At 44.1% G+C, this 70,116-nt stretch overlaps 5 protein-coding genes across 5 annotated transcripts; 3 read left to right on the top strand and 2 right to left on the bottom strand.

Annotated features, from left to right (window-relative positions):
* The first annotated feature begins 20,700 nt into the window (after positions 1-20,700).
* slc26a5 (solute carrier family 26 member 5) lies at positions 20,701-35,495 on the top strand. The gene is made up of 18 exons (XM_085138964.1): positions 20,701-20,852; positions 21,814-22,080; positions 23,090-23,229; positions 23,412-23,522; positions 26,991-27,172; positions 27,326-27,490; positions 27,569-27,804; positions 27,906-28,053; positions 28,529-28,642; positions 28,755-28,832; positions 28,917-29,012; positions 29,476-29,582; positions 29,686-29,755; positions 29,825-29,917; positions 32,868-32,969; positions 33,082-33,282; positions 33,400-33,454; positions 34,766-35,495. The coding sequence occupies exons 2-18, from the start codon at positions 21,908-21,910 to the stop codon at positions 34,906-34,908; spliced, it is 2,214 nt and encodes a 737-aa protein (XP_084995090.1). The 5' UTR covers positions 20,701-20,852; positions 21,814-21,907; the 3' UTR covers positions 34,909-35,495.
* Positions 31,798-39,690, bottom strand: psmc2 (proteasome 26S subunit, ATPase 2). The gene is made up of 12 exons (XM_085138989.1): positions 39,508-39,690; positions 39,217-39,254; positions 39,034-39,115; positions 37,958-38,057; positions 37,647-37,778; positions 37,484-37,556; positions 37,308-37,403; positions 37,047-37,211; positions 36,870-36,957; positions 36,567-36,769; positions 36,390-36,486; positions 31,798-35,699 (listed from the first exon to the last, which is right to left on the bottom strand). Exons 1-12 carry the CDS (start codon positions 39,575-39,577, stop codon positions 35,542-35,544), a joined length of 1,302 nt encoding a protein of 433 aa, XP_084995115.1. The 5' UTR covers positions 39,578-39,690; the 3' UTR covers positions 31,798-35,541.
* A 258-nt stretch (positions 39,691-39,948) lies between these two features.
* dnajc2 (DnaJ (Hsp40) homolog, subfamily C, member 2) lies at positions 39,949-52,190 on the top strand. The gene is made up of 16 exons (XM_085138965.1): positions 39,949-40,116; positions 41,344-41,534; positions 42,852-42,927; positions 43,001-43,099; positions 43,183-43,405; positions 43,492-43,557; positions 43,633-43,724; positions 43,837-43,958; positions 44,546-44,695; positions 44,770-44,858; positions 45,492-45,561; positions 45,656-45,834; positions 45,908-46,008; positions 46,100-46,210; positions 48,848-49,008; positions 49,132-52,190. The coding sequence occupies exons 1-16, from the start codon at positions 40,062-40,064 to the stop codon at positions 49,198-49,200; spliced, it is 1,854 nt and encodes a 617-aa protein (XP_084995091.1). The 5' UTR covers positions 39,949-40,061; the 3' UTR covers positions 49,201-52,190.
* On the bottom strand, positions 49,227-54,194 carry pmpcb (peptidase, mitochondrial processing subunit beta). Its single transcript, XM_085139002.1, has 13 exons — positions 54,067-54,194; positions 53,631-53,768; positions 53,325-53,411; positions 52,987-53,116; positions 52,690-52,888; positions 52,519-52,598; positions 52,269-52,381; positions 51,094-51,237; positions 50,797-50,957; positions 50,626-50,711; positions 50,466-50,554; positions 49,788-49,863; positions 49,227-49,399 (listed from the first exon to the last, which is right to left on the bottom strand). Exons 1-13 carry the CDS (start codon positions 54,148-54,150, stop codon positions 49,335-49,337), a joined length of 1,452 nt encoding a protein of 483 aa, XP_084995128.1. The 5' UTR covers positions 54,151-54,194; the 3' UTR covers positions 49,227-49,334.
* Positions 54,195-54,524: 330 nt separating this feature from the next.
* Positions 54,525-56,456, top strand: phax (phosphorylated adaptor for RNA export). The gene has a single exon (XM_085138993.1). It carries the CDS (start codon positions 54,869-54,871, stop codon positions 56,096-56,098), a length of 1,230 nt encoding a protein of 409 aa, XP_084995119.1. The 5' UTR covers positions 54,525-54,868; the 3' UTR covers positions 56,099-56,456.
* The last annotated feature ends 13,660 nt before the right edge of the window (positions 56,457-70,116 follow it).

The raw sequence follows: 70,116 nt of genomic DNA, 5'->3' as shown, positions 1-70,116 counted from the left end.
AAGCAGAGTTGCAGTCTTACACGCCTCTCTGCAGCTTCTCTCCTCCTGCTACCCCCCCAAAAACCCATCTCCATAGAGACTGTGTCTGCTTCCAAAAAGACAAAAAACAAACTAAAAACCAGCAACAAACAACTTAAACATTTACAAAGAAAGAACAATACAGTATCCACATCTGAACCAAAGAGTAAAACAGTGAAATGTGGATTATTAAATATTAGGTCTCTCTCCTCCAAGTCTCTGTTAGTACATGACTTAATAATTGATCAACAAATTGATTTACTCTGCCTTACAGAAACCTGGTTGCAGCAGGATGATTATGTTAGTTTAAATGAATCAACACCCCCGAGTCATTCTAACTACCAGAAATCTCGAAGCACAGGTCGAGGGGGCGGTGTGGCAGCAATTTTTCACACCAGTCTATTAATTAATGAAAGACCAAGACAGACTTTTAATTCATTTGAAAGCCTGATGCTTAACATTGTCCACCCCAGCTGTGAAACTCAGAAACCAGTCTTACTTGTTATCATCTATCGTCCACCTGGGCCTTACACAGAGTTTCTGTCTGATTTCTCAGACTTTATATCTAATTTAGTTCTGAGCTCAGATAAAATAATTATTGTGGGTGATTTTAACATCCATGTTGATGCTAAAAATGACAGCGTCAACATGGCATTTAATCTGTTGTTAGACTCAATTGGTTTCTCTCAAAATGTAAAAGAACCCACCCACCACTTTAATCACACTCTAGATCTTGTTTTAACATATGGCATAGAAACTGAACATTTAACAGTGTTTCCTGAAAACCCTCTCCTGTCTGATCATTTCTTGATAACATTTAAACATTTTAACATTTGTATTAACAGACCTCTCTGTATTGAATCATATCTGTTATTAATCTCTGTCTCTCTTCCACAGCATGTCTTTATCCTGTCTTCCTTCTCTCACCCCAACCAATCGCGGCAGATGGCCCCGCCCCTCCCTGAGCCTGGTTCTGCCGGAGGTTTCTTCCTGTTAAAAGGGAGTTTTTCCTTCCCACTGTCACCAAAGTGCTTGCTCATAGGGGGTCATATGATTCTTGGGTTTTTCTCTGTATCTATGAAGCGCCTTGAGGCGACTTTTGTTGTGATTTGGCGCTATATAAATAAAATTGAATTGAATTGAATTGAATTGAATTGAATTGAATTGAATTGAATTGAATTGAATTGAATTGAATTGAATTGAATTGAAGAATCCGTGAGTTTCTCTGTGAGTTTCCCATTACGTCGTAGCTACTCAGTGTTTGCTCAGATGTTTAGGGGTTTTTTCGCTGTAAAAAGAAGTTTTCTTCCCACGCACAACGGACACTAATGTTTTTGTCACTTTTTATGGAATCAAACTCAAAGTTAGGTCAGTACTTCCACGCTTTAAACGCTGCACGCTCATACTCTCTCCCGCACTCGATATATTATCCATTGCTGATCTGCACACAGCTGTTGTCACGAGCGTCGCACTCGCTTACGTCACTGTCATGAGACATTCTCGCAAAAAAATCACGGTTTTAGTAACGCAGTAACGCAGCATTCCTACGGGAAAGTAACGGTAATCTAATTACCGTTTTTGCAATAGTAATCCCTTACTTTACTCGTTACTTGAAAAAAGTAATCGGATTACAGAAACGCATTACACGTAACGCGTTACTGCCCATCTCTGTTTCTCTTTCAGGAGAAGAACATTTCAAAATGTGAATTCCTGATGTTTGCAGCATGAAATGTGCTGTAAAGTGCACTAAATCTAAGAGCAAAGAAAAGCCTGTCTTTGGCATGATGTGGCTGTGAGAGCAGCTTCTAGCAGTGTTTCTTTATTAAGTGAGAGGGGAAGATGTTATCAGGAGGAGTGATCAGCCCAAACTCTCTCTCCTCAGACTCTTCATCAGTGCTCACGCTGAGTGTTACTTACTGCTCCTCAGTAATGTTGGATTTGAGCAGAAATCAGCTGAACTCGGCTGCTTTCTCTCAGCAGTGCACACACAGAGAGCCACTTCTCTCTGCTGAATCTGTGACCAATGAAAGCTAATGAATCTGTTAGTGTATTAGATTCATGCCTGGATGCTTCAATGTGCTGAAAACAAAGAACAAAGCTGTAATCACGCAGCTCTCCTCTGATAAATCCTGAGCTTCACCTCAGTCTCAGTCCTCAGGACCTCACACAGTCCCAGCAGTTTCTATCAGCAGGAACATATTGATCCTCCTTCAGCCTCCTCTCATTGATGTGAACTGTTGCTGATTTCACAGAGAAGCACAGTCAGAGCTGGTCTTACTCTGACTGTTGTGGTTAGTACGTGACTCGCTGTTTTCTGAGCTCATCATGAAGTGAACTGGCTGTGTGTTTGGATGGAAGTTAGCAGCTGTTAGTCCGTCAGCCTGCATCATGTTTGTTACACTGTAGAAAATGATGGGCCAACTCATCTCCTGTGCAACAGATTCATTTGTTCACAAACTGCAAAAACAGAGAAACAGCAGGTTAACAGGAGCTACTCGGTGCGTGGGCTGTACTGACTACACTTCTTCTAGTGAGGCGTCAGCTACTGATGAGTAAAACACCGAGCGCTCTCTGCTGGTGAAACTTATATTACAGCAAAATAGACATTAAAAGTAGTTTTTCCAAAAGAAAGTGACTTTAAGCATAAAAATAAAATGTGTGTGTGTGTTTGTGTGTGTGTGTGTGTTGGGGGGGGGGGGGGTACTGTTTTCATGCATTCATCCTTATCTTAGTGCTATTTGGACAACACATCTTAACTCCTCATAGAGGTTATACCCGCGCCTTGGAAATGGAGACGGAGCTCTGACACATCAAGTGACACACTTACGTATCTGTTGGCTGCAGTTCTGTAAAAGTGTTTCCAGCTCTAGAGCTTGTGTGTATTTCTTCTATACTTCAAAAAGTTAGAGGGTTCAAAACACTGAAGCCCTGTGTCCTTTCAGGGCTTCATCACATTTATTGTGGTGACATATAAATCAGTAGACGGGATTCATTTTGTAGGCAATGAGCCACTTCTTTAAAGAGAGAATGTGATAGAGAGGAGAGGAATCCAGAGATGGACAAGGAGACAGGAGAAGAAGAATCTGGAGAGCTGGATCAGGTAGAATTAACCTGGATTTTTTTTGCTGTGTTTGGGTTTGTTCACTAATATGTCAAATATTAGTGAACAAACACAACAACCTCATTGTTGTGTTTGTGTTGTGTTTCTGTGTATTTGTTCTTTGTTTATACTTTAACGTACTTAGAGTACAGAACAAGACTTTTTGCTGCATTCATACAGATGACTGACCACGACCAACACAGTAAAAGTAGCACAGAAACACACAAAGGGAGGAAGAGGAGGAAGGCTTCTCTTTGTCCTTCCTGCCATCATTATTGAAGTTTAGCTGACAGACAGTATCTGAGAAAAAATCTTCAGTGGCATCATCACAAATATTTATAATGCTTTTATTGATGCAAGTGTAATACTGGCCAATATTACTCTACATCCATGTGGCTAAAAGGTTTTCTTACAAAGTTGAAGGAGTTCAGGACTGTAGAGGCTGAGGAGCTTTTGGCTCTATGAGCTGCTCACACTCTTCTGCCATCTAGTGGTCTTCTGTGCACACTGATATTTACACAAATTTACTGAGAGGGGAAAAAACACTTCAATTCTTTGAAACATAATTGAATACGTTTGTAGTGCAGTAAAAACCAGATGAAGGCAGTATGACAGCCTTTGATTACACAAAAATGACACAGGAATAACAACTCTTTCAATTCAATTCAATTCAATTCAATTTTATTTATATAGCGCCAAATCACAACAAATGTCGCCTCAAGGCGCTTCATAGATACAGAGAAAAGCCCAACAATCATATGACCCCCTATGAGCAAGCACTTTGGCGACAGTGGGAAGGAAAAACTCCCTTTTAACAGGAAGAAACCTCCAGCAGAACCAGGCTCAGGGAGGGGCGGCCATCTGCTGCGACCGGTTGGGGTGAGAGAAGGAAGACAGGATAAAGACATGCTGTGGAAGAGAGACAGAGATTAATAACAGATACGATTCAATACAGAGAGGTCTGTTAATACATAGTGAGTGAGAAAGGTGACTGGAAAGGAAAAACTCAATGCATCATGGGAATCCCCCGGCAGCCTACATCTATTGCAGCATAACTAAGGGAGGATTCAGGGTCACCTGGTCCAGCCCTAACTATATGCTTTAGCAAAAAGGAAGGTTTTAAGCCTAATCTTAAAAGTAGAGATAGTGTCTGTCTCCTGAATCCAAACTGGAAGCTGGTTCCACAGAAGAGGGGCCTGAAAACTGAAGGCTCTCCCTCCCATTCTACTTTTAAATACTCTAGGAACAACAAGTAGGCCTGCAGAGCGAGAGCGAAGTGCTCTAATAGGGTGATATGGTACTACAAGGTCATTAAGATAAGATGGGGCCTGATTATTTAAGACCTTGTATGTGAGGAGCAGGATTTTGAATTCAATTCTGGATTTAACAGGAAGCCAATGAAGGGAAGCCAAAACAGGAGAAATATGCTCTCTCTTTCTAGTCCCTGTCAGTACTCTTGCTGCAGCATTTTGGATTAACTGAAGGCTTTTCAGTGAGTTTTTGGACATCCTGATAATAATGAATTGCAGTAGTCTAGCCTGGAAGTAATAAATGCATGAACTAGTTTTTCAGCGTCACTCTGAGACAGGATATTTCTAATTTTAGAGATGTTGCACAAATGGAAGAACGCAGTCTTACATATTTGTTTAATATGTGCGTTGAAGGACATATCCTGGTCAAAATGACTCCAAGGTTCCTCACAGTGTTACTGGAGGCCAAGGTAATGCCATCCAGAGTAAGAATCTGGTTAGATACCATATTTCTAAGCTTTTCAGCGCCGAGTACAATGACCTCAGTTTTATCTGAGTTAAGAAGCAGAAAGTTAGTGGCCATCCAAGTCTTTATGTCTTTAAGACATTCCTGCAGTTTAACTAATTGGTGTGTGTTATCTGGCTTCATGGACAGATAGAGCTGGGTGTCATCTGCATAGCAGTGAAAATGTATGCTATGTCTTCTAATGATGCTGCCTAGGGGAAGCATGTATAATGTAAACAGAATTGGTCCTAGCACCGAACCCTGTGGAACTCCATAATTAACCTCAGTGTGTGAAGAGGACTCTCCATTTACATGCACAAATTGGAGTCTATTAGATAGATATGATACAAACCACTGCAGTGCAATACCTGTAATACCTACAGCATGTTCTAATCGCTCTAATAGGATATTATGGTCAACAGTATCGAATGCTGCACTAAGGTCAAGAAGGACAAGCACAGAGATGAGTCCACTGTCAGAGGCCATAAGAAGATCATTTGTAACCTTCAATAAAGCTGTTTCTGTGCTGTGATGAACTCTGAAACCTGACTGAAACTCTTCAAATAAACCATTCCTCTGCAGATGATCTGTTAGCTGTTTGACAACTACTCTTTCAAGGATTTTTGATATGAAAGGAAGGTTGGAGATTGGCCTATAATTAGCTAAGACTGCTGGGTCTAGAGATGGCTTTTTGAGTAAAGGTTTAACTGCAGCCACCTTGAAGGCCTGTGGTACATAGCCGATTATTAGAGATAGGTTGATCATATATAAGATCGAAGAATTAATCAATGGCAGGACTTCTTTGAGCAGTTTTGTAGGAATGGGGTCTAAAAGACACGTTGATGGTTTGGAGGAAGTAATTATTGAAGTTAACTCAGAAAGATCGATTGGAAAAAAGAGTCTAACTTAACATCAATGGAACTAAGAGTAGCTGTAGATAATATTAGATCTGTGGGATGATTATTGGTAATTTTTTCTCTAATGATAAAAATTTTATTTGTGAAGAAGTTCATGAAGTCATCACTAGTTAACGTTAAAGGGATGGTTGGCTCAACAGAGCTCTGACTTTTTGTCAGCCTGGCTACAGTGCTGAAGAGAAACCTGGGGTTGTTCTTATTTTCTTCAATCAGTGATGAGTAGTAAGCTGTTCTGGCTTTGCGGAGGGCTTTCTTATAAAGCAAAAAACTATTTCTCCAGGCTAAATGATGATCCTCTAAATTTGTGACACGCCATTTCCTCTCCAGATTACGAGTCATCTGCTTTAGGGTACGTGTTTGAGAATTATACCACGGGGTCAGGTACTTCTGATTAGAGACCTTAGTTTTCACTGGAGCTACAGTATCCAGAGTCGTACGTAGTGAGGAGGTGAAATTATTAACAAGATAATCGACCTCTGTTGGGGTAGCGTTCAGATAGCTGCTCTGCTCTGTGTTGGTACAGGGCATTGACGATGATAACAGTGGCTGGATTATATTCTTAAACTTAGTTACAGCGCTTTCAGAAAGACATCTACTTTGATAAAGTCCACTCTCCACCGCTGCGTAATCAATTATTGTAAATGTAAATGTTATCAAGAAATGATCAGACAGGAGAGGGTTTTCAGGAAACACTGTTAAATGTTCAGTTTCTATGCCATATGTTAAAACAAGATCTAGAGTGTGATTAAAGTGGTGGGTGGGTTTCTTTTACATTTTGAGAGAAACCAATTGAGTCTAACAACAGATTAAATGCCATGTTGAGGCTGTCATTTTTAGCATCTACATGGATGCTTAAAATCACCCACAATAATTATTTTATCTGAGCTCAGAACTAAATTAGATATAAAGTCTGAGAAATCAGACAGAAACTCTGTGTAAGGCCCAGGTGGACGATAGATGATAACAAGTAAGACTGGTTTCTGAGTTTCACAGCTGGGGTGGACAATGTTAAGCATCAGGCTTTCAAATGAATTAAAAGTCTGTCTTGGTCTTTCATTAATTAATAGACTGGTGTGAAAAATTGCTGCCACACCGCCCCCTCGACCTGTGCTTCGAGATTTCTGGTAGTTAGAATGAATCGGGGGTGTTGATTCATTTAAACTAACATAATCATCCTGCTGCAACCAGGTTTCTGTAAGGCAGAGTAAATCAATTTGTTGATCAATTATTAAGTCATGTACTAACAGAGACTTGGAGGAGAGAGACCTAATATTTAATAATCCACATTTCACTGTTTTACTCTTTGGTTCAGATGTGGATACTGTATTGTTCTTTCTTTGTGATTGTTTAAGTTGTTTGTTGCTGGTTTTTAGTTTGTTTTTTGTCTTTTTGGAAGCAGACACAGTCTCTATGGAGATGGGTTTTTGGGGGGGTAGCAGGATTGATTATCCAGAGCTCAAGCTGCTCATATCATCTGCACATGAGCAGCTTGAGCTGATTCTATCAAATGATAATACAGTATATTTGTAACTAACTCAGCAGCTCATTCTCTTTCCACTGTCAAATACTTTAAGTCACAAGAACTTCTCATTTTACATGGCTACATACACAGGCCCTATTCATTTACATGGTTTAACATAAGACCATATAAATTAGCACGTTTACCTGGATATACTTCATTACTGTACTGCATGGTAACTGGTAGTACAAGCATTTGGCCACATGATGGCGATGTTGATCTTAAATTGATGTTAAGTTAATATTGAGATGATATTTCTTTGATTTCTTTGATAATCAGCAACAAAAAGACTTTTTTTTCTTTTCTTTTTTTTACCAAGACAGGATGAAAAGTCATTTCTTTGTATAGAACTTTGTGAGCATAGTGACAAAGTGTTTTACAGAACAGGTAAGAACAGAGATTCAGATTGACCTTTGATTATTCCTCTGTTGGATCCTTTCTGAAGTCTGGCTCAGTCACATCCTGAATCTTTTCTTTCTTTTGGGATTTCTGCTGTCTGTCTCCACCACAGAGATACTGTGAGTCCCAGAATGCAAACCTGGCATCTGCACGCGACCACAGAGAATACCAGATGATTCATGCTACTCAGAAATATGGAACTACGTGGATTGGAGGGACTGATGCTCCACAGGTTCGTATCAAAGCTTTGACACTTCTGAAGATGAATCTACCCATCAAGCACTGGACTTGGACAGTAATGTGTCCTAGTTCTCCATATTTATCATTTGAGGCTGTCGTTTCTTTTTAATGAGTTTTTGTCTCTTTGGTTCTGTTATGTCGGAGGGTTACTGGTTTTGGGTGGGTGGAACTGGTTTCACATTATTAAATCTAGTTCTTGTCATTCTTTTACTGAATAGAGAGAACACGACTCAGTTAGTCAAAATATTTATAATTTTTATTTAATCATCTTCCGGAAGAGAGATTGGTCTCTCCGATGTAGAGGTCTGGGCATTCCTCGCTGCACTGTACAGCATACACCACATTGTTAAGTTTGTGTTTTGGAGTTTTGTCTTTTGGGTGAACCAGTTTTTGTCTGAGCGTGTTGCTGGGTCTGAAGTACACCGGGATGTCATGCTTGGAGAAAACTCTCCTGAGTTTTTCTGATACACCGGCTACATACGGGATGACAATGTTGTTGCGTCTGTCCTTCTTATCCTCCCTTTCTTATCAGACACCAGCGAGGGAGGATAAGAAAGACACTGGAGAGACCAAACAGCCACTTCACAAGCGCATGGCACAACACAGAAGAGCCACCTCCACAGGACAAGAGTCAGCAGTTGATCTGCATCTAAAGGTCAAAGGTCACTCTTTCAAGGATGCCAATGTTCACATTTTGGACAGAGAGGACAGATGGTTTGAAAGAGGAGTGAAAGAAGTATCTATGTCCACTGTGAGCGACCATCTTTGAACAGAGGCGGTGGTTTACGACACCAACTCTCTGCCATCTATAATCCAGTTTTGAGTTCCCTCCCCAGACGCCTTAACGCCCACTCACATCCTGGGCCATCTGACCTCAGGAATTCGCATGATAAGGTGGGGCCAGGTTTCACAATGAGGTCACCTGAAACTCTGCCTGATTGTGACCCACCCAGTTTCACACCTTGGCTCATGTGATTAGAGGACCATCAGGGGGTCCTTTTGTCCCTCTGTGGGGGGAAACTCCCACTGGGTTTAAATCTGGGACTCCCCACCATTTGACCTTAGAACTGAAGAAGCTTCTGGGATGAGAGGTGAAACGTCTTCAAGAAACTTAAAGAAGTCCAGACACTTTACTTTGCAAGCTCCTTTAACTACGATGACCTGGATGACTGAGAACCTTCACAGACATATTCAGGAGCAGTTCTTTTCTTGGATGTTGGTTCCCTTTGTTTCCATCCTCTGTTAAGATGTTTCAGTAATGTTGAGGTCTCGGGAGGCCAATCCATGACTGAAGTCCTGTGATGCTGCATACTGCATTAGCAGTTTGTTCATAGTGAAAAATGAAGCCACTGCCAATCAAACATTTTCACAGTGGATCAACTTCTGATGGTACTTTCCTGAATTCCATACCTATAATATGTTTGCACATACTGATGAATATGTGCAGCTGATTTTCAGTCCAGTTCCTGTGTGACAGACGCCAGTCTTTCTGCCTGTGTCCTTCCTTAAGAATAGAGCCATCCTTCCACTGAGACTGTTTCTGATGAGGCTTCATTGAGCAGTAGATGGATCCCTCAGCTCATCTAATCCTCCTATTTCTTAACACATGACTGTCAGAAACTGTTAATCTGCTGCAGCTCTTTAACTCTTCCACTTCTTTTTTTGTAATCTCTTAGTTTCCTCATTTTTTTAAGGTGGCACTGCACACCAAATCCAAAGTCAACATGCTATTATAGAATGGAGTTGAACCTGTAATGGAGTTTGATTTAAACCAATCTAAGCAATTAAGTGAATGATGATGAGCAAAGAAATGATGGTGGAGGTTGTGGATGAAGACCCGGACAGCTGTGGTTGGCTCCTCGTATATAGCAGAGTGAGGTTGTGTTTGCACATTATTATAAAACCATGTTCACCATATATTTTAGCTGCAGACAATGACATTATTTGTTTTGCTGTGGTGATGTTATTCCACTTTGGTAAAATGGGAAAACCATCATTTCTTGCTGTTATTCACACATTATTCCAAGAGCATCAACACAAGCCTTGCCATAACTCTTGGGGTCGAGAGTAGTTTCGGCTACACGCTGTTGAAATGCCTCAAGAGCACCTTTGGCGGGGCATCCTTGACCGCATCCAATCACCGGAGGAGCCCCTCCCAACGTTTGTAGCTCACATGCTGGGTGAGTTTAATAGGCTAAGGTGCCTGCCACCGAAGCACGAACAGATCTAGCTCATATGTAAACACTCGTTGGAGAAGTATCGGGTTGCATTGTACTGTATGCCGGTCCCGTCGGTTATGAACCTGCTGCTTCACGTGCACGAGCTCCACACAGCCTTAGGGCCAGTTGGCCCCTCAACCCCTACTTCATCCTCTAGTGTAGCTGGTGTGAAAGAACCGCATTGTTTTAAATGCTTCCGCCCGGGGTTTACCACACGCACGTGCCCAAGTTGCGCCTGGGTTGCCCCAAAAGAACGAGGTGCTACCAGACCCAGGGCAACCTCTCACTGGCCTCTGACACTGCCTCCTCGACCCACTTCACTACCCCTTCCCTGCAGACATACATTAATCAAAATCACATTTGACAAATGAGTGAACCAAACAAAATCAAACTGAGGTGTTTTTATTTCTATTCTTGGCAGTGATTATTCCCCAGCTGACAACCAAGAGGTCATCACAAATTGTTAAAATGACAATAAAGGTTTTGATCAGCGGGGGGGGGGGGGGGGGGGGGGGGGGGGTTGTGGGCACATATAGCTGCGAGAAATAAACCTCTTTTTTAACCAAATGGATAAAATGCTTCAAAACTCCATTTGGCCATCACTAGCTTTGGGGAGGTATTTTTGAGAGACAGGATGTCAGAGGGCAGGCTGGAATCTGAAAAAGAGAGGGTGGGCAGGCAGGTGAGTACCAGAAGAGAGTGGTTTACTGGAAAGTGGCAGAAGGCTGTAGTTATGGAGGATATACAGCCCAGTTTTACCAGCGAGGCAGTAGTTCGACTACGTGGAAAACACAGGACTTAGCAGGAACAAGATACAGTTAAACAACAATTTACCACATAGTAACAGGACAAGCTGGCAGAGACCCACAGTCAGAGTTGATCCTAAATACAGAGCCTTTAGATGAGCAAATGACTTACAGGTGTGCAAAGCAACCCCGGGCTCAGCAGCTCTACACTCGACGAGATCTGACCCACAAATCTGCCTGTGGACGAAATACAGCGAAGACAGCCATGCAGACTGCAGTATGCTGCAGGAGGGTGTCAGCATACATTAAAGAATCAAAGACGTACAGCAGGAAACAATATTGTTTAACCTGGTCCAATTTGTCTTGTTAAACAGTCGAAGATACACACCGTCTCTGCTTGCCGTTCTGTAAAAGTCACAGCACGTCACTGGATTACAATGAAAACTATTCTTAACACATCAGGAAACAGTGATCCATAGATGATGTTAGATTACTGGGGAAAATAAAGAGAAAAACCAGGTTGGCAAACTGTCCTCGGTGGACTAACAGTGTGTTGATTATTTGATTGTTTTGAACATTTCAGTTCCTGTGTGTTGCCACAGGGGGGCAGCTCTGGTGTTAGAGAGAAAACCATCAACATCCAGAAGAGACATGATGGCACAGAGTGTAGCTGTGAGTTCACCACAGTGCTGCGTTATGCAAAGTTAGAATAACAAACGGCTCAGTCGTGTTGATCAGAACTTTCCAAAGTAAGTTGAAGAACTATTAAAGCAAATAAGATGAGAAAGGTGTAACATTCGTTCCCTCAGGTCCCCCAAATCAATAATCAGCTGAAGTAGCAGTATTATTATTATGAAGTAGTAGTAGTAGTATTGAGTACAGACAGAAAAATCACACTTCCATCCACCCGGACAAGCAGAACTGGGCAGAGAGCCGCTTTAACATTACTTGACTTTGCTCTCTGCCCATTTGTGAACTCGTGTTATTTACCAACTTTATAAGTTGAGTTAAAAAGTTGTATTATAATTCACCACAAAGCAGATTGCAGAGAAGCTCATTGTATGTCTTAAATGCTCAGTAGAAGTGCCCCCTGAACTCCAGCCACATTTAATGCAGCCACAGGTATGTATCAGCTTATTTGGTTACTGGGCCCTTTCCACTGAATGACGTCTATCTTCACATCACATCACTTCTTCTTTTGTTCATTTATGTTTCCCTTTTCTTTTGGTTTCAGTAATCACTCTTTACAGTGTTTTTGTCTTTGTGCTCTATTTTTCTATATTTGATTTATTTCCCACAAATGTCTGCTAACAACAACCTGAGATCTTTTATGAGGAATCATCAGAGTTTCAGAGCGAGCATCCACCTGTAACCATGGTTACTCATTATCACCTGCATGCACAGTCTCAGAGGAGAAACAGCCTGTGCTGCTGTTTAAGCCTGAGCATGACGTATGATTCGATGGTTCAACGTGATCGATTTGTGGCGACTTTTCTTTCCCTCGATGATCTGAATACATTTGTTAACTTGAGTAATGAATTTATTTTTCCATTACGCCTACACAAGAAAATGAATGAATGTCTGACTTGGTGCATCCGAAATATGAGCCCTAACTTTTAACAGTAAACGTTTGAGCAGCACTTACAGACTCCAGCTCACTGACAGCAGCTCCTTTTCTGCCTACCTCACCTCATGGGAGTGTTTCAGAAGTGACGTGGCCCACATAAACTGTGACAGCCTGACTACACTTGCTCTTTATTAAGTTTCATTCATTTTGAAACGATCCCTGAAGGCCTTGTGCTAACCACGCACTCGATTTCAGCTAAACTGTTTTCAATCTAATTTACCATTTCGTCTTCCTCCTAATGTTGCAGCACATATGATTTTACACAGAGGTGCTGTGTGCTTCAACAGCATGGCTTGTCATTATTAACAACAGTAATAACAGCTCTATGTGAGTGCACTATCATGACATCAAGAACACTGGACAACCTGTACTGTCTTCAGTAGACAAGCTGGGAAATGTTGGAAGACGATGTCAGAAAATATGAATATGCATCCTCCTGCTACTGTTATTGTTATTTTTAGGGGTGTTTTGATGAAATTTAAGGATGCTTTAAAAAGCCCCAAAAAATGGACTAAACCCAGCCAAGTGGGAGAACAAATGCAATAGTGATGGTGGAGCCACCATCAAAGCATACAACTATTGATCTGCTGCTCCCCCTCCTTCCAACCAGCTCTGGAGCCTCCTTCCTCCTGAAAGAGAAGCAACCGAAACCTACCAAATTTGTCAAATTTGATTTACTCACCGCAGGAATCATACGACCATCTTTTTGTTTCTCTTTGTTGAAATAAAGGCCAAAACACAACCTCAATCGGGATTTTTTTTTGCAAGTATTTTTATTAATGTTTAGGCATAAAAAAAAAGATTTTTGAACTTCATTTTTTTTTAAGATCCACTTTAAACATCCACTTGGGTGGACAATTGATGTGTATGGAGTGACACATCAGTGTCCAATGTAGTGGTTTATGTGCAAGTATACCATCAACACTGACACAAATACAAGAAAACAGCCTTTGAGTAGCTGTGCACTATAGTGACCATTATGTGTCAAAGGGTTAGGTGATGCCTTTTGGGCTAACCAATGCATCAACAGTCTGCCAAGTTTCAGTAAATGATATACTGAAGCACTTTTTGAATTCAACTATGTATCTAGTTTCATTTTAGTTTTCTCCAGAGACCTCCAACAATGCATCGAAGACAGAAGTAAGGAAAGTGTTTACAGCATTTATTGGAAAATATGCTTCATGTGAAGGCAGAAAATGATGAATTCCATGTTACTTGTCTGTCCTGGGCTATATTCTAGACCACAGACGGACCAAGAGTGACCTGGTGGCTGATAAATCTGCAGATGAGTTTCCTCTCCATAACCGCCTTGGCTAACATGTGTGATGTAGAGAAGATGGTGTTTAAAAAGTAATAACATATTAATACATTAGCAAGGAAAGTGCAAATGATGACAAAAAGGGGAGAGCAGCTCTGACAATGTTCGGACTGATAAAGAAGCAAGTTGATCAAGTGCAGGCTCAGGAGTGCTTTCAAATCATTATCTGTGAGAATGTCTGAATCTAATACGTTTCACAGGCTGCTTTGTCAACACTCCACCTGCATTTTTCAGCTGTTCCCTGGCTGGGCAGCTGCTCAATGGACTACCTGGTCTACCAGTTCTAGAACTAATAGAGGTAAATGAGTGCTGACCCTCCAGGTATGCATTCAGCACTCTAGACAGTGCAGTACAGTTTCATGTAAATATCTGCCCTGTCAACTTTTAATGGTACTTTATGTGCCTACCATGGTGACAATGGGTAATAGTGAATTAGTTTAAATCTGGAGAAGACACTTGAGAAATGACTACTAAATCCAAGGAAGTCAGCAGCCATGTAAATTACTCACAGCTGACTCAGGATTCTTTTGAGGGCAATTTTGGTGCCACCGAGCACGTTAACGTCATGGTCCAGGGAAGTGTTGTGCTTCTGGTGCTTTTGGCCTGTGTTGGGCAAAGTCGGCCACCAGCACTGGCCCAGCCTCACCTGCAAGCCATCGGCAGCAATCCTGCATTTAAGGCCACTCCATCCACTCTTCACCAGAGACATGACTGAGGAGACAGACTTGCAAAAACACATGGACACAAGACTGACTTTACAGGGAGATGCTGAGGGAAAGACACAGAGACAAGACAGGGACATGAAAGGGACCAAAAAACAACCAAGACCACCTAAACTAGATGTACTGATAAACTCACCACAAGACACTAAACTAGGAAACACAAGTAGACAGTAAACAATACTGACTAAACAAGAGTCAAAAATCCATAAACACAAAAACACTGCATCAACGACCCAAGTACTTCAAGCCAAAGGTCATAAAAGGGGGCTAAGCAAATCACTTCAAGACCCCAGCTGTGACCCCAGCTGTGAAGCTTGGTACAGTCAAAAGTCCACCAGGAACTGATCTTGATGAAATAACAATTAAGCTGCATTTTTTTTCCTGCTTGTTTTAAATCATTTTCTTTAATTGCATTTACTTTCGCTTTTTAAGTTCTTATTTTCATGGCTATGTAATTACCAAACAAGTGCGCATGTGAGATCATTTGGTTGTTCACTTGACTGGCTTGTTCTTATATCTTTATACTCTAGCTAGCCCATGGTCAAGAAATGGCCCGCCTGCTATTGTGTGTAATCTCCTTCCATCACCAACAGGGGGATCACAATCTCAAAAAATTCCACATATTGATGCAGTTGAGAGACGTTTAGTCTTTTCTAAGGTAATTACAAGGTAGGGCACACTAGCGCCACCAAGGGAGGAGGGTGGGTGGCTTCAAGTGTAAAGCAAGGGTTGTCAAAGAGTGGACTGAATGTCATGGACATTCCCCATCTTTCAGTACCCAGTGAGAAAATATTGTATAATCTCTTCTATAATGTGGTTGCACATCATTCTTGCATCTAATACTTTGTTTTCTTATCTCAGCTGTAGTTCTGTTACAATTTGGAGAACCATCCATGGAACCAGTTGGGTCAGCAGCCACGTCCCCTTTATGTTGTTTGTCCAGAAGAATAAAAAATAAGTAAACAAAAATAAATAACATTTTCTATGCACACTGTGTTTAATCTGTGTGATGATGCTGCGCTGAATTTTTAGACATTCCTGTGAACAACAGTATATAACCTTAACGTGAGGAAAATGAAGGGCTCGCTCGGAGTCAGCGATCTGAGAGCCAGACCAGCCGAAAGCACTCATGCACCGTGAGTAGGTGGGTTAATACTGACTTGTTTCAGGTGTCAATGTCTTGATTCTTTCTTTGGCACAATGAAGATGATTTGGTTCAAGTTTTACAGAGTTAATCCTGGGTTTCGTTCTTTTGGGGTCTTTTTGGGTGTTTCTGGTCAGTTAGGTTCCTCTGTGTCATCCCTGTGTCTCCTGTGAGAGTCTGTCGCGTCCTCTGTGTTTGTTTCAGGCTTTGCTTCTCCTTTCTCTGTCTTTGTCAAGGTCTCTCTGTCATGTCTGCTCGAATCAAGTCCACACATCTTAGTCATAGTTTCAGTGTTGTACTTCCTGTTTTATTTTGACTGTCTCTTGTGTTCGGTGTGTTCAGTTTTGCTTCCCCCGTCTCGTTACGTCTAATTTGTTCCTGCCATGTTCCCATGTGTTTCCACTTCGCTCTTCACCCCACAGTGTCGTCTCTGTCTTCCTCAGTCCTTGGTCAGAGCATGTATTTCCGTGCACCAAGTTTTCTAGTGTCTTTCCAGTTTAGGTTTTTTTCATTGGTTCATTGGTTTGGTTTTCTTGTTTCTGCTGGTTTGGTAATCAGCCTTTGTTGTCGTTAGTCCCTGCCTCTGTCTGTCTGTATTTGGGTTCTCCCCCTTTCTGCAGTTGATTTCTCATATAAGAGTTGAACATGATCCAAGTTCACATTTTGTGGTTCTCAGCCGGGGTCTGCCTGTCTTTGTTTTGTTGTCAGAAACTTTACATTTAATTCAGTAATCTGATATCACGTTTTCATGTACAAGATGCAAACAAGTATGGTTTCAGTGTCATACTGGAACCACTGAAAGCCAAGAGGTAAATGGCCCGTAGATGGTAAATGGCCCTTATTTGTATAGCGCTTTACTCGTCCCTAAGGACCCCAAAGCACTTTACACATGCAGTCATTCACCCATTCACACACACATTCACACACTGGTGATGGCAGCTACATTGTAGCCACAGTGACAGAGGCGAGGCTGCTGGACACTGGCGCCACCGGGCCCTCTGACCACCACCAGTAGGCAACGGGTGAAGTGTCTTGCCCAAGGACACAACGACCGAGACTGTCGGAGCCGGGGCTCGAACCGGCAACCTTCCGATTACAAGACGAACTCCCAACTGGGGTGGCTGTAGCTCAGGAGGTAGAGCAGGTCACCTACTGATCGGAAGGTTGGAGGTTCGATCCCAGGCTCCTCCAGTCTGCATGCCAAGTATCCTTGGGCAAGATACTAACCCCAAGTTGCTCTCCGATGCATCCATCGGAGTATGAATGTGTGTGAATGTAGTTAGATAGCATAGCACTAAGTATAGATAAAGTGCTTGTGAGAATGGGTGTGACTGGGTGAATGTGGCGTGTTGTATAGAGCGCTTTGAGTACTCCGGGAGAGTAGAAAAGCGCTATATAAGAATCAGTCCATTTACCATTTACCAACTCTCAAAGTAGCTGAAGATAAAACATGAAGGTGATTTTCCTGGATTACAAGGCGACCTCCCAACTCTTGAGCCACGATCGCCTCGTAGGTTTTTACTGTATGATGGGCAGGTGTGTGGTCCAGTGGCTCACTGGAGATTATCTTCGAATGAACACAGTTCTTTGTGTTAATGAGTCATTCAGCAGCTGTCCGTCGCCTGCGCTTGATTGAGAAGAATGATTCTCAAATCGTACACAGTGATCCTAAGTGGATCCTTTGTGAAGAAGATGGGTTTGAATTACATTGCCAGTCTCTCCAGAAAACCCATACTTGTAGTCCACATATGGTTAGAAAAAACAAAACAAAACCCCCACACTGCACTTAACTGACTGAAATGAAAGGCTTGGGTGGAGCTCTGACTGAGCTGTCTGTGAGGTGGAGATGGGAAGGCGGTGGGTTGCACGAATGAGAGTCTAAGTGGGAGAATGAGGAGACTGATTGGCTCAAAGAAGGCAGGCAAGAAGAAGATTGGACTAGAGCAGAGGTGTCCAACTCCAGGCCTCGAGGGCTGGTGTCCTGCAGGTTTTAGATCTCACCCTGGGTCAACACACCTGAATCACATGACTAGTTCATTACCAGCCTCTGGAGAACTTCAGGACATGTTGAGGAGGTCATTTAGCCATTTGAATCAGCTCGATCCTGCAGGACAACGGACCTTGAGGCCTGGAGTAATGGTTGAGAGTGAACACGTGGGAAAGTGGTGTGATGTGAAGAACAGATAAGCAGGCATATGAGTCATTACAGACCTTATCGAACTTACCCATAAACTTCATTTGATTTTTTGTGTCTGCTAAACATTTAAGAACTTGTATAGAAATTTGACACCTAATCATTGCAGGGAACGTTGACCTCATTCAGGTTAAACAAATATCCTGCTACAATTTATTGACAATTTATTGTCACTACGAAACCTTAACCTCAAACAAAATGAGTGTAGGCCGATTACATGGTTTTTTTTGTGGATGGGAATGAGGGCAACCATGAAATGCTGGAAATGATCTTGTCAGAACAGGTTTTCAGAAGTAGCCGAGTTAAAGTTGATTGGCGATTTTCATGACAGGTGAGGGTTATGTATGATTATTTATCTGTTGTTTGTTTTCTTCCCATGTGCACCCCTCCCAGAAATGCACACAAAAGTACCCACAGTTGTATACACACTTACATGCAGTGTGTACGTTTCTGTGTATACATTGTACATGTGCTCTGTCTTATCTCTGATTTAATCTTGTTGTGTATCTGTCTCTGTTGTCTCGGTCAAAAAAACGTATAGTACAGAATACACTCACAGGTCACTTTATTAGGTACACCTGTTCAACTGCTCACGAATGTGCATGTGTCAGTCACATGGTAGCAACTCGGTATGCTTAGGCATGCAGACATGATCAGTCTGCTAAATCTGAGAGGAATACAGCCAGACTCCTTTGAGCTGATAGGAAGGCAACAGTAATTCAAGTAAAAACTACAGTTACAACCAAAGCAGTGTCTCTGAACACACAACACATGGACCCTTGAAGCAGATGGGCTGCAGCAGCAGAAGACTGCACCTGGTGGCAACAAGCTGACACTACAGTTTATATGGGCTCAGCAAAATAGCAAAAAAAGAGAAAAATGTTGCAAAGTCTGGTGAGTGTCAACTTGTGCTGCAACATTCACAGTAGAGTTATAATTATGCACAAATGACATGAAAATATGATCAGGGTGCTGCTGCTGTGGTATCAGGGATATTTGCTTGTTGCACTTCAGGTCCCTGAGCTTCTATACATATATATGCAACAATATTAATATGCATTACTTTTATTGTTCATAATTATACATTTAAATATAAAAATACACTTTTAAACAAACCGGTCCGTCGTGGTGAAGAGGGAGCTGAGTGTAAAAGCGAAGCTCTCAATTTACCGGTCGATCTATGTCCCCACCCTCACCTATGGCCACGAGCTGTGGGTAGTGACCGAAAGAACGAGATCGCGGATACAAGCGGCAGAAATTAGCTTTCTCCAAAGGGTGGCTGGCCTCTCCCTTAGAGATAGGGTGAGAAGTTCAGCCGTCCGGGAGGGGCTCAGAGTAGAGCCGCTGCTGCTCCACATCGAAAGGAGCCAGCTGAGGTGGTTCATCCATCTGACAAGGATGCCTCCTGGGCGGCTCCTGGGTGAGGTGTTCCGGGCATGTCCCACAGGGAGGAGGCCCCGGGGCAGACCCAGGACACGCTGGAGAGATTACATCTCTCGGCTGGCCTGGCTTCCCCCGGCTTCCCCCGGATAAGCTGGAGGAGGTGGCTGGGGAGAGGGAGGTCTGGGCCTCTCTGCTTAGGCGGCTGCCCCCACGACCCGGCCTCGGATAAAGCAAAAGAAGATGGATGGACTTTTAAACATGAGTTAGTTCCATAATCCATGAGGGGAAAGTGGAGGCCAAACCAGCCACTTAAACTCAGCTGAGAGCACCACTGCAGCTCCCTCGGTCCCTGCTTCAGCAACTTAACTGACTATTAGCAGAGTTTTCTCTGGTTTTATTTTCACTTAGTTCAAAATAAAATACTAAAAAAAGTTCTATCTAGCCATTTCACGTTGACCAATACCTGTTAAACCCGAGCAAGCACACCCCTGTGCAGAGGTTGTGCAGCAGAGGACAAACAAACTTTGCTTAACCTACTTTTTTTGCATGACTCCGTTGGAGCTGGGATATTTGGTTATACTCAGACTGCTGTGTGACTTTCTGCTGTTGTTCATGAGATGTTTACCACCCAGAGTTTTTTCAGTGCAAAAAAGACACATTTGTCGACACAGCTGTTAAGGCATAGTTCACCTGTAATAAACTGGACGTGGCTTTTCTTTAGGCATACAAACAGTTTGCGGCTGCGCAGAGTACAGCTGACGGTCAGAGTGAGGTCGGATTCATCTTTAGTAACTTCACACAAGAGAAAAGTCTCCCTGAAAGCACGGCAGCTTTCTCTGAGCGCTCTTTCTCTCTGACTGCAGTCTTGTGATTTCACACAGACCATAAATAAACTTCAACTAAAGTCATTTCTCATTTACAGTTACAGAGTGCTCACTCCAAAGCCGAATCCTGGCTGCAGCACGTGTGACCAACACGGCACCGGGAGGAGGGGGTCGAGCCTGCCACACGTCAAACACTTTCTGCTTTCATCATCCACCCCCTGTCCCCAAACACAAGAGCTCCCACTCCGACTCCAGTAGATGAGGGTCTACAGCGGTGTTGTGTGTCTGTAATAAATGTGCCTGCCATATTTGGTATTTATCTTGAGAGAGAACAGGAAATGCCAGATTTGGAAAACCTTTTAGACAAAAACTGCTAAAATGTAAAGGTCCCCTTTCCTTTCTGTCTTCTAGCACTGATATTAAAGCATAGCAAGAACATAAAGTAGGCCTACGCTTTGTTTTAGGACTACAAAGTGGGATGATAAAGACAACAACGCATGCGTGCAGAGCTACTCCCGTTCTTGCGGACCGGAAGTTGCGAGAAAGTTTTAAGCAGAGGGACTCATCCTGTCTGCACATTCTATCTGTGATTTATCGTCAGCGTTTGGTGCTCTAGTTAAAGGACGTTGCCCTTGTTAAACTTCAACCGGAGAGGTCAGTTTATGTACTTGTGTTCTCCTTGAGCCGACAGCATCTTAGCAGCTGGCGGGAAACGAGGAGGATGGAGGTGAGCGAAGCATCTTTGCTAGTATCTTTGAGTTAGCTTGTTTCCCTGTGAGGAGGTGAAAGCTTCTGTCACAGCCACGGGAGCTGCTGTGGTTACGCTCGCCGTACCTGTAGCACATATTGGCCCTTTAATTAAAATTTCTCCGCTTTGAATGTATCAAAGCTGCTTTTTACAACATGATGTGAGCGAGCTAGCAGAGGAGAGGAAACGGGAAGAAGCCCGAGGCGTTCAACTGTCGGCGCGAGAATGACTGAACAGGAGACCCGACTTTATTCTGCATGATATATAAAACCTGTGACATAAGTCTGTTAATGTTCAGGACCTGTTCCACACACGGGTAACAAACAAGCAAGTGTTACTCATTTGCATATTATTATATTTAAAATAATAAATATAGATTTAATAAATGATTAATGTAAATATCAAATACAGAACTGTATTCTAACCTTTCTAACAGTCGCCTGCTATTCTCACAGTATTACAGTAGTTTCATTCACTATTTATCTGCATAGCCAGAGATTTGATTTTTTTGTTTTTTTGGATTGACTTTGAAGGCACCATGTCGAGCTGTAATCCAAGTACTTAACCAGACCAGCCACGTGTTTCCTCTTTTATAAACGTTACCCACATGCATGGCTTTGTTCCTCGATCGTGGTCCATGAAGACGTGTGGTTGCAAGACTTTTGGGAGAGAGGTTTGCCTGCAGCTGTAAAACACTGCGCACCTACCCTGAGCAAACTTTATGCTGTATGATTTATTCAGCAAACCTTTCCCCCAGTACATCAGACTGAATGCAAGCCATTACATAAGCTGGTCCAAATATTTACTCAAAAGTTGCAGCATCGCAAATCAAACTGAAATCTCTTTGTCGGCATAGCAAAGGGCTTTCTTATTATCGTCAGCCATGCTTGTAGAAATCATAACTATCTTGTCATGTCTTGTCCTCGCTTGCCGTGAAAAGGTTTAAGGAATGAGGATATACCAGCCGAGAAGAAAAAGCGGGAGAGATAAACTACACGGGACATAGATCCTACACCAGCCCTCCGGCCTCTACCATGGAGCAAGAAGAAGAAGAAGTGGTGGCTGCAGCAGCTCGAGAGGATGAAGACTCCCAGCTGATTTACAGGATCGAGCGTCCTGTCTACAATGAAACTCTGATCCAGGCGCAGCTTCTTAAACGCAAAGAAGACACCACCACAAATTGTCAGAAGCTGGCAGAAAAGTTCCAGTAAGTCTTTCTCTGGACATTTCCTGTTAACATGTCGTTGAACAGATCAGCATCGACACAGATCCACACACAAGATCCCAGAGTGCTGTATGAACTGAAGCCAGAAGACAGTGGGATCTGTGGGAGTTGGTGTGCAACCTTCAAATGTCCTTTAGATGAGTGGGAAAATAAGATGTTTAAACACATTAAAAAGCAACAAAGCTCCAACACTGATCTTCAAATAGATTATGTTGCATTCTGACATTTAAAAACAAATGAAAAAGTTATTCAGAGCTAAACTGCACAAACCCGGGATCCTCTGTCCCTGCTTTTTATTTGGGAACTGATGCAGCTGGGCGAGCAAAAAGGGGAGAAGTCAGGGTTAAACAAGTCTGCTGGGAAATGACATGCTGATGCCAGCTCGCTGGCAATTTGGGACTGAGACAGGTGGGAGGGCTTACTGAGGGGGGGGAGCTGAGGATGAGGAGGTCTTCATACAAAAGCAGAGATGTGCATTGGAAGCGTCCAGCGAGCAAAGCGAGTTAGTGAAGAACGGGTCTGCACTCATAACCATCCACAGGACGCAGGGGGCGAGGCAGAGGGTGTGACAGAGCTCAGGGCGGGAATCGACACAGTGACACGTTAGAGTCATTTTATAGAGATGCTTTTTTTGCAGAGGGAACAACAAACGTGTCATAATGTTGTAAAACATTGATGTTTCTTACATACCTCTTGGCTATAGTGCAGAGTGAGGGTGAAGTTGTGAACAAACATTGCTACATCACTGAAATGATCTTTCTGTGGTGTAAGAATGAACAAATATCTGTTAACCAGTGTGAATCACGTGCTGCTCTTAAAGGTATAGTAGGGATGTTGTGAAGCACGAGTCAAACCAAAGGTCAGCTAACACGAGGGGGCTTCTTGAATCCTGCAGCCAACAACATGAAAGCCGACTCCAGAAAAACGTTGTGTGGTCAGAGTATCGTCTGTGGAGGCTTTTAAAAATCTGATTGGTGTTGAATATCCACAGGTGTTCTTCAGAGAAGGCCAAGGCAGCAGCTCTGAGCTTCATGCCTATTCTCTCATGGCTGCCGTCGTATCCAGTCAAGAAGTACCTCTTTTCAGACGTGGTCTCAGGGCTCAGCACGGGAGTCGTGCAGCTTCCACAAGGTCAGTGAACTGTGCAGCAGCGCCGTGCGAAGCTGTGAGCAGGGCCGGCGGCGGCTCCAGAGGAGCAGTTTCTGCTTCATGCTGACTCTGTTTTGGCATCGCTGACACTTTGACACTGTGATGGAGTCACTGAGCCTCCAGGATTGTTTATTTGGAAACGTGTTATCTTCCCTGCTCCACAGGACTAGCCTACGCTATGCTGGCTGCGGTGCCTCCTGTTTATGGTCTGTACTCCTCCTTCTACCCGGTGCTGCTGTACACCTTCTTTGGCACGTCCAGGCACATATCAGTAGGTGAGAGAGTCTCTGTTCTGACCTCATGGCCCTGTGTGACCGGCTCTGCCCACGTACAGGAAAACATTTACAATATGCTCGTCATTGTTCCATAAGCTCCGCCCTCTTATGTACTCCCCGCCCCCAACACACACACAACAGAAAACTTCATGTTCTGCTGTTGAAGCTACATGTAGGTGATGCCCCGACCTAAATATTTATCAAAATATTAATTTGTTTGAAATCGATCCAAACAGACACCCTGACACTGTCCGACGTTTCCTTTCAGTTTAGTGTTAAATGTAAAGTTGGTGTTAAGGTTTTCGCCAAGAAAGAAGATTTTAAATAAGATGTATAAGAAGAAAATGATGGTATATGAAGGAAACTGCTGCTTATTTGATGTGGCACTGATCGCTAGCTTCTTCATTTTCCAGCTTGATGTTCGTTTGGAATAAAGAAACCATGGAAGCTGCTCTGTTTCACTGCAGCTGTGTGCGCTGCCACGGCTGCTTCCTCACCTCTAACAGTATTTCCAGTAATGCTTTGCTGCCTATTATGAGGATAGGAAACTACAGCTGGTTTGTTTCCAGCCTGACTCTCCTCACATTGTCCCCTCTGTTCCTCACGTCTGCTTTCAAAACACCAAGATGGTGACGTTCAGACGCACCGAGCTGTTTTCTTTTCTCGCTTGTTAAGATGATGTCATTTTTACATGGTTGAGCTTTTTATATATTTCTTAATCCACATCAAAGTCTTGCAGGCGACGAGTCCTTTTCCACACAGCTGTGTCTGCAGTGACTGTGAGGTGCACTGGGTTACACAGTGACTCAGCTGTGGAGGAAATGCTTGTATTTGTGCTAACTGTGTGCTTAGCTTTCACGGGAGGATTGTGACATTTCAGCGACCTCACCCTGTCACAGCTTCCTTTCCTTGAAATGGGTCCAAGTCTCAAATGCCAGCTGTGACCTATGAGTCCCTCTGACAGTCGGACCCAATGAAGCACCTCGCAAACAGGAAGTGTTCCTGTAAAACTGTCACATGGTGAGGAAACAACGCGTCACATTATGAGCCTGTCATCAGACAGCACACACTTGATGAACAGCACCAAATGGGAAGGAGGCAAAGTGCTGCAGTGATGTTTGGTTTAGTGCAGCTGTGTGGGAGGGGCTTCCTGAAAAAGGACAGGTGCGATAAAAATATTACATTTCATTTTGTTAAAGCCAACTGTGCTTTTATTAAACCTTCGTGGTCCTCTTCATATGTGCGACGGTTTGGATATTTCTCTGTGAAGAACAGAAACTCAAAGAGCTCCGTGGTCCCACAGACTAAACCCACAGTGCTTCATGTCTCTCACACTTTGCAGTGAGATTCAGTTTCTTCCAGACGAAGGCTTCTGCTCCACAGGGCAGATGATCCCGTCACAGCGTGTTCTGTAGGTCACAGTATGTTCTTCTGTTTGCAGTAGTTTGTGCTGTGGTTGTGTCTGTGTGCACGTGAGGGTGATGACTCCACCTACAGGTGCAGGTTCTGAAAGCAAATAAGAAAACCCCGTTATCACATGATAGACGTGTGTGTGTGTGTGTGTGTGTGTGTGTGTGTGTGTCTGTGTCTGTGTGTGTGTGTCTGTGTGTGTGTCTGTGTGTGTGTCATTCTGTCTTAAAACAGGATAACTTGTAAAGTTTAGGATGAATGCTGATGAAACTTTGGGGGTGGAGGGAGTGACGTCATGTTAAGTCATATTTGACTGACATCCAGGTCTTCAGGCTCCACGAATGATTTTATTGGTTAAAAACTGACAAAACCTTCTAACTTAAACTGTCATTCATACACGTGTATTGATATTACACAGACAGCTGTATACATGCTGCTTACCTTCTCACTGAGTGTTTATGGGACTGTAAATATGACGTTATTACCTGATCTTCAAACGTTCCTGAAATGTTTTTAAAATTCTGACTAACATTGAGGAAGTGATGCTGGGGCTCACATCTGCATCCAAATGTCACCTTTGACCTCTACCTTTAAAGTAAATACTGCCCACAGAGGCTTAACCTTGTGCTCTGGTTTCAGTCCAAGCAGGTCCAAGAGACTAAATGTTTTTAGTCTCTTAGGCTACGTTCACTCTGCAGGTCTTGATGCTCAATTCAGATTTTTTGATCAAATCTGATTTTCTTGTCTGCTCGTTCACACTACAAATAAAATGCGACAGCAAACGCGCTCTAGTGTGAACGCTCAAAGTGGCCGCATGCACAAAAGAAGACGTCACACACAACGCGCTCTGTTTAGACCCAGACCAACAATATTGTTTGACTGATGGCCTTAATATAAAGACTTCGGACTTCACGTTTCCCAATTTTGCTTTAAATTATTTTGTTATTTACATAATAATGTAAATAACCTAATAATGATCCTTATTGCTGTTTTAGAGGAGCGCTGCTTCAAAGGATAGTTACAGATTTCTGTCAGAATCTGCAGATTATACAGTACAAATAAAATGTTCACGTTTCTCCAACGTTGTCTTCCCAACAGTTTCACTGACATCTACACTGGATGGACAGGAAGCGTTCACGATGTCTTCTCCGGCGCTGATAATTGGCGTCTGTCTTGTGTCAGTGACGTAAAAGACGAAAAAATTTAATGCGACATGACCATCAAACAGCAGTCGCTTTCTAAAACATCGGATATGTATCGGATTCAGTACCACATACGAAAGTGACCCAGGTCGGATTTGAAAATATCGGATTTGTGCCGTTCACACTGTCACACCATGATCGGATATGGGTCGCATAGGGTCAAAAAAATCGGATTTGAAGCGCTTTCGCCTGCAGTGTGAACGTAGCCTAAGTGATAATCAGCATGTAGCCACATCATTTTTGTGAATTTGAAAGTTTAGTAAATGTAAAAACAAAACAGCAAAAACTGTAACATTGTAACCCCTCAGTCTCCTGTGGAAGGTTTTTAAAATCTGAGCTTGACAGATGTTGTAAAACTTCACTTTCTAACTTCTTCCTGGGATTGTAAAACTCGCTGCCTCTCACTACGTAAAGACTGACACGAGCAGCAGGACTGAGATTTCATTAAACTCAGCCTCAGCTGTCTCACCAATCTGGCTGCTTTCTTTTCTCCAACGCTGTCACGCTTGTCTCCATTGTCAGTTTAAATCCGTCCAACAAATGGGTCCAATAAACTAGACCTGCTCAACCCTTTGAAGCTGAGGAGCTAATCTGCAAAGATTGTAAATCACCGCTGGCCAAAATCTGGCCTGACATCAGGTTGCTGTGGGAATGATGACGGTTCCCTCTGGCAGAGAACGAGGAGATTATTGGGCTGCTTTTCAAGTGTGAGGCAGGACGGCTTTTACCGTCACAGGGTGGTGAGAGGAAAGGCCGTCACCACCCAGTTTCTGTGCTGGGTTTGAGAGCTCGGTGTACTCGACATCAGCTTCGAACCGGCCTATCATAGCGCTGCGTTTGTGTCGATGACCTGCAGGTACCTTTGCTGTCATAAGTCTGATGATTGGGGGCGTCGCTGTGAGGGAGGCACCAGACAGCATGTTTATGAATATCAATGCTACTGGATCCAACGCATCTGATGCCATCAACGTGGAGCTTCGAGATAAGAGCAGGGTCCAGGTGGCCGTGATGGTCACAACCCTGGCGGGACTCATCCAGGTCAGCCTCCTACAGAGCAGCCGTGGCTCACTGTTTATCCACAGCAGCAGCAGCATGTCTGAATCACTGTTGATGTATCAACTCGATGTTTCTGTCTGAAACATTGTTTTTCAAAAACAGAGTGACGCCCCTCTGCTTCTGCATTCCTTTCAGATTGTTTTAGGTCTTCTCAGGTTTGGCTTTGTAGCGATCTACCTCACCGAGCCCCTGGTGCGAGGCTTCACCACAGCAGCGTCCATGCACGTCGTCATCTCCCAGCTGAAGTACTTGCTGGGGGTGGAAACGCAGCGTTATTCTGGGTTTCTCTCTGCTATTTATGTAAGTTTTGAGAGGCCGTGTCTTTCTCCTTCCCAGAATGGTCAATAATCGCTAACACTTACCTTTCTGTCACTGCAGAGCGTCAAAGCAGTGCTCAGCAGAATCACCAGCACCAATATTGCCACTTTCCTTCTGGGGCTGGGGTGTATCATCTTCCTTTACACAATCAAAGTTCTCAACGAGCGCTTCAAGAAGAAGCTGCCCATCCCCATTCCTGGAGAGATCATCGTGGTCATCGTGTCCACGGGCATCTCGTATGGTTTGTCGTTATCAAAGCAATACAAGGTCCATGTGGTTGGGAACATACCAACAGGGTAGGCCGCACACGCTATAGATTTAAGTGTCTTTTGGTTGAAGCTCGTGTTCTCTACACGTATGTGACAGATGTATACAGATGTTGTCTTATTGGTTACAGGCTTCGCCCTCCTGCTGCCCCAAACATCTCGCTGCTGCCCAATTTGGTCACAGATTCTTTTGCTATAGCAATTGTAGGATTCTCCATGGACGTCTCGCTGGCCAAGATCTTTGCCCTGAAACATGGCTACAGTGTGGATGGCAACCAGGTGAGTGTGTCCACGGCTGCTGATGAGCCTCTGGCAACAGCTAGAGGACGTCCCGTCATCCAGAAGTGTTCTAAACATTTAGTCACGCGACTAAATGTTTAGAACACTTCTGGATGACGGGACGTCCTCTAGCTGTTTGTTGCAAAGTTATATTTTTATTCTGCACGCTGATATTGGAAATGCTGCTCACAAAAAGGTTCGTTGTTCCAGTTTGTTGGAACTTGTTCATTTCAACAACACTTGAGTTGTTTGGAGCGTTGTATAGTTGCCTGACTGTACTATTTGTTGAACACTGAGCAAAGCATGTCCTCCAGTGACACATAGCTGACACATAAATGCAGGTCACGCATTTAGTAAAGCACGACTGTGGAAAATATACGGGTCGCATTTTCCTGAAATTGTCCAAAGCTGACGTGTGAAAATGTTGCAGAAGGACTGAGTGTTTCACAGTCTTCCTCCACGTGTCCACTTTCAGGAGCTCATCGCACTCGGTCTGTGTAACTTCATCAGCTCTTTCTTCCAAACGTTTGCCGTCACCTGCTCCATGTCGAGGAGTCTGGTCCAGGAGAGCACAGGAGGCAAAACACAGGTGACGCACGAGCTGCAGGAGTGATTACGCTATCTAAATTGGTGCTGTAAAGCTGTCGTTAGCGTGAGAGGTGTGTTGATGGAGTTATTGCTTTTTTATGTGTGTGCTTTAGATTGCAGGGCTCCTGGCGTCGCTGCTGGTGCTGCTGGTGGTGGTGGCCGTCGGCTTTGTGTTCGAGCCGCTCCCTCAGGTGAGTTCTGACGTTTGGGCGTGACCTGTGAGCCCGCACACACCTAAATGTCTTCTTTGGCTCATGTTTGCTTGTGTTTCTCAGACTGCGCTGGCTGCCATCATCATGGTCAACCTCATCGGGATGTTCAAGCAGTTCAGAGACATTCCCAGTCTGTGGAGGACCAGCAAGATTGAACTGGTCAGTCTTTAAAACCATGCCTGAAAAGGAAATTTCAGGCATGCAGCAAAGAAATTGAGGGAAAAAAAACTGACCACAAATAATACTTTGCAGTGGATGTTCTGTTCAAAAGGCAGGCCAGTCTAAAATTGTAAATGTGTGATTGTTAGTGTTAAAGCTATTCTTGAGGTCTCTCGGTGGGCTCACTTTATCAATTTTCAGTCTTGGTTGCATTTCCATTTCCCTTCATAAAACACATCTACTCACTTTAAATTCCCTTCTCTCACTCTCTTGCTGACTTAAAGTGCACCGTTGTTCTGAGAGGTGTGTATGTGAACACAGTGGAGAAGCTGAACTTGCAGACAGAAGTGTGACTGCAGGAGTGGAAACGATCAGATAGATGCACGTCGTCTGAAGACATTTGCTTATGTAAAACTGCTTTCTCTTCATGCTAGTTTCATGTTACTTTCTTTTTTGTCCTCAGGCCATCTGGGTGATTGCCTTTATCGCTTCTGTGCTGCTGGGACTGGACTACGGCCTCCTGGTGGCCGTCACATTCGCCATATTGACAGTCATATACAGGACGCAGAGGTAATGATTCGAATATGTGTTTTTCCTTGAACTGGAGCTTAAAGGCAGCTGTGAGAGTTTTCAGGTTTGATTTGTGCTCTGAGCTGTTCTCTTTCTCGTCCAGCCCTAAAACCTCCATCCTGGGTCACGTCGCTAACATGGGGCTGTACTGTGACGTCGACGAGTATGAAGAGGTAAATGTGTGAGGAGAGAAACCTGCTCCGTGTGAAACATCCACACTGACCTGCTGTTTGTGTTCTCAGGCGGCTGAATATGAGGGGATTAAGATTTTCCACTCCAACTCTTCAATCTACTTTGCTAACAGTGACCTGTACGTGAACAGCCTCAAGGAGAAGGTAGCTCTGTGTTTGAGTGTGTAACAAACAGAAACCCTTTTGTTATATGTGAAGCACTTATTATCACTGGGTCTTACCTGACTCAGTCTGAGAGGAGCAGCGTGTAATTATCTGGTGGATCCGAGCAGAGCTCTGCTTTGAGATGAGCAGGAGTCCGTTTGCTCGTGTTTTCACTGCCTTGACTGCAAATGAAGGTTTGCAGTTGTAACCTGTTCATGTTACAGCTGAAGCTTCAGCAGTTCAGTGAAAACGTTTCTACAGTGGGGCAAAAAAGTATTTAGTCAGCCACCGATTGTGCAAGTTCCCCCACTTAAAATGATGACAGAGGTCAGTAATTTGCACCAGAGGTACACTTCAACTGTGAGAGACAGAATGTGAAAAAAAAAATCCATGAATTCACATGGTAGGATTTTTAAGGAATTTATTCGTAAATCAGGGTGGAAAATAAGTATTTGGTCACCTCAAACAAGGAAAATCCCTGGCTCTCACAGACCTGTAACGTCTTCTGTAAGAAGCTTTTCTGTCCCCCACTCGTTACCTGTATGAATGGCACCTGTTTGACCTCATCATCTGTATAAAAGACACCTGTCCACAGCCTCAACCAGTCAGACTCCAAACTCCGCCATGGCCAAGACCAAAGAGCTTTCGAAGGACACCAGGAAAAGAATTGTAGACCTGCACCAGACTGGGAAGAGTGAATCTACAATAGGCAAGCAGCTTGGTGTGAAAAAATCAACTGTGGGAGCAATCATCAGAAAATGAAGACATACAAGACCACTGATAATCTCCCTCGATCTGGGGCCTCCACGCAAGATCTCATCCCGTGGGGTCAAAATGATCATGAGAACGGTGAGCAAAGATCCCAGAACCACACGGGGGGACCTGGTGAATGACCTGCAGAGAGCTGGGACCAAAGTAACAAAGGTCACCATCAGTAACACACTACAACAGCAGGGAATCAAATCCCGCAGTGCCAGACGTGTTCCGCTGCTGAAGGCCAGTGCATGTCCAGGCCCGTCTGAAGTTTGCCAGAGAGGCAACATATGGATGATACAGCAGAGGATTGGGAGAATGGTCATGTGGTCAGATGAAACCAAAGTAGAACTTTTTGGTATAAACTCAACTCGTCGGTTTGGAGGAAGAAAGAATACTGAGTTGCATCCCAACAACACCATACCTACTGTGAAGCGGGGGGTGGAAACAATCATGCTATGGGGCTGTTTTTCTGCCAAGGGGACAGGACGACTGATCCCGTGTTAAGGACAGAATGAATGGGCCAAGTATCGTGAGATTTTTGAGCCAAACCTCCTTCCATCAGTGAGAACTTTGAAGATGAAATGAGGCTGGGTCTTCCAACATGACAATGATCCAAAACACACCGCCCGGGCAACAAAGGAGTGGCTCCGTAAGAAGCATTTGAAAGTCCTGGAGTGGCCTAGCCAGTCTCCAGACCTCAACCCCATAGAAAAATCTGTGGCGGGAGGTGAAAGTCCGTGTTGCTCGGCGACAGCCCCAAAACATCACTGCTCTTGAGAAGATCTGCATGGAGGAATGGGCCAAAATACCAGCTACTGTGTGTGCAAACCTGGTAAAGACCTATAGTAAACGTTTGACCTCTGTTATTGCCAACAAAGGTTATGTTACAAAGTACTGAGTTGTATTTTTGTTATTGACCAAATACTTATTTTCCACCCTGATTACGAATAAATTCTTTACAAATCCTACCATGTGAATTCATGGATTTTTTTTTCACATTCTGTCTCTCACAGTTGAAGTGTACCTCTGGTGCAAATTACTGACCTCTGTCATCATTTTAAGTGGGGGAACTTGCACAATCGGTGGCTGACTAAATACTTTTTTGCCCCACTGTACGTTTGTCATTTCTGCTTTTTTGTGTGTTCAAATAACTAAGAGCAAAGAATACATTTTAAACTTTACTGTGTGAATTAAAGGTTTCTCCAGAATCTAAGCACCATGTGGGAAATATTCCCAGCCTCTCCCAGTCTTAACCTAAGGAGTAACTGTGCCAGCTTTACCAGCAACACCTGATTCCTAGGATGAGTCTCTGTGGTGGCATGTTGAGTCCTTAAAGGGGAAAAGAGTCCCGTTGTAAGATCGTGGATTTAGCTCGGTGTTTACGAGTCACAGCCTGATCGCATCAATAACACAAAGACCTACGCTACAAGAGCTCAACACGGTGCCACGATCAGCTGCAAAGGTAAAAGGGTCATTACGTTACTGCTTCAGAGCTTGGACAGTTGAAGGAACTATGAATTCTGGGTAATTACGTTTTCACCTAGGTGCAGGTTTGGATAGCTTGTGTTGGTTAAACAATGAAATCAAACTGCATTTTGCTTTTACTCAGGTTTAAGATTAACGCTTGTTTTGTGACAAATCAGGTGACGCACAGATGTTACTGAAAGCAGTTGATCATGTGCTTCATGCTTATTGTGTCAAAGTTTAAAAGTAAAGACGTTGATATGTGTTTGTTTTGTAAAACATTGTTTCAGTTCTCATTTTTGTTTTTCATATTCAATTCAGCTTTATTTACACAGCGCCAAATCACAGCAACAGTCGCCTCAAGAAGCTTTATATTGTACAGTAGACCCTACAATAACACATACAGAGAAACACCAACAATCATATGACCCCCTATGAGCAGCACTTTGGTGACAGTGGGAAGGAAAAACTCCCTTTTAACAGGAAGAAACCTCCAGCAGAACCAGGCTCAGGGAGGGGCGGGGCCATCTGCTGTGATTGGTTGGGGTGAGAGACGGAAGACAGGATAAAGACATGCTGTGGAAGAGAGACAGATTAATAACAGGTGTATTATGTAATATGAATAATTATCAGAGAAAATGCCCAAAGAAGACGTGAGGTAATGGAGGAGGTAAAGAGTGAGGAAGTGCTGAGCTGGATGTTAACAGCTCTGCTGTGATTATGTTTACAGACGGGGCTGAACCCTGAACACTTACAAGCTGCTCGGAAAGCCCAAAAAAAAAGAAAGAAGACGAGCAGCGATCAGTCGTCTCCGCTGAAAATCGATGCCACGGTGAGTTTTTCTTTTGTCTGTCCTAACTTTGAGCTTTGTCAACAGGTTAAATACACTCATGTGACGGTCGTGTGTGTCTATAATATGTTTTGTGGTGCTGCTTTGTTTCTAGTACAAGGATGAGGCAGTGACTCATGAAGTTTTGTCCCAGAGCCACGTGGCGGTGGATCAGAAGAACGGCCAGTTTGGCGACAGACATGGCGACTCAGAGGAGGCGGTCTTCCTTGAGCCTTTCAGCACAGTCCACTCCATCATCCTGGACTGGACGTCTGCAACTTTCATCGACTCAGTGGGAGCTAAAGCCATCAGACAGGTTCTGGCCCTTTCTCCAGCGCTGCACAGGAGCAGCAGCTGCATGTTTTCACTGAACTCCAGTCAGTGTTTCATGGTGTCGAGCTCCAATACTAAAAACTATTATCTGTTTGTGCAGGTCATTAAAGAGTATGCTGCCGTAGATGTCCAGGTGGTCATAGCTGGCTGCAACAGTAAGTGACTATTAAGACTTTTCATTAGATCTGAAAATATCTGTACACATGTTGTTTTATATGCACTACGTACAAAACGCAATTAAAACCCATCCATCCATCTATCCGCTTATCTTCACAAATAGCTGTGGGGACTATTTGTGGACCATGAACTGTTCATGAAACCAGTTAAAGAGGACTGGTGCTTTGTTACACATCGTCCTGCAGGAGTTGGTACACTGTGGTCAGAAAGGCATGGACGTGGAAATATCCCTCACACTGTAGCACCACTGATTGAAGGCAGGAGGAATCCATGCTGTTATGTTTATACCAAAGCCTGCCACAGAAATCAAGATTAGGCAAAGCCTGTGCATACTGCAACCTCAGGTTTCTGTTTGTAGCTGGGCGATGTGGCGCCCTGTGCTGCTGTAGCCCATCTGCTTTCCAACACGAGGTGCATTCAGAGAAGCTCTTTGGTGGTAACACGTGGTTATTTGAGTCACTCTTACCTTCCTGTCACGCTCGACACAAAATCATTGAGGCATCTTCTCCCAGAGAACCGCTGCTCGCCTGTTACGTTCTCTTGTTCAGACCGTCCTCTGTAAACCTCAGAGATGATTGTGTTGGGAAGTCCCAGCAACTTCTAAAACACTCAGCACGTCTGATATCTGCAGTCATGCCATGTGATTCTTCTGCCATGCGATTGGCTGATTTCGATGTTTGCATGAATGAGAACATGATAAGGTCTGTAAGTGGAGACCTATAATAAAGACAAGTTCCACACACTGGGGTCATGATGTAAAGGATGGAAACAGGCAACAAGCGCTGTGACAGAACTCTGAAAGTTCTGGTTTGAATGATTGAGCCTGTGGGTCCTGACAGACTGCTGCAAACACAGCCTGTGATTCACAGACTGAAGCCATTCCTGCAGTAACAAACAGGACACTCCTGTTCTGCACATTTGGGATTGAAAATGAGAAGATGTCACACGATACATTTACAGTTCACTTTCAGTATATTGGCTCACGAGCACTCAGGATGTTTTCAGAGTGGCAGCTAGCCAGAAGAAGGCAGGGATGAAGCTGCAGCGGCTCGTTTCAGACTGTAACAAAGCTGCAGTCCAAGAAGTGAACACAGCAGGTTGCTTTAGTTGCTTTGTGTGCCCTGTAAATAAACAAAGGTATCACTGCAGGAATGTCTCGGTGTCTGCACAGAACGTTTATTAGCGCTGCTGCAGTGAGTCTTTCCTTCACTAAAGTCTGTGTTCAAATGGTTTGAAAGTGGTTGTTGTCATTGATGTAAATACTGAGCCTGCTGCATGTTTCTCTGCAGGGAACCTGCTGGCTGAACTGGACACCTTGAAGTTCTTCACTCAGGACCTGACCACAGACTTCCTGTTCCCCACCGTCCACGACGCCGTGCTCCACTGTCAGCACTCTCACCCGTCTGTGGCTGCGGTCAGCGGCATGACCTGAGAGGATGGGACGTGGTGGCGCTCTCACAACCTCGCTGTGAACTTGTTTCAGCTGAAATATCAGGAGTGTTTTTCACTCAGTGCCCTTAAAGAATCTCAAAGTCTCGTTAAAGTTCCAAAGCAGCAAGAACATCGTTTTAATCAGAACCTTCAGGATGTGTCCAGCCTGATTTCTCTGCAGTGTTGCACTTTAGTCATGTTGTAGTTCTCACTGTTTGCTGAAGTACTTTTTAAAGCTGCAGCTTCGTCTACATGATGTTAGCAGGTACTTTTGGAGGCCTTGTGTTGTAAACATGTAATACTGACCACCTCATTATCACGCTGGTACCAAATTGTTACCTGTAATCTGTCAATATGATTTTTGTTATTCTGATCTGATGAGCTTTCCGGTCTGTTTGCAGTGTCATGTTGCTGTTACTGTGCATTTGCATTGGTGTATGACTCAGTACTACATGAATGCAGCTTTAATTGTGCTGTTAGTGAACGACACAGGAGGCCTTTCAAGCTTATTTTGTTAAACACTGAAACTGAAATCTGGAATAACTTTTATTTTTTAGTGAACAACAATAACAACAAAACAAAATCCTTTTGACTTTCTTTTTTTGACAAAGCCAAATCAGACACAAGCACACACTCAGTTGTAGGTCATGTATCTGGGAGTGGCGCTGAACTTGGCGTATGATTTGATGACCTTGTTAACGGCTTCCAGGAAATCTTTCTCTGTGGCGATCTTCCTGCGGGCCCTGATGGCAAACATTCCTGCCTCGGTGCACACGCTGCGGATCTCGGCACCTGAAAGGAAGCACGATTTAAGAGAGTGCTCAGACTTTCAGAGAGCTGAGAAACTATTAAACCTGCATGTAGACGACCTTTATCCCAAAGCCATTCAAAACAGTTTGACTTGGCTGAAATACAGGATCGTGTTAAAGGACAGCCAAGACTTGCCTCAGACTCATCTACTTTAACATAACATACTTCCAACTTTATAAAAGGCAATAAGAAACCTTTCCAAGTAACAGGTTGCCCCCGTGTGGTCATACATCAGTACTACACTAAGAGGTCTGAACTCTTCTAAACTAACAAGAAGTCGATAAACAAATCAGAAAAATACTGGAAGACACTCAGAAAACAAGTAGTTTAGTGCAGCGGTCCCCAACTTTTCATTTATCTCGGACAATATTTTCACAGGTGGCCTTTATGATGTCGCGGATCAATAAAACCAGTACTGGTACCAAACACCGGGAAAACCGCGTTACCGATGAAACCCCTGAAAACCATACATTTCACACCCAAGCCTCAACTCTTACGGCCGGTACCGGTCCGTGGTTTTGGGACCGCTGGTTTAGTGTCTCTATGACAACAGCATTCTGAAGGACAGCTGATGTATGCCACACCCACACGAGCAGGAAACACTAAAACATAAAGACGCAGCTGAGGGAGACTGTGACTCGACAGGAAGTAACATCTGCTCTGCAGTCTTACCGGTGCTGTTGGGACAGAGGCGAGCCAGCAGCTCAAAGCGAATGTCTCTCTCCACACTCATGGAGCGGGCATGGATCTTGAAGATGTGGGTGCGACCCTGCAACGGCGGGTTTAAAGATGGTTGAATTGGACAGAGCTACATCAGAGAAGTGTAACACAGTCCAGTTTGAAACTCACCTCAAGGTCAGGCAGGCTGAACTCGATCTTCCTATCCAGACGTCCGGGCCTCATCAGGGCCGGGTCCAGCGTGTCCGGCCTGTTGGTGGCCATCAGCACTTTGATGTTGCCTCGAGGGTCGAAACCATCCAGCTGATTGATGAGCTCCAGCATGGTCCTTTGGACCTCGTTGTCTCCACCGGCGCCGTCATCAAAACGAGCACCTGGCAGGTTCAGAGGGTTACACGCTCACACTCAGAATGGATTTCTCTTCACGCTGGATTAAAAGGACGTCAATGGATCTTTTTAAGTAATAAGACTAACCTCCAATAGCATCAATTTCATCAAAGAAGATCAGACAGGCCTTTTTGGTTCTGGCCATCTCAAAGAGCTCACGCACCATCCTGGCGCCCTGTGAATGAGTTCAGGAAAAGTCAGACGTTTACGAGAATCAACCTTCCTGATCTGAACTGCAGCTAATCTTTCTTTTCGTGAGCGCACCTCTCCCACGTATTTCTGCACCAGCTCGGAGCCAATGACTCTGATGAAGCAGGCGTCTGTTCTGTTGGCCACAGCCCGGGCACACAGGGTCTTTCCGGTACCGGGGGGCCCGAATAGCAGCACACCTTTAGGAGGCTCGATTCCCAGATTGACAAACCTCTCAGGCTGGTGAGAAGAAGGAGACGATAAGTGAGCTTCCATGTGCAGAAGACAGTTGCTTCACTCGTGCCTCAGAGGTGGTTCTAACTTTGGAACACTCACGTGGAGCAGCGGAGTTTCGACCACCTCTCTTAGCTTCTCAATCTGCTCCTTGCATCCACCAACATCACTGTAGGTCACATCAGGCTTCTCTTCCACCTAAAGCAAGTGGGCCAAGGAGTTATCACATGCAAGCAGACAGATAACCAAACAATCACAAAGTATCCTCGCCCCCCAACCTGCATCATGGTGACAGTGGGGTCGATTTTCGGAGGCAGAGGGATGTGGATCTGATACTTGTTTCTGTCAACCCTGGAAAAAAAGAAAGGACACTAAACTTAGCTTACAGCTGACGGAACCTTCTGGAAACTGTAACACATCTAAATCATGTTTCTGCCTCACCCCACTCTCATGCCCTCCTCGATGTCAGTTGGAGCCACCTGGTCACTCAGGTCCACCACAAACTTGGCAAACTGTTTGACGTTGATGATGTATTTGGGATCCTCAGAGTCTGCATTGATGATCTTTGTGCATCTGTCAGAAAAAAATAAAGAATCATGAAGCTACATAATGGAAATGCTGTGGAAGGAAGTAGGAAAGCTAAGAATATTCACGTCAGATTGACAGGAATGTCGCTCGAAACATCCCAAAGGGAAGATCAGCGATATAACACCATACTTTACATTTTGGTGATGTTAAAGTCGAACATTTACCTTGCTACCTGCAGCGGCTGCTCGCTCTGCAGTGTCTGCTTGTCAGCAGCTAGATCCCAGAGAGCCGGTGGAGCCAGGCCTGTGTCAGACTCCTTGATGCCTGTGCAATTAAAAACAAACAAAAATCAGACACAAATCATCTTGTGCAGCCCTCCAAAGTACCAAAACCGTCCATATATACTCCTCTGATAAAGCTGGACAACCGTTCCAAATTTAAGATGATCCATTTTCAACAACAATGCAGCCCTTTCCATTTTTTGGAGTTAAAGTCAACTAGACATGCCTTTTTAAAATCTAAACTGGCCCCATAGCTGTGGGTTGTGGTAGAAAAGGTGATCTCTCTTTGTGTGTTAAACTAGCCCAGAGTACAGGCTGGCACTGGGTGGCCGGGAAAGGCCAGCTAGACCGCTGCATCTGAAGTAACAGGCCGTCAAGCACCAAATAATTAAATCAAGGAGTGAAAGTACATGAGATTTAACTGGCACCTAATGAAACTTAAATGTCCAAATGTATTTGTGCAACCGTGTTATGTTGCAGGATAATCAGTTAATATGCACAGGACCATGCAGCTGCAGTTATCATTGTGTCTGTAACTTGGGACGCACAATTGGCTAAACTTGCTGATTTTGTATCGTTTCTGGATGTGACAAAATTCATTCAGGATCAGGCTTTTTAGTTCAGAAGCCTTTTCTGATTTGCATCTCCTTTCACTTGTCAGCCTAATGTGTAAACCACTTCTATGGAGCTACCAAATACTTCCTGTACTACTGTTGGTTGTTAGAAATGAAACTGAGAATATCTGAATACATTTATAAATTGTAATGGTGAATTCCAAGTAAAGAAAATCTAAGAAAGCCAGAGTAAAACCCCTGATTTTGACCCAGTACTTGAAATTTGGTCAGACACAAGTGGCCTCCTAAGCTGGAATTTTTGAAGGTTTAGAAAGTTAGTTCGGCAAATGAGCTTTTCAAATAAATGCCGTTTTATTGCTTATGACCGCTTTAATCAGGTCCAGTAAGAAGCTTACTGAGAACGTCTTACTGCCCTGCTGTGGCACAAATGTACTCGTCGCTCACCCGTCAGCTCGTTTATCTTCTTGAGCAGCTGCTGAATGTCATCTTCCACCTGTTTGATCTGTCTGGAATAGGTACTCTGACCCTGGTGGTGAACAGCAAACAACACATTCACTCACTGTGGAATCATTTCCATTTCCTTGACACTTGCTTGGTGTCGTGGTTTAGTGTGAAAGCCATACTTACATATGTTTTGAGCAGAGCTATGTCCCCTTCATCCAAAGCTTTAAAAAAGAATCACAATCACATGAATGCGTTTGCACTCCGACGCTGTTGTCGGACTGAGCGATGCAGTATACACGAGACTTTTCCACCATCAACACGTCATATTTATAACAACATGGTAACAAATACATTCAGCAGGAGCAAACTGTTTTCAACGAGCTAAGCTAACATTAGCAATGTTGCTAGCTGATATCGACGCTTCCTTTCGGGAAATAATATCTTAGGGTTTAAAATAAACGATTTTAGATATACCTCTAATAGGGGAGTCATCCTTCTCCTCTTCCTTAATCTTCCTTTGGTCGTCTCCCAGATAGTCCGGCATGTCTAATGTGTGAACTGTTTAGTCACGAACAATCGGGACTGCTAAACTCTACAATTACACAGCAGCTTTGGACTTCCGCCGCTATGCGCACCTTACCGGAACACACAAGCGGGAATTGTAGTGAGGATGTACCAGCTTTACGGGTTTAAAAAAAAATTATCATGTTGTTCTGTTGGGGGCTACAGAAATCTTGTGCGTATCGTTTTTACATCCTAATTATTAGAGAAACTGTGTGACATGTTTAGCTAGCGGCGCCAGGTTTTAATCTACAGATAAATACCAAAACAAAAACGGCGGAACTACAAGTGACGAGGCGCGATGATACACCCGGAGGTTTTAGCGGTGTGACAGCAGAGCTCGTTCTCGGATTGGCAGTGGCAAAAGGAGGCCCATGTGGTAGAGAGCGGGCCACAGACTGTAGCACTTTCTAAAGGTCTCACTTGATCATTCGGGCATCTGAATGTTCGCGTAACCTGCTTTGAAAATGCTGCTGGAAGCGTTGGATGGGGATGAAACGGTTGTCTACAGAGCAGCTGCCGGTAAGCACTGAAGGAGGTCAGAGGGAGGCAGCTAGTTAAGCAGGCACTCTTACATACTGACTGCTGCTCTGCGTGTTAGCATGCAGCTAAACAGAGCACACAGCAGGCTAACATTACCGGCTAATTTGAAGCTCGGTAAAGTCTCTGCGTTTGTATTAGTTAGCCGTGTTGTGTCTCCGGTTATCCAAACGGCGTTTGTCGCCGGGTTCACTCGCTGCCGCCAGAGCGTCTCACCAGCTTCACCGGTTAGTTGGCTTCTACTTATAATTATTATTATTAAAGACAGACTAGTTTGGATTTTCACAGCCTTTCATGTGGAGCATTACCTGGCTGTTACGTAAGGGCTGAACACCTGTGACTGTGACAGGCGTGAAGGTGGACACACGCAGCACTCCCTGTTACTGACTGACGGCCGTTAAACTGTGACAGTGTCGCCGCACAGCGTGTCACATGTCGGTGCTGCTCGGTGAGGGCTTATCCATCTCCAGTAATAATGCGTTTTATACTTTTGTAGCTTTAAAATGACAAAGCTCATGTTCAGTCAGTCACTGGGAGCGCTTTCTTTGGGACGTCTCAGCTGAGGGAGTTCTTGTTTGGAGGATGCAGTGAGGAGTTTGCAGTGAGACTTTCCACCATGTTTGGGGCAGTGATGGTTGTGACACTTGCACTGTGCTTGCAGCTCTGCTTCAATATCCATAAGACTGTTCCCACCTCAAGCATATGACCCTGTCCTGTGTTCTCTGCATCGGGTCCATTTTTGCACCGATCATCAGCTGCATTCATGTAAATTTGCTCAGCACTTTTAATTTTAATTTTATGTTTATTTAAGTGTTTGTCTTACAGCATGTTTCACACTAAGTACCGCAGCAAAGTCCTGATGTTGTAAACCCTTTCTGAGCCTAGTCTGCTTAGTCTCTCTGAACTCTTTGCTGCCAAACAGCCTCTTAGTTTCCCAGCCGTCAACCATAGACTGTACATAAAAGACAGCCATAGCTGCCAGAGCCCTCCACCTTGGAGTCTTTCTAGTGTAAAGCTTTGAAAAGTTGCAAACGCTTCAGCCCTAACATGCTAATTAACGCCTGAGGCTTTGATAAAAATATCTTGGCAGTGTTCAAGGTTAAGATAAGTAATGATTCGAAGTACTGAAACACTTAGTTTTACAGTGTCGTGGTAACAAAAAGGGAGCAAAGATGTTTAATTTACCAAGATGTCTCTTCCTCCTCACAGCCTCTGCACAGGTTCAGGTGGAGCCCGTGGGTCGGTGGTTCGAGGCCTACATAAGGAGGAGAAACAGGAATGTGTCGTCTTCCTTCCAGGAGCTGGAGGAAGAGGAGGAGTCCTCAGAAGAGTCTGCAGATGAGGAGTTTCAGCTGGAGGAGTACTCCATGCTCCGAAAACTTGATCCTAAAGACTGGAAGGTATGTGACATCTCAGCTGTTTGCAAAGAGATCCGTGCTTTCACATCTGTACTGAACGGTTTTCTGTGTCTCAGAAGACAAATAAATATGAATGAAACATTTTTACTGAACTCATCAAAGTTCTGCTGTGATCCTGTTTATTAAAACACGATGGAGTTTGTTCAGCAGGGCGTCCACTGTAAGCAAAGTAGAAGTGTTGGGAATTTCAGAGTGAGGTTCCTGACAGCCCTCGCCACTTCCCTGTGTTTACAGTCTGGAAAAACTATTCAGTTGAACCGGTGACGGTGCGTGTTTGGCAGCACAGCCAGTTTTCCAAAGCCTTCGATACTCACTGTCTTAAGTGGACGCTTATCTTTGGCCATGTGTGTTTGATGGCTGCACAGACGTGCTTTAATGATGCCTGAGTCGATGATAATTCACGTTAGCAACCGCTGCTTTGTTTTTCCTGGTGTGTTTGAATCAGTTAACGGTGTTGTGTTTGCCCTGAGTCCAAAATCTTTCCAAACAGAGGAAAATAATCCAGTTTGATGGATGAACTCTTTACTTTCTGCTGTTTCAGGGCTTTGGGTTTGTTGCACACCAGGCACATGCAGCACGTCATCAGGCACCGATCAGGGCGTGCTGGACTTGCTTTTGCCTCGTTCTCCTAGCGGAGCGTGCATTTTAGATTAAAATGTGGTTCATTAAGTCCTTTGAGTCACGTTTCTGAAACACACGATTATCCATTTCAAGCTTTTCTGGTCGTGCTTCTCAGTCTGACCTGACGTTTCAGTGTTTACGGTGCCGTGAGCTTAGAGCGCAGTAGTGCATCTAATCTGTGAGTCGCAGAACATTAGTTTAATGATGGTGAGGTGTTACCACCTGTGCCAGATCCTGCAGTCGGTGCCACTAAGACTTCAATTCACTGCATTAAGATGAAGCTGAAAAACCCAATCACAGGTGAGTTCTGAAATGCCTCGCAAACGTAAACGGTTTTGGTTCAGTAAGCACTTCCTGTAGTGAAATGTATTCCACATTGACAATAAAGCGTTAGTTACAAATAGACGGATACATGTGAAGGCGAGTGTTTTCTTTTGACTTTAGAGTTTATCTGGAACGAAAAGGCCGCACGTGGATTGTCGAAGGTGCAGATGTAATGTTTTAAAGTAAACCGGTATTTACTGTACGATGTTGGGACGAAGGATTATTTGAAGCAGTGATAACAGGTGTAACTGTTGGTGCTGACAGAGAGTCAGTGGAACAGGAGCCCTGAGGGACTCCACAGAGTTTAAGAGCTGTAATAATGTTGTTGAGCGTTACTCTCCTGTAACCTGTCAGAATCAAGATCACTATGCTGTGCTCGGGCTCCCACACCTGAGGTACAAGGCGACGCAGAAACAGATCAAAGCTGCCCGTGAGTATGTTCCCACCTACACGCGTGTTTCACGTCTCTGGTTTGTTCTAATGACGCAGTCATTTATCCGCAGACAAATCGATTGTGCTGAAGCACCATCCCGACAAAAGGAAAGCTGCAGGGGAGCAGATCGTGGAAGGAGACAATGACTACTTCACCTGCATCACTAAAGGTACGCAGTGCTGCAACTAATCGTCAGCACAGACGTTGTTTCTGGAATCTCCTGAACTAACTGACCCACCTGTTGAACCTCAGCTGTGGAAATCTTGTCCGACCCTGTGAAGAGGAGAGCCTTCGACAGTGTAGATCCTACCTTCGACAACTCTGTGCCTTCCAAGAGTGAAGGGAAAGAGAACTTTTTTGAGGTATTTGCTCCCGTTTTTGAGAGAAATGCCAGATGGTCTTCCAAGAAACATGTGACCAAACTTGGCACCGTGGAGTCCTCTTTTGAAGAAGTGGATAATTTTTACTCTTTTTGGTAAGTGGAAGGGTGAGAGATGCTCCTTTGAATGAAAAACGAGACAAACACGATGTAATGGTTCATTCTTTTCTTTTTGGTTAAAGGTACAACTTTGACTCCTGGAGGGAATTTTCATACTTGGATGAAGAGGAAAAGGAGAAGGCTGAATGGTAAGCTCCCGTCTGCCCCGATGAAGCAGGTGTTAGCCCTCTGTCGTCTAATGCGTCAACTCTCCCCCCGTGCAGTCGTGATGAGAGGAGATGGATTGAAAAGCAGAACCGAGCTTCGAGGGCTCAGAGGAAGAAGGAGGAGATGAACAGAATACGAACACTAGTTGGTACAGTCACACACTTCGTTAGCAACACAAGTATTGAGCAAATACTGCACGTACAGAGATGGTCTGTAAAGAGGCTGCAGTGTGACTCATCGTCTGTAATGCTTCACTGCAGATACTGCCTATGGCTGCGACCCTAGAATAAAGAAATTCAAAGAAGAAGAAAAATCCAGGAAGGAGTCTGAGAAGAAAGCCAAAGCTGAGGCCAAGAAGAGAGAGCAGGAAGAGAAGGAGAGGGTAGGTGTCACGGCGGGGAAGGTCGACTGGCCTAAAGGTGCGCGACTGTTACGTCCAACGGTAAAGCTAGCAGCCTAGAATCATCTCGTTGGGTTTGTGCTGTTAGCTGCGACGTCCGTGTTACATTAGCTGCTCCTCTAGTTTTTGAATGACACGATGATTAAAACAATCCATGCTGAGATTATTCCTGCCAGTGCAGACGTGACAAAGGGAAAACAAGTCAATAAATAAAGGAGGGTTACTGCAGGACACATGTTCACACATCGCCTCCTGTCCTGGTTCAGGTGCTGTAATTCCTCCATCCTCTCTGTGACCTGGATCACAAAGGAGCAGCTTAACCTGGAGCTGTTTTTAAAGAGTGGATAGTGTTCGCTTCTGTTTCCCAGAATCTGAGCAGTGAGCAGTATTGGACAGTTTGGTTTTCTTATTGTCATGTTTCAAAAACACCACTCAGTGCTTCACGCTGTGGGTAACACACATATTTCCCAGCTCGGAGTCAAAGAAGCTTCTTAAAGCTGCTCAGTTCATGCTGTGAGAAGATGCTGAGCTTCAGTTGGTCACAGGCTCAGGCTCTTTGTGTCTGACAGGCCCGGCGGGCGGAGCTGGAGGCAGCTCGGCTGGCAAAGGAGAAGGAGGAAGAGGAAGCCAAGCAGGCCGCCCAGCAGGCCAAGAAGGAGAAGGAGATCCAGAAGAAGGCCATCAAGAAGGAGAGGCAGAAACTCAGGACCATGTGCAAGGTAAGCGGTGTCAGACATGTTTGTGTGCTGCTGCTCGGTGCATTTTCACTATCTGACGCTGTTCCTCTCCACAGAACTGGAACTACTTTGCAGACAACGAGGCTGACAGTGTGAAAATGATGGAGGAAGTGGAGAAACTCTGTGACCGCCTGGAACTAACAAGGTACGAGTCAGTTTTTAGCCAAAGAGCCGCCGTGGCCCAAGAAGAGCCGCCGTGGCCCAAGAAGAGCCGCCGTGGCCCAAGAAGAGCCGCCGTGGCCCAAGAAGAGCCGCCGTGGCCCAAGAAGAGCCGCCGTGGCCCAAGAAGAGCCGCCGTGGCCCAAGAAGAGCCGCCGTGGCCCAAGAAGAGCCGCCGTGGCCCAAGAAGAGCCGCCGTGGCCCAAGAGCGTGATGCTTTTTGGTTTCTTGCTCGACTTTGAAGAAACAAACTGGATTCAGGTTTCCACCATGAGATGATCCTGGATGAGCGCAAAGCTGATGATAATGTTGGTTACATTTAAACAGCTTACCATATAAATGAAAGGAAACCTGGGATCATCTGTGAAACATCGGGTCAGTTCTGCTCACCTGCAGCTGAAAGCTTTCAGTGTTGAGAGGAACTCTGCCGCTGTAGCTGCAGGCAGGAGCCGTTCTCTGGCACACAGAAGAGCCTGTGGTTTCATTACAAGTGTGAAGGACTTTCTGGTTTTACACGATGTGCCAAACTACAGGCTTGAATTAAGATTTAGTGTAATTATTAAGTCATAGAGCTTCAGCAGTGCATTTGATGTGACGCATGTGTGTTGTTTCGTTCCAGCCTACAGTCCCTCAATGAAGAGCTGGCGTCGGGCTCTAAAGAGGAGAACAAGGCAGCAGTGGAAAAGCAGGTAGAGGAACGTTTTCTTTGTAGCGCCTCAGGTTTGAAGCCGCACACCATCAGCAGCCGGCACGTCGACAAACACGCTGCTGCTGTTTCCTCAGGTGCAGGAGGTGAATGCTCAGCTGCAGAAGGAGAGGGAGGCTGAGATCCAGGCCAGGCAGGCGGCTCGCAGCTCTGAGCAGGCCAGCGGGGGAGCGGGCGGAGGGAAGGGCTGGAACGAAGAGGACCTCCAGCTGCTCATAAAAGCAGTGAACCTGTTCCCTGCTGGAACCAACGCCAGGTGAGCGCTCGGAGTTACAGCCGGCGTCAGTCGGGGACCTGTGTGTCAATAAAGCTTGTTTCGTGTTTGCTAGGTGGGAGGTTATTGCTGACTATATGAACACGCACTCCACCAGCGGCATGAAGAGGACGGCCAAAGACGTCATCAACAAAGCCAAGAACCTGCAACGACTCGGTAAGCTCACAAAGAAACCTCAGCTTACCACGGTTGTATCTGTAGGCGCATGGATGCTTTGACCTGCTGCTGGTTACGGTCTCGTCCACAGATCCGGTGCAGAAAGATGAAATAAATAGAAAAGCATTTGAAAAGTTCAAGAAGGAGCACACATCAGTGCCGCCCTCCATCGACAACGCTGTGCCCTCAGAGAGGTTTGATGGTAAGTGAGGCCGGGGTAGATCGATTCTGATTGGCTCCATCACCAAGCAGAATGTCAAAGACGTGCTGTGGATCAAATGTTATCAAGTACGTCTCCTGCCTGTGCTGATCGTGTTAGTAATAGATTACACGCACACTTCAGCGTTTCTCTGTGAAATGACTGAAACACATTAGCTCACTGCATAAACACACATCCCAGTGATGCTCGCTGTCAAACACACATGTTACAGTGTAACGAGTCAGTGGTCTTACTAACATCCTTTGAACTTTAACTACGCCTGTACATTTTCCTGCACCATATCAGAGCCAACACACTCACATCCAGTCAAACTGTGATTGGTTGAAGTGTGGGCCTGAGCAGGAAGAGAAACAGTCGAGTTCATGGTGACAGACAGAAGCTTGAAATGACATCAGAGGTCCAACATGTCCGACAGTGCAGAGTGGCAGCATTGTTGTTAACACTGCTCACACAGAACAATCACTCCTCATGTTTTTGATGCTTCCATTCTGACATTAAACAGCCAGTGTGTAGCGGACTCTTAGCTCCAGGTAGGACCACACTAGGGCTGCCACGATTAGTCGACTATTAAAATCGTTGACGACTGATTTAATAGTCGACGCGTCGTTTGAAGCTTTGTAAGATCACAAAAGACGCAGGAATAAGTAGTAGGATTTAAGAGTGTAATAACGGACTGAAACAGAAGATGGCAGCACTGCATGTACAAGGATGCCAGCTTCCGTTAAACCCCGAAGAAGAAGAAGCTGTGTCCGGTATCGTAGCTGTGTCTGTCACTACCTGGTCCGTACTGGAAACCCAATCGGTACCACGCATGTGCAAAAGGTGTCTACTTCCGGTCGAAGCATTTTACGATAGTTACGGGTCAAAGTATTTCTTAAGATTTTAAGAATAATAAATATCTCTTAAATTGTTTGCAATAATGAAGCATTTCAATATAATGTAGACAAAAACGAAAAATAAAACGATAGTTACGGATCAGGACTCCCGATCCTTACTGCGCATGTGCAAAGTTGGACCGTATAGTACAGTGTACGAGGATACCGCCCCCTGCTGACCGAGCGAATGAACCCTATTGTAAACTGAATTGGCGTCATTACAAACATGTGTTAAATTTGTATAGTGATAGTCGAGTGTGTTTATGCTTGTCTGTGTGGAGAGGATTGTTGGAATAGTGATGATGATGTCCGCTATCACTGTTAATTGTCAATAAACACTTAATCTGGCTGATGAATCTTCGCGTGACATATTACTAAGTCAGTATTATTAAGTCCGTAATTAGGCGCCATTCTTTCTATTTTACGGCGCTGTTGTTCAATCGGGGGACGAGAAAAGCATGAATTTGTTTGTAAACGGATTCTCCGTTGTTTAAATGTCCCGGTAGACGAAAAGGAGGCAGAGCTGTTGAGAAATGCTAGGAGCTAACTGGGCGCTAACCCTGTCATTCAAATATATTAACTCTCGCAATGTTGGCAACGAGAGGAAGTGACGTAAGATTTTCGTGTGCGGGGTACGGATCCGGTAGTGACAGTGTCCAAATTCAGGAACCGCATCCTCCTGTGCCCGCATTTGTAGGCCGATTACGTTACAGCGACACGACGAAGACTGTACAAATTCGAAGACTCCGACAGACGCGTCCTTCATTTCCCCAGATTTGAAGGATGGGTCGGGTGTATACTTCGTGGCCCAACCTATCCCAGAATTCATAGCGCAGCCCAGCTCAGTTTCCAACAATGGCGGCAGCTAGTTAGTTTTAATATCACTCTTATTATTCTTTCTGGGTCACAAAATAAACGTTTAACATATTTTCAGGCGAGAATGTAGCTGTGTAAACCTCAAATATCTGCGCAGTTTATCAAGACGCCACATATTTTCAAAAGCGCTCCGACGTTTTCGGAGACGTCTGTTACCCACTAGCTCGATAGCTAGCCGGGGGCTAGGCTCACTAGAGCCGTGAGAACACCGGACTCCCGGCAAATGTTTTCAAACCCACTGCCGTCTTTCGCTACTCAGGTTAAACATGATATATAAGTCACTTAGATAACTTAAACATGTTATTGTTTGGCTTTTTTCAGTATTTTATTTGTTCCTGAGTAAATCGGTTTGGCTGAGATTAAAGTTATAGTTTTTACACAGCTGAATAAACGTCAAGCAGACAGCTGATTATCAGAAGTGTGAGATGCTCGAGAATTTACTCTGGTGTCCTGTTATATTTTAGATAGCAAGGAGTTTATTAAACTTCACCGAAACAATCTGCAAATGTCATTAACATTTAATAAACTATCATGTTGTCTTTATTTTTAGTTAGCACATACCTTACACACTTCAAGCTGTAAGCTAATGATAGTTATATAAGAGCAGATGCTGCTGGTGCAATAAGCTGTACGTTTTACGTCCAATGATGATGATCTGATTAGTCGACTATCAGAATAATCGTTTGTGGCAGCCCTAGACCACACCTACTGCAGCTGAGCTGGTTTCTATTTGGGGCACAGCTACGGTAGATGGCTCGTTTTTGTCACAGTCATTATTTAGTAGCTGATGTAATGAAAACATTCAGTCGTCAGCGGTGTGAGCTTTTGAGAGTTCCTGACGATTGTGTTGTCACGTGTGGCCCCTCAGCCTCAGGCAGTGATGGGAATGCTGCCCCCTGGACCACAGAGGAGCAGAAACTTCTAGAACAAGCCCTGAAGACCTACCCAGTCAACACGCCTGAGCGCTGGGAGAAGATCGCAGCTGCTGTGCGTGGACGAAGCAAGAAGGACTGTATGAAGAGGTATAAGGTATGCTGCTGCCGTGGTCTGTGCTCAGAAGGCTCATGTTCTGCATTAAAGTGTTTTTACTGCAGCGTGAAACTCGGCAGCGACAAACCGAGAAGCTAACACGTTTCCTTTTTCCTCTGACAGGAACTGGTGGAGATGGTCAAAGCCAAGAAAGCTGCTCAGGAACAAGTGGCAGCCAAAAATAAAAAATGACAAGAACCACACGTTAATAGAATCTGTTATTTTAACATTATTGTGTTGGTCTTTATTTTATAATAAAAAGAAGGAAAAAATAACGTGACACGACTCAAATTTTGCATTTGTCCACTTCCTCAGCGCGGTCCTGCTCAGCTTCTCATCCAGAACATCCCACTGCGGATCTGGTTGTAGTCGGGCAGCTGTTCGATTGGACCTGAGAACAAACAAACTTATTGCTTATCTGCTTTAACATCAGGTAGAAACACGAGTTTGAACACAGACTGAGTTCCAGAGACGCTCTGATCTTTGACTGACTGCATCGTCACACTCGCTCACTTCCTGTTTTGGCTCAAGATTTAAACCCAGAGTTGTGATAAACCATTCTTTTCTTTACAGGCGACAGAAAGCTGATTAAAATTGTAAATCAGGGCTAAAAGCTAAACCATCAGTCTGCATAGTTCAGCCGTCACTGTGACGATCACTTGCATCAACAGCAGAGTTCAAACTGGGATTCAGTCCCCACACTGAGCCGCCGGCTTCCTTTCATCGTACACTCTGAGTTTCGTTAAGTTCAGCCTCTGCAGGCGTGTTTGAACACGTACCGACAGCTGCGATGGCAGGAGCTCTGTTGTAGATGTATTTGGTGCACACGTCCTTTATGGTGTTGGCGTCGATGGCCTGTGGAGAGCCAGAGACAAACATGGTGGATCAGGGCAAAAAGAGCTTTTCAAACATTATTTCAGGTCATGCTTAAAGAACACTGGCTGGTTACCAGATTTACTTTGAGGTTTTCTCAGCCTCACACAGTTTATCACTGTGACTCTGTTATTGTTCTGGTCTTACTGCTTTAAATGTAAAGAAACCTGGCCTTATGAAAAATATACTCTTATGATGTATTAACTTTAAATATGGAAGCAGCAATAAGCACACGTGACGAGGGCTAGAAAAGCTCCGCGTTCACTTCCTCCTCTGGTTGCAGTTTTTCTACGTTCAACAGTCACAAAGGTGGAATTCAGCTGTGACACGCTAAGGACGCATCAACGTGGAGGTGTTGGAGACACGACACAGTCTCACCACTATAATCTGTCTAAACAGGTTACCAGGTAAATTAAAAAGTGAAGTACAGGCCTCAGTCTGAGCTGCAATAACAGAGACATACTGTTAGACTGTAAAAATGAACCGTAGCTGCTGGATACTAAGAGTACAGAGTTATGAACTTGTACAAAACGCAGCCCTCAGTTGGATTTCCGGTAACAGTCACTGACAATCTGTCGACTCACATCAATGCGGGCTTCCAGCTCATGCAGAGGGATCCTGCGACTGTAGCACAGCATCTGTCTGCCGATGTCCTCGCAGATTGGGGTGGATCCTGGAGGAAGCAGATCGACACGTGAAACCAGGCACCGCACGACTGCACGCTCTACAGTCACGCCGCCTTACCATCCAGATGCAGCAGCATGTTGGTCTTGAGCAGGTTCTTGGCCCGAGCTACCTCGCTCTCCGTCACATTGGTACAAAGAGAAATCCTGACAGGAAGCAGCGACACACAAGCGTTAAACACGTTCAGTCAGTAGGTTTAACCTTCTTTAAAACTGATCTGAGCGCGCTCACCATTCCATTTGAGTAAAGTGCATCATGTCGTTGATGGTGCCGGGTTCACACACCATGTAGAGTCCCCAGAGGCCTGTGTCTGTGTAGCAGGTGTTGAAGGACTGGAAGCTATGGCACAGGTTCCCCTGACAGGCCATCTGAGCCAGCTTACTGGATAGATTCTAACCTCAGAGGAGATAAAAACAAACGGTATGTGTGGTCAGTTTTTATTTAAAGATGGCGAAGAAGAGGAAGAGCATTTAGCAGCAGCACAGAGAAAACAACACGTGCCACATCCAAGGTTTCCTCAGTACTCACCACGCCTCCACCAAACGAGCGGTCCCAGTTTCCAATGAGCGTGTTGGCGACCATGAGTGGGATTGTGTCGGGGTGAGACCATCCGACGGCCTCCACGGCGATGGCGATGTGAGCGAGCGGCATTTTGTCGTCACGCACTCGGATCTGAAACCGTAACAGAGTCTTGAAGCATTCACCAAATTAAAGCTTTTTTAATAACTTGAAATGAAACTCTGCACCAGTTTCACAGTCAACGAATGATGGAAAGCACACAAATACTTAACTGAGGTCTACTGGAAGCATCTACAGTTCTCAGTGCTGTGATACAGGCCGGCGGGAGTTAGTGGGGAACTGTCAACGCTTTTGTTTTGAAGGCAGAGCTGGGTTAAAGAGCAAATCTAATCTGTGCATGTCTGGACTGAGACGAGCAGCAGACGACAGGACGCATACGTGTATATAGAAACTGAATTCATGACTGTTTTTACACGTCTTTTAAACCACTTTAAATACAACTTGAAAGCAAACTTGTTCTGGTTAGTCCTCTAAACGATATCTCACCGTCTTCCGAGCATGTCCAGCTGCAGTATAATCGTTCATTTCAGGGAATATCCGACACATCTATCACCTTCTTTATCTAAAAGGTTTCCATTAATGAAAGCCTGATGCCGTGTGAACTAGAAAGCACAGCCTGCATGAACCTGCATGATGCAGTCACACTGGATGATCCAAGTCCGACTGAAAATCTAAACCGTGTGCAGAGGCTTTCCCAGTCTGAATTCATTTGCCTGACTATTGATCTTGAGGTTGTGGTTTGTATGTGCCTCAGAATCTTGTATTGCATGAGCTAAGTTCTGTTCTGGTTCTTGTTCTTTTTGTCATTGTCTGTTACTTTGAAAAAATCCTAATAAAAATATATTTTTAAAAAAATGTGCAGAAAAGTCACGTGCCATCTGACTAAAGTCATATTCACGTGTAGACCCACCTGAACTGGATTTAAGGCATCTTAAGTAATATGTGTGTTTTAAACATTTTCCAAGACGTGGACAGGTCTGAGCATCACCCTTCATTTGCATCCACCTTAGAGACAACTGTGTTACTCTGATACACTCGATCTCATTCTTTAAATAACACAGTAGCTGCTCTGTGCTGATGTGACGCCCCGTTATGCAGTAGTGAGAAACTAAAGTTAGCCTTACCTCACTTCCTGTGAATTGGCACGGAGGAAGAGCCGGGGCTTCGCCTTGATGCCTGCTGGGAAGTTTTCCAAAGTGATACTTGGCCAAATCGATGAGCTCGTCATGACAGACACCTGATCAGAGAGGGAGCGAGTCCTGGAGATCAGATCAACTTTACTCTGGTTCAGAATTTATTGCTCACGCATCAGTGAGTGCTTGTTGCAGGTTTATAGAAAATGTTAACGAAACATGAGCAGAAAACAGCTCTAACCTCCAGCAGCAGCCAACACTATTCGGGGTCCTTTATAGTGAGCGGTGATATACTCCACCAGGTCTCCTCTGTTGATGGTCCTGCGTCACAAACACACAGCAGGAAGCTAAGCTGTGCAGGATGCTTTCAGCAAACCTCAGAGTACTTTGTGATTTAGGTGTTTGGTCTCACTTGATGTTCTCAGTGGGGCCCAGGATGGTTCTTCCCAGCGCTGTGGACTGGTACGCTGTAGCATGCAGATAATCAAAGACCACCTCTTGCAGATTGGTCTCCACTTCCTGCATCTCTCGAAGGATCACCCCTCGCTCCCTCTCGATCTCCGCCTCTCCCAGCGTGCTGTTCTGGATGATGTCAGCCAGAATCTCCACAGCTTTGGCACAGAGAGATATTTTATTGTGCTTTAACACATTCCAGGTTTTTCGTTTGAGATGTTGCCGTGTAACATTCAGCCCCTCTGCCCTCCCGTACCTCTCGGAAGATCCTTGGAGAAAGCTTTGGCGTAGTAAACAGTCTGCTCGCGGGATGTGTAGGCATTCAGGTGAGCCCCCATGTTCTCGATCTCCAACTCCAGATCAAGCTGAGAGCGTTTCCTGGTGCCCTGTCACACATTTATGCAGACAAAGTGAACAAAGTCTTGAATGTTATTTTCCTTTATAAAGAAACTCTGAAATATTACATTTATGTCATTATTTTGTTATTATACTGCTGTGAACTATTAGAATGCATTCTTCCCTCTCTGCATAGGCCAGATACATTCAAATAAAGACCACTGCTTTAAAAACTTTGCTGCGGAGCTGCCATCTCACCTTAAATGCCATGTGCTCCAGAAAGTGCGCTGTGCCGTTATTTCTCTCGTTCTCATAGCGACTCCCAGCATCTATCCACAAGCCCACCTGGAACAAAGCAGGAATTAATATCCGCTTCCACAAACTGCTGCTACTGTACCACAACCCCACATCTCAGCCTGTAGTGGCAAAGCTAGCAGATGCTAACATTTTTTGTAATGCCTATTACATTTGGCTGGATGCTTCACAATGGTTATGGTATTTTAACGACATATTTACGTGCATGTATTAAAGCAGCCTGTTTTAAACTGTTTACTTCCAGCTTACTGTGCAGGTGGGGAGCCCCGAGTCCTCAGATGCCACCCGGAGTCCGTTCTCTAAAGCAGTCACCTTGGTTTCAGGAACATTTAGCGCCACCTGGTGAGTAGCTTGGGTAGCCAAGAGTCTGTGCGGTCCAGCAGTGAACTACGGGAGAAGGACAGCCAGTCATCATGACGCTTCAAAACTTGGAGCGTTACGTTTGCTGCTACCAGTCAGCGATAATGAACAAATCTGCCCCATTGGCGGTTCTGTTACACAGGGCACATCCAAACATCACAGTAAGAGTTGATCACGTGATAGCTAAACTAGCTTAAATAACTGTTCGCAAACAAGCCGGCCATGCGCAGAGCTTTTCCTCTATAACACTGAGCACTGGCAGCTGTCACGGGCATATCGATTAAATGAGAAACTCCAAACATGACTATGAATCAATTCTTCTTACCCTGCTTATCGAATTCTTCTTCAGTAAATGTCTTTGTAAGAAAAATCTCCCAGCAGACGCGAGGCACTGTACGGACATTGCCATATTGTTTATCTGTAACGGTGCCGTTCTGCTGACGCAACATCCGCCGGAGATGACGACTTACTTTTTTCGTCGTAGGTAAAAAATACCAAAAATACTATTCTTACACTCTCCTTAAATCAATAAAAACTAGAGATAAACACACCTGAACAAATAGCTTTATATTTCAGACATTGATCAACCTATTATATGGAAATATGAAAATTTCTGCCACACGACTATGTGACCTATTGGTTTGCACGTTAGCTGTAAATAAAGTATTGAAGTAATATATATTTACATTTAGGATACTTCTCAATCATATTTGACGTGATTCTGTAGCGTTTATAAAGAACGCTCTAACGTTTTATCGCTTTTGTTTATTTTGAAAGGGTGTCAGAATTTGAAGGCGGAAGTGTCGGTTTAGCCTAGCGCGGATTTTTTTCTGTGAGTTTCAAGTTGGTCTGTCAGCCTCTTCCTAGCAGTTCAGTGTGTGACTGAAATAGTGGAACAAGGCTGAAGTCCAGCTGTATACAGAGCAGAAAGCCTGCTGCTGTAGCCTGCACTGGAGGTATTTCCTCTGTAACCCGGACTTAATTAATTCTCTGTTGGGTTCAACGGTGTCGTTAGCCGCTAACGGTGCAGCGTTAGCTGTTCACGCTAATTAGTGGCCTCAACTTTAGCCAATGTAATAAAACAGGAGTGTACGGCCTTTAGCTTCGGTGCGGCTTTCAGACAAGAAATGGCGGGAGGCGGAGATCTCATGGACGGTGACCTGGAAGATGGAGAGATCTCTGGGTCCAGCTCGGATACTGAGATGGGACCAGCCACAGCAGCACAAGAAGCTCGACCCCAGGTTCCCCCGGCTTTCTGCGGCCAGTCTTTCCAGAACAGAGCCTATGCTCAGACACTTCCAGCCGCAGCCTATCGCAGCACAGGTAGGACGGCAGAGTCTAGTGACAGTGACCCGGAGTCCTCTGACGAGGAGGCGGCTGTTTGGCGCCGGAAACGCCAGAAAGTGTCCAGTGCTCCACAGCCGCCTGCATGCAGCGCCCGGCTAGGGCCGACCCCTGTGCCCGCGCAGGGGACGACGGGTGGCCGCAAGGTGAATAACATTTGGGGCTCTGTAGTACAAGAGCAGTGCCAGGACGCTATCACTGCAGAACTTGGCATATTTGGCATGGATGGTGTTGGCATGTCCACCAGGAATGTGGAGACTTATAATTTCGTCCTAGCTCGGAAGATAATGGAGAAGGAGAGGGAGATGGAGGCGCAGTCGAAGGAAGGAGGAGAAGTGAGCATGCTGGATGCTGAGCTGGAGGAGTACATGAAGGGTAGGGGGTCAGAGGAGAACACAGGAGGTGATGCAAAGAGAAAGAGACCTGCAAAGGAGCGACTGGGCCCCAGAGCAGAGATGGACATCAAGGGCCGCTATGAGATCACAGAAGGTGACCCCGATGATAAGGTGATAGAGGAGATTGCGTTCAGGCTGCAGGAGCCCAAAAAGGAGCTGATCACTCGAGTTGTCAAAGTAGTTGGCAAGAAAAAAGCCATAGAACTTCTCGGAGAGACCGCCACCCTGGAGGAGAGTGGCGGTGTGTACACCATGGACGGCAGCAGGCGCCGGACACCGGGTGGGGTGTATCTCAACCTGCTGAAGAACACCCCCAGTATCACCAAGGCCCAGATCAAGCAGATATTCTTTGAGGAACAGGTGAAGGAGTACAAGAGCAAGAAGGCTGCCCAGAAGAGGAGGCGGCATTTGGTGGCCAAAAAGATGAAGCAGGCCATCGGCACCCTAAACCTGCAGGAGCATGATGACGTCTCCAGAGAGACTTTTGCCAGTGATACCAACGAGGCTTTGGAGTCTCTGGAGGAAGCTGCAGAAGACGAGGAGGCTCAGGAGGAAGCTGCTGTGGGCACTGAGGAGACAGCAGTGGTCTACAACGCTGCAGACCTGGAGGTGTTTTGAAAATGGCCTGCTGTCTGAACAACGATGTTAATGAAACACTGAAAGCACTGAACATGTGATTGATTCAAAATCCACACTGGTGGTTTTTTTTTGTTTTTTGTTTGAAACCTTAGCAATAACAGCAGCGCTTCTGTTAACAAATAGTTACAGCATGAACATGTTGATTGGAGCTTTTGCAGTTCAAATGTTGTTTTGCCTTTTAAAACCAGTCCTTCTCAACAAAATGATGTTGTGATAGTCATAACCATTTGTTGCTGTAAGTGTCATTATACAAACAGGTCTTGAGTTATTATTTTCATGGATGCACCTCGGTCTGGAAAATAATAAAAGTGGTGACTCAGGTAAAAGAATTAAAAAACTTTTTTTTTGTGCACTCACTTCCAAACACAAAATAACATAAATGTTATATAAGGTGAGTTTTAGTATCATCAGATCAGGATTCCTGTACGGACATTCATACCAAGTGGGGCTTCTCAAAGAAAACAAAGGCATTGAATGGCAGATGTAAAAGTGCTGAAGTGTCCACTAGGTGGCAGCCATGTTCCAACTTCTGCAAGAGTGGAGAGCCTTTTTAGTCCAAGGCTGTATCTAAAAAGAACCCTTAACCGTTCCGTACAGCATATATAAAAACGTTTAATATAAAAGAATAACTCTAGAATTAAACTGAAAAATGCAAAACTGCATGCATATGAAGTGCTGCCTGCTATAGTAAAGGTTAAACTACCAGGTCACAGGCGTCCTGTTTAATTTGTGTAACTCTGGTACAAATGTACACAGTCCGCCGGGCTCAGGCGTGTCAAACATATGGCCTGACAGCGAGAATCAGGCACACGTGGTTATGAAAATGTAAAGGAGAAATTCTGTTTTTACAATGAAAAATAAATAAATATAGGTATATATTCATCCATTGAGCACCACAAATGATAAACGTCCACCACGTTAGACCTTTCACATTTGTCATTCATTATGCAGGTGGTTAGGACAGAGTGTACTCGTAAATGACATCCTCAACTTAAACATCTCTGCACTGATGAAAATGTCAGCTCCTGCTTTTGAAGCTGAAGCACATTTAAGTCATGCATCAGTACAATAATCACACGTCAGCAATTAGTTTTTCACATAAGACCAGGTGGGTTTGGATAGCATTTTTTCCTTTAATAAATGAATACATCATTTACAAACTGCACTTTATATTTACTCAGGTTATCTTTGTCTAGTATTAAAATTAGTTTGACAGTTATGCAAAAACCAAACACATGTTTGATTAAGAGGAATCAAATATATGTTGTTTTTTTTTTTGAATTTCTGAAACCTGTGCTGTGCTTTCAACATCTGCAAAGGCCAAACACCTGAAATCTGAAGACACAAATCTTGGTTGAGGTTCGCTAACACTTTGTTTTACAAAGTCTCGCTTCTAAGTGTGAATGGTTGTCTGTCTCTGTGTGTTAGCCCAGGGTGTACCCCGCCTCCTGCCCTAAGACAGCTGGGATAGGCTCCAGCCCCCCTGTGACCCTGAACAGGTTATGGATGGACGACACACTATCTATGTTTCTTATGCCTTCTAAGGAATGTATTAGGATTATATAGATAGAATATATTTTACTGAATTTATATACACACACACACACATATATATATATATATATATATATATATATATATATATATATATATATATATATATATATATATGTATGTATATATATACATATATATATATACACATACATACACACACACACACACATATATATATATATGTGTGTGTATGTATGTATGTATATATATATATATATATATATATATATATATATATATATATATATGTGTGTGTGTGTGTGTGTGTGTGTGTATATATATATATCTGCCAAAGGTGCTACTGATGAGTCAAAGATCAGAGTACACTTTGGCCTATAAATTGATTCCATGGTTTCTATTTTAATGCCAACTGCTTATTTGTACTATGCTTTCGTTTCAGAGTGCAATTAGACATTAAAATGCACCATTTTCAATTTAAAAAAAGTGGAAAAATTAGGGATTTCTAAAAGTTTTGAGTAGTGTAGCTTTTCAGTGAGAACGTCCTTTTTCATGACTGTAGCTGCTGAGTGAGGAGTCTTGCTTTCTTAACACTTGTGCTTAAATGTTAGTACTCATTCATTCAAAGTCATGATCAATCTTAGTCTTTCCTGTTTGTCTTTCCTGTTTTTTCAAAGCAATTCCCAGATTCTTTGGAGGATTTTCCAGCTAATTAAATTTTTGATTTGTCTGCAGACAGCACACGGGATTATCATTGGAATGAAAAAATAGGTGGCTGAAAGCAAAAATGTGAAAAACCAAAACAATAAGACAACAGAGTCTAAAAGGGTCCACAGTACTGTGTATGTGTGTACAGAATATATGCTTATTAAAGCAGGTGTTTCACCTACAGAAGGAGCAGTAAACTAGCGTGCAGTTCCAATATTTGCCTAACAAATCCGAGTTCTTGACATAAACATGCCTGAGGAAACAAATGGCCCCCGCTAAAGCAGCTGCATCTAAATCAAAGTAAAAGTATACAGTCTCCCCACACAGCTCTGGGCAAGAATGAAAGCCTTTAATGGTGGTGGTGGATTTGTCAGCTGAAGCTCTTGGAAATGATCATTATCTCTGCTTGTGGCTGCCACATGAAAGGCCCAGTGTGTTGGCAGAAACATGTTTGATAATCCCACCACTTATGGCTGTTTTCATATTTGCTGGCAGATATGTCTCCTCTGATAAGCTGTCACTGCGAACATCACGAGTCCATGTGGCAATTAGGCAAGCAGATAAGGGTTCACAGAAGGTGCAGAGATCCGTTTCCTGCCATTGACTTTTACTGCCACTTGTTCTGCTCGCAGGCAGGCCGGAGCATGTGAATGCATTGTTTGCTTTAATGGGTAAAGCTGATCAAAGCATGATTTTCAAAGAAATGTGTGAGCTGCAGTAGGTGACTGATGCTCTGCCTTACTCATATGGAATTGTTACATGCAGTCTCTGGTCTCAGGACCTGTATCTGTCACCTGGCAACAAACTTGTTGCCTGGATACAACACGCTGTTTCCACTGGATTAAACAGGACGGGGATTGAAAGACCTGTATCTCAGGACAGGCTGGGGTGGAAGTGCTGTGTGATGTCAGCACCGTCACTCCAGCAAATGAAATGTTGAGTGCTGCATATGAGCATGTCTTTGAGATCCATCCACAATCACCCAGCTGTGCTGTGAATGAATGGCTCCCTGCCTGCTATGCAAAGACTTTCTTTAATCACTTGAGCAGAATTAAATGCAGTCTGTGTTTATCAGAGCTAATTTGGGACACGCTGATGGAGCGGCAAAAATGCCACCACCACAATTACACCATGGATCTGCCATCATTGTCCCATTCCTCTGTTGGACATTCTCAGTCTAACAGACAGGGGCTACAATTTTCACTGTCTTACTGTCACTCTTTAACATTTGCTCAGGGGTATATCAGGTGCCCGTTCAGTGGATTCGACCCCCGACCTTCCGATCATGGGGCGACTACGCTACCTACTGAGCTATCCAAACCTTTAATTAACGACAGTAAATTAGATAACGTGATCAGAGTGGTTCAACACTTTGGCTGAAGGTGAAGAGACAATGGATCACATCCCTACATGTGTATATCAGCTTTGGCTTCTCTCCAAATATGATTCTGTTTTCCTCTTTGATTACTGAGAAATATTCTGCACATGGTTTATTACTAGTTTATTTTCTATTCATAGCTCATGCGGGGGTTCACAGTGACTGGCAACAATGAAAACAATACAAGCACTTTTTTCTATTCTCAAGTGCTTTCTAGCAACTTGCAACTTGGGGTTATATGTTGCCTGAAGCAGCTGACTGGAGCACCAACCTTCTGACGAGCAGATGAGCTGTTCTACACCTGCTACAGCCATACTAGAAGCTTAACCTGCCATGCACCTCCTTATTAAAAACCTCATCCAGTGCCACAAACCCAAACCTCGTCCATCCAAGACTTTGATCAACCTACATGAAACCTGCCTCCCTCTAAATGTGAATTTTATTTTGAAAATCCAGTCTGTAATCTTAACTATGATCCATCTGTATGTCCACCTGTCTGTCTGCAGTTAAACTCCTACACAGAGCTGTATTTATAGGGAGGCATGTTAGCATCAGAGGGTCCTGACTGGACAGGACAAATGGACAGCCACATCGTGGTAATGATATGACAGTCCAGTCAAACTAAGCATGATCACAGTGGAAAAAAGAGGGACAGGCAGATAATACACGTAAAAACTGATAACTTCATCATCACATGAGAGAAAATAATAGTTTGTCACCAAAGTTACATTTCAGTGTTTTTATCTGAAGTGCTGTAAAATTAGTGTTGACGTATCAAACCAATGAAAGTATAAGTTTGAAAAGCATCATTTAGTTCAGCTCAGTTGTATTTATATAGTGATGATCCAATGATCCATCTGAGCAAGCTCTTGGAAACGGGGCCATATTCGTCAGCTCATAGCAACAAGGTTTCTGACTTTTCTGTGTGAAATTTGAAATTTCTTCCTGGTCTCCTTTGGGTTCTCTGATTTCCTCTCACAGTAACCTAACACGCACAGGTTACGTGGTGATCCCAAACTGGCCGCAGATACCAGGCATACAAGCACTTCAGGCAGCGTATGAACGTCACTGTGGCCTGTAGTCTAAAGCATGTTCAGTCTGCCACACATTTGACATCATAACTTTACAAAATACATTCAAATTAATAGAAGAAGAAAACTGGAAATCCAGTCTCATCCATGTGGATCCGTTGACTCAGCTGATGGGTAGTGTGGAGTGAAGTCTTGGTCAGCCTGCAGCGTCAGACACTCAGTAGTCAGGTTTCAGTGGTCAGCTGACTGCAGACTCCATATACCATCACAGTTTAGCGGTTAGTTCAGAACAGAGAGACTATTGGACTCATCAGCTTGTGTTAATGCTGCGATACCTTTAGAGTATACAACCAATCAAGTGCACACAGAAATATTCCATATGATGTTTGCAGTGTTATCCTTTTATCCCTGCAAACATCTCTGTGAAAAAGCAGATGCTACACGCTCCTTATTTCTCTTAATCTTTAGTTTTTGTCACGAGCATTTTTAAGTGTATTTAAGCATTTTCGGGGGCTCATAAGTGAATTTGACCAGTTGTTTAGGTTGATTGAGCTGGCCACAGTGAGTGAGTGTCTGTGTTTGGATTAGCAAGTAACCAGCAAAAAACTAAAGAGGATCACTTTTCATATAATTTTAATAATAATGCTGCCTGAGAACATATTTTTGAGCGAGTACAAAGCCGCTTTGTGTGGATATAACTCCAGTGTCACTGATGTCCTTTCATACAGCCATTGATCAGCTGTTACTGGCATCTTCTGATGCATTTCCTTTCAGTGATGTTCCTCAGGGGAGTGGGAGGCCTCTCTTAAGCAGCCAACTATATCAGTGCTATTTATGACTGTTTCATTACAAAGCTTCAAACATGTGTGACATAACTGCGATCAAAGGCTTGACTTGAATACTCAGACATACCGTGGGTCAACACTTCTGACCTAAATTACAATTTCACAGGACAAACATATCTCTCTTGATTTGTGTAACAAAGGAAATCTGAGTTGGTGGTTTTGGGTGGGTGTGACACAGCCGACACAGCCGAGGTCAGCAGTTTGATTACAGCTGCAGCTTTGTATTCAGATATGAGTGGAGGTATATTAGTGGGCACTGAGTGTGAATGGGTCTGCTGTGTGAGTGAAATTCCCACAGTTAACTAAAGATCAGTGGCTATTATGGAACTGTACCTCACACAAGCAGTCCCGTGTGAGAGACCAGACACATGGACTGTAGCACAGGACCGTCAGTGTTAAAAACACCATTAACCTCCCAGTTCAGAGTAGAATGAGGATCATTTACATGCAAATACTGTGCCGATAAATCGATGATGGATGAGCACACTGACAGAGACTCCATCTCTGTTTCTCTTTGTTTTCTGACACCAGGGGGGTCGAATGACAGAAAAACCCAGAGGACAAACAAAGTGATACTGAAATGATCATAAATGCTGGAGGTGATGAGACTTTCTTGGTGAAGTAAAGATATTAGGCTGATGTCAGGTGGTTTATTGGTCCTCTGATATTCTCCTGCAGTCACAACTACGGCTGGGTATCGTCACTGATTTCTAGAATCGATTTGATTCCGATTTGATTCAATTCGATTCAATTTGAATCTGGGAAATTTTGCCTCAGACAGTCAGAAATATTATAATTCAGATCATGCATCAGTACATTTCCATATTTTTGTATCTATAGAAACAAACCTGACACTTGTGAGACTTTATCAAAGGTGTGAGCATCACAGCAGAGGCCTTTGTGTCAAAGTAGCTGAAGATAAAACAGAAAAACATGAAGGTGATTTTCCTGGCCTGGATTTTATAAAAATATTCTGCAGTAGATCAAAAACGAAAGAAAACCGTTAATCAACACATGAACATTACCTGATGCTGCTGAAGTGAAGCAGAGCAAAGTTACAGTGGTTTGATTAGAGACACAGCTGAGAGTTTTGCAATTTTGCATAATTTAAAAAGTTTACATTTGATCAGTAGAAATGAGGCTTTCTTGTTGGACGTAAGTAAAAGGAAAAAAACAGCAGCCGACAGCCTGTAAACAACGGCAGACTTGTGTAACAAGCAAGTTAATAATGCAGGAAACAGATTTTTAGACGGGAAACTGTTCTTGAAGTATACTGAGTGTCATGATTCAGCTGTGTGCAGGCTGGATGAGGACCCAATCGCAAACACACCAAATCTGGTCGTTGGTACTTCCTGGCTTGTGTAGCCACGAGGTAACAAAAGCTCAACACTGTGCCCTAGCATCCTGGAGCACTTCTGTTGTGTTTTTACGTGTTTTGGAGTTTTTACGTGTTTTGGAGTTTTTACGTGCTTTGTCTGTAGGGGTACCTGTAAATATACTTTTATTTATTCACTCCACATAAAATGTAATAAATAAATCATATAATACAAAAATCAACTAGTCACATTTCAACTTTTAACTATTTAAATTTTCAGCTTTTTCCTTTTAAACAAATTTAAAGTGAAACAACACAAAACACTGCAAACCACAACACAATTAAATATAAATTAAAATATGAAAACAAAAAGAAGATGCATATTCTCTGTCATATGGACCTGCATGAATAAACTTTCTGAATCCTTTATCATCTGCAACTGAAAATAGTTGTGGATGATTACTATACCTTTCTAATGTGACGTTGTTGTCCCTGGCTCTCTCTCTCTCTCTCCCTCCCCTCTGTTCCTGTGCTACTGAGTGTAACTACCGCCCCTCCCCCCTCTGCCCAGCAAAGCACAAGACTGCGTGAGGAGTGAAGCGGGAAAAAAGTGCGAGAGAGAGGGTGAGAGAAAGAAAAAAAAACCCACGGCTCCCAATAAGGAGTCGGCTTGCATCGTTCACTTCAAAGAGTCACATCACTACTATCACTAAGAGTGAATCCATGATGACGTTTATGTGAAGCGTAGTTTGGATCTTCTTTTGCTGCTGGTTCAGTCAATATTGTTTGGAGAGAGATCAAACTAACAGCTTCAGAATCAGCGAAAAAGGGTGTGAACACAAAGCTCGGACCCGCCAAAACATCAGAATCAGCGAGCTGTCGGCTTTCAGCCCCGACCGTGTCCGTGCCGTCGGTGAGAAAGGCGACATCTCACTGATCCTGATCCGTCGGTGGGTCCGAGCTTTGTGTTTACGTCTCTGTGCAGAATCCGTGTTCCTGCTCTCATTTACTGTTTTAAATGTTTGGTGGTTGTTGAAATTTTGTCAGGTTTAACCTGAGATTCTGGCGTTTTGGGCAAAATAAATTTATATTAAAAAATCGATTCAGGATTTTAATGAATCAATATCACGTTATCCAAGCCAGAATCGATATTAATCGATAAATTGATAATCAAAACCCACCCCTAGTCACAACCTGTGGTGACTATGCTCGTAGACGAAACCACCATACCTCAGGTTATTCTTCCAGAATAAGAGTTACTCTTTCAAACAGCCCCAGCAACAAATGTTGGATCAGCCTAAGCCAAACCCTTTGCTATTAGAATAACCTTTGGTTTTAAATGATTATTCTCCAGAGTCTTGGCAATCAGGGAACAAAGAAAATAATCATCCTTTGTCACACGCAGAGTCGGATCACAGTGCGTGCATGAACAGCTGTTTGGCTCAAAGAATGTGAGCAGATAGATGAAGAAAAGCAGCTGCTCCTCCTGATGGAAGCCCCAATGCCTTTTTTTGATGCTCCTCAACAAAAACATTTAAATATTAACCACAGTTGGGCTAAATAGAAGGAGCCGCCTTGCATCAGTCACATGATGAGCATTAACCAATACTCACCCTTGACAGCAGAGCGCGCTGGTTACGAATTTGCAAAGAGAACGCACATTTTTTGTTACCTGGGGAAAAAATGTGTGGGAAACACAAAAAGTAACTGGGAGATGCAGACGGATGCGAAGGAAACCAGTCAGTTTACAGCGTACACTGTACGCTACAGCACACTCTATAGACAATATAGTCTATCTCGTCTTACTTCTCTCACCCCAACCAATCACAGCAGATGGCCCCTCCCTGAGCCTGGTTCTGCCGGAGGTTTCTTCCTGTTAAAAGGGAGTTTTTCCTTCCCACTGTCACAGTGGTGCTGTTCAGTCTGCCACAGGGGGTCATATGATTGTTGGGTTTTCTCTGCATGTATCATTGTACGATCTACTGTATAATATAAAGCGCCTTGAGGTGACTGTTGTTGTGATTTGACGCTATATAAATAAAGTTGAATTGAAAGTTACTCAGGACAGAAACAAAGATGGATGTACTTGAAAAGCTTTTTGGGCTGCTCAGAATTTCAGAAGCAGAATGCAGAACTGGAGCTAACACAGCTTTCTGAAGTGGTAAACTCCTTCTATAAGGAAGAGTTTCAAATGAATCTCTAACCATGAGATAAACGAGTCTGCTTATTTGATCTTTAAGTCTTACAAACTGGTTTTAGAGTGCATTCTCAAACATAGCAGTAGCTTTATCTATCAATCTAGGTTTTGAAAGTGTTTTTTTCTGCCATTAGTCTGTTGACGTCTCTCTTTCCTCTCTCTGATAAATGTTTGTGCTTGGACCAGAGGGTGGTGTCCTCAAACTGGATGGCAATCTCATTAATCTGCTGGGCCACTTTGCCCTCCCCTGTCATTCCTCTCTGGCCCTCTGATAATGGGTTTCTATTATGTGGACCAGTGTGTAATCGCCCAGACTCACAGAATTGCTCTGGGTCCATCATGGTTTGTGTAATGCTCTGGGCAGTGCACATGCCTCACATTTGTCTCCTGCATTAGTGAGAATATAGGTCGCCTGTGATGCATGCTGTGAGATGGCACAGAAAGTAAACTTCATGGTTTCCATTTCCAGTGTGTCTGACCTATAAAATGATGACTTTTTATTGGTGTTGTTTCTTTTTTCCCAGTAATGTTTGTTTGTAAGGTGGCAGCATTAAAAGACCACAGAAGGATCACTTTGCTTTTAAATCCACAGCCGGAGAAGACTAACTGAAATTTTATCTGGTCTGGCTCCAGACAAACAAGGACCACCCATAGTTTAGCTGTTAAGTTCAAAGCTGGTTTTGTGTTCACTAATGGCACGTTTATGTGGTGTGAAAAGATGACATGATGATGATGATTTTTTTCCCTTTGAGTTTTGTAGATTTTTTTTTCTATGCCTACCAGGGTCCATCTGTCTTATCTGACTGTTTTTACCTATGTGAGTTTCCTTTCAAGCTCACTTCCTTCATTTAGCATGATCGGGAGCCAAATTCCAAGTGATTAACAAATATGTGAAAGGACACTGTCCACGTCCTCAGGTAAGCTCTGCAAGAGGCTTTCAAAAGCACACGTGTGCATGAAAAGAGACAGAGGGGGACAGCACACGAGAAACAAGTTGAGTTGGTCAGACAAAAGCATATAGTCATAAATAAAAGCTGGAAGAAGCAACTCTGATGTGACACTGAATTCTAACTAGTCAACGTCACTGAGACAGAAACATGCAAACTGATTCCTTAAAAACGTGGAATATGAACTGTATGTTGTACTTCAGTTCTGCAACTAAAGTAGGTATCATGGTTGTATATGAATGAAACCCTGAAATGGTTTATAAAAAATTGGTGAAGGTAAAGCAGAAGTTACTACAAAACAGCTGCTGTCCACCTTCATGGTGGACTCACATGTAGACAATCAGCATTAACCTCAAGGTCAGGAATACATTTCACCACAACTCTGTGTGCTCCTTTAAGACGCAGATATGAAAACTTGACAATGTTGTAACTCTTGTTATGTTGTCATCATATTTTTTTTCCATATATATATATATGTATATATATTAGGGATGGACAGATCCGATATTACGTATCGGTCCGATGCTGACCTAAATTACTGGATCGGATATCGGAGAGAAGGTAGCACGGTGGCACGGTGGTTAGCACTGTTGCCGCACAGCAAGAAGGTCCTGAGTTCAATTCCACCATCAGGCCGGGGTCTTTCTGTGTGGAGTTTGCATGTTCTCCCCGTGTTTGCGTGGGTTCCCTCCGGGCACTCCGGCTTCCTCCCACCGTCCAAAGACATGCAGCTTGTGGGGATAGGTTAATTGGATAATCCAAATTGTCACTAGGTGTGAATGTGCGAATGAATGTGAGTGCGAATGGTTGTCTGTCCATGTGTGTTGGCCCTGCGACAGACCGGCGACATGTCCAGGGTGTACCCCGCCTCTCGCTCTATGAGAGCTGGGATAGGCTCCAGCGCCCCCCGCGACCCTGAAAAGGATAAGCGGAAGCGAATGGATGGATGGATGGATGGATATCGGAGAGAAATTAAAAAAGTAATCCGATCCATTAAATATCAAAAAAGCGCCTCACAAAACTTGCGACACGCCGTAACTCGGCTCATAACCGTAGCGCGTCACAGCAGTATGCATCACGTGATTGTAGCCTCAAACCAGCATTTCATCTCCGAGGAAGTTTTCCCAGAGAGAAGTAAAGCAAGTGTGTAAGTTCATCTCTGAATGTTTGTAAAGCATTCCCACATTAAGCTTAACAACCGATATATAGAGCAACTGCCTCTCTCTCTCTCTCTCCTGCTGATGATCAATGATCAGCTGATCAGCTTTTCTCTCGCGAGTCCGTCTCTCTTGTTTGTTTTTGGCCCACTTCTCACCAGAAAGAGGAAACCAGCGGCTGAACAACAGCAGCACGTTTAAGCTTGATCAGCTGTTGTTAGAATTTATTTAATATTATTTCTACACCAGGATCTTTTTCTACGCAGCTGACGTAACTGTGCAGGGGCGGGTCTAGCAAAGTTTAGCCAGGGGGGCCGATAGGGCATGAACAGGGAAAAGGGGGCACAAAGACATACTTTTCTTTATTATTCTCATTTAAAATGTCGAGCTTTTAATAAATAATTATCCGAATATTACACCCAAAGTTTTAATCTGATGTAAAATGTATAGAAGTCCATTACTGTATATAGTAACTGTTAAGTCTAATATACCCTAGTAAGCTATAGTACCTTTTCCTTTGGGAACCATCTGTGCAGTCTGCAGTTCTGTTGAAGAAAGATGTTGAATCTATTTAATTATTCTTGAAAAATTATTTATTTCTGTGCATTTTTTTTCACACTGCATCAAATTAAAGGTGATTACGTCGATTAAGCATCATGAGGTGGAGGGTGGTTCCCTATTTTTCATTTTTATTTTTTTTTGCTGGGAGTTTGCAACCCTAGTAGTTAGGTTGCTTACTCTTTAAAACACCAGAATAGGGAGGACTGAGTAGGTTTAAGTTTATTAGACTGATCAGTGTTGCTGAACTATGAAATATTTTGGGTGCATATATATATATATATATATATATATATATATATATATATATATATATATATATGTATATATATATATATATATAACGAGGGACACCCGGAATGGCTAACCGAAGGTCGGACGGTCCTGATCCCCAAGGACCCCAAGAAGGGACCGGTCCCCTCCAACTACCGACCAATAACCTGCCTCAGTACTACATGGAAGCTCCTGTCAGGCATCATATCGGCTAAGATGAACAGGCACATGGGTCAATACATGAGCGGGACACAGAAAGGATTTGGCAAGAATACCAGAGGCGCAAAACACCAGCTACTGGTAGACAGAACAGTCAGCCGAGACTGCAAGACCAGACTGACCAACCTGTGCACTGCCTGGATTGATTACAAGAAGGCCTATGACTCAATGCCCCACAGCTGGATACTGGAATGCCTAGAACTATACAAGATCAATGGGACCCTAAGAGCCTTCATCAGGAACTCAATGGGGATGTGGCGTACAACACTAGAGGCCAACCTCAAGCCCATAGCACGAGTCACCATCAAGTGCGGGATCTACCAAGGAGATGCTCTGTCCCCACTGCTGTTCTGCATAGGCCTGAACCCCCTCAGTGAGATCATTAACAAGACTGGCTACGGATACCGACTACGGAACGGAGCAGTTGTCAGCCACCTCCTGTACATGGATGACATCAAGCTGTATGCCAAGAGTGAACGAGACATCGATTCACTGATCCACACTACCAGGCTATACAGCAATGACATTGGAATGTCGTTCGGGCTGGAGAAGTGTAGTCGGATGGTAACAAAGAGAGGGAAGGTAGTCAGAACTGAGGGGTTACAAGTACCTGGGGATCCCGCAGGCGAATGGGAACCATGAAGAGGCCGCTAGGAAAGCTGCACCCACCAAGTACCTGCAGAGGGTCAGGCAAGTCCTGAGGAGTCAGTTGAATGGTAAGAACAAGATCCGGGCCATCAACACGTACGCCCTGCCCGTGATCAGGTACCCTGCTGGGGTAATAGGCTGGCCAAAGGAGGAGATAGAAGCCACTGACATAAAGACAAGAAAGCTCCTTACCATGCATGGAGGGTTTCACCCCAAGTCCAGCACCCTGAGGCTGTACGCTAAGCGGAAGGAAGGGGGCCGGGGACTGGTGAGTGTCAGCACCACAATCCAGGATGAGACAACGAACATCCAAGAATACATCACAAAGATGGCCCCAACTGACAGCGTGCTCAGTGAATACCTCAGGCAGCAGAAACCCAAGAAAGGGGAGGGAGACGAGGAACCATCATGGAAGGACAGGCCCCTGCACGGTATGTACCACCGGCAGATAGAGGAGGTGGCTGATATCCAGAAATCCTACCAGTGGCTGTACAAAGCTGGACTGAAAGATAGCACAGAGGCACTAATCATGGCAGCACAAGAACAAGCTCTGAGTACAAGATCCATAGAGGCTGGGGTCTATCACACCAGGCAAGACCCCAGGTGCAGGCTGTGTAAAGATGCCCCAGAGACAATCCAGCACATAACAGCAGGGTGTAAGATGCTAGCAGGCAAGGCATACATGGAACGCCATAACCAAGTGGCCGGCATAGTGTACAGGAACATCTGTGCCGAGTATAACCTGGAAGTCCCGAGGTCAAAATGGGAAATGCCCCCAAGGGTGGTGGAGAATGACCGACCTAAGATCCTGTGGGACTTCCAGATACAGACGGACAAAATGGTGGTGGCTAACCAACCGGACATAGTGGTGGTAGACAAACAGAAGAAGACGGCCGTAGTGATCGATGTAGCGGTTCCGAATGACAGCAATATCAGGAAGAAGAAACACGAGAAGCTGGAGAAATACCAAGGGCTCAGAGAAGAGCTCGAGAGGATGTGGAGGGTGAAGGTAACGGTGGTCCCCGTGGGAATCGGAGCACTAAGTGCAGTGACTCCCAAGCTAGGCGAGTGGCTCCAGCAGATCCCGGGAATAACATCGGAGATCTCTGTCCAGAAGAGCGCAGTCCTGGGAACAGCTAAGATACTGCGCAGGACCCTCAAGCTCCCAGGCCTCTGGTAGAGGACCCGAGCTTGAAGGATAAAACC

Source organism: Neolamprologus multifasciatus, chromosome 17 (genome assembly GCF_963576455.1).
Source record: "Neolamprologus multifasciatus chromosome 17, fNeoMul1.2, whole genome shotgun sequence".
NCBI lineage: Eukaryota > Metazoa > Chordata > Actinopteri > Cichliformes > Cichlidae > Neolamprologus > Neolamprologus multifasciatus.
The sequence above is the reverse complement of the archived record's forward strand: the minus strand, read 5'-3'. Positions and strand labels throughout refer to the sequence as shown.

Excerpts from the sequence above, each read along its gene's own strand:
- slc26a5 (XM_085138964.1), top strand. The coding sequence starts at position 21,908 with ATGGAGCAAGAAGAAGAAGAAGTGGTGGCTGCAGCAGCTCGAGAGGAT. Across the intron at positions 28,643-28,754 it reads GCACAGGAGGCAAAACACAG|ATTGCAGGGCTCCTGGCGTC; the intron begins GTGACGCACGAG and ends TGTGTGCTTTAG. Across the intron at positions 29,918-32,867 it reads TGAACAGCCTCAAGGAGAAG|ACGGGGCTGAACCCTGAACA; the intron begins GTAGCTCTGTGT and ends TTATGTTTACAG.
- psmc2 (XM_085138989.1), bottom strand. The coding sequence starts at position 39,577 with ATGCCGGACTATCTGGGAGACGACCAAAGGAAGATTAAGGAAGAGGAG. Across the intron at positions 39,255-39,507 it reads GGATGACTCCCCTATTAGAG|CTTTGGATGAAGGGGACATA; the intron begins GTATATCTAAAA and ends TCTTTTTTAAAG. Across the intron at positions 36,487-36,566 it reads TCAGCCTGCCTGACCTTGAG|GGTCGCACCCACATCTTCAA; the intron begins GTGAGTTTCAAA and ends CCGCCGTTGCAG.
- dnajc2 (XM_085138965.1), top strand. The coding sequence starts at position 40,062 with ATGCTGCTGGAAGCGTTGGATGGGGATGAAACGGTTGTCTACAGAGCA. Across the intron at positions 43,100-43,182 it reads CTTCACCTGCATCACTAAAG|CTGTGGAAATCTTGTCCGAC; the intron begins GTACGCAGTGCT and ends GTTGAACCTCAG. Across the intron at positions 43,725-43,836 it reads CAGAATACGAACACTAGTTG|ATACTGCCTATGGCTGCGAC; the intron begins GTACAGTCACAC and ends GCTTCACTGCAG.
- pmpcb (XM_085139002.1), bottom strand. The coding sequence starts at position 54,150 with ATGGCAATGTCCGTACAGTGCCTCGCGTCTGCTGGGAGATTTTTCTTA. Across the intron at positions 53,117-53,324 it reads TGGAGCACATGGCATTTAAG|GGCACCAGGAAACGCTCTCA; the intron begins GTGAGATGGCAG and ends AATGTGTGACAG. Across the intron at positions 51,238-52,268 it reads GCCAATTCACAGGAAGTGAG|ATCCGAGTGCGTGACGACAA; the intron begins GTAAGGCTAACT and ends TTACGGTTTCAG.
- phax (XM_085138993.1), top strand. The coding sequence starts at position 54,869 with ATGGCGGGAGGCGGAGATCTCATGGACGGTGACCTGGAAGATGGAGAG.